The sequence below is a fragment of the Pinus tabuliformis genome, chromosome 8 (genome assembly GCF_031772625.1).
Source record: "Pinus tabuliformis cultivar Carrire ecotype Pingquan chromosome 8, CPIR1, whole genome shotgun sequence".
Taxonomy (NCBI): domain Eukaryota; kingdom Viridiplantae; phylum Streptophyta; class Pinopsida; order Pinales; family Pinaceae; genus Pinus; species Pinus tabuliformis.
The window spans coordinates 1,129,936,353-1,130,008,441 of record NC_142294.1 but is presented as its reverse complement, the minus strand read 5'-3'; the positions used below and the strand labels follow the sequence as shown (position 1 = coordinate 1,130,008,441).

At 33.9% G+C, this 72,089-nt stretch overlaps 1 protein-coding gene across 1 annotated transcript; it reads left to right on the top strand.

Annotated features, from left to right (window-relative positions):
- Positions 1 to 37,248: 37,248 nt before the first annotated feature.
- LOC149239322 (WAT1-related protein At5g07050-like) lies at positions 37,249 to 41,051 on the top strand. The gene is made up of 7 exons (XM_089367114.1): positions 37,249 to 37,539; positions 37,792 to 37,854; positions 37,959 to 38,075; positions 39,758 to 39,998; positions 40,097 to 40,255; positions 40,343 to 40,494; positions 40,591 to 41,051. The coding sequence occupies exons 1-7, from the start codon at positions 37,355 to 37,357 to the stop codon at positions 40,778 to 40,780; spliced, it is 1,107 nt and encodes a 368-aa protein (XP_089223240.1). The 5' UTR covers positions 37,249 to 37,354; the 3' UTR covers positions 40,781 to 41,051.
- Positions 41,052 to 72,089: the final 31,038 nt, after the last annotated feature.

Sequence of the window (72,089 nt, the reverse complement as noted above, 5' to 3'; positions counted from 1 at the left end):
GCGTGGATCTTACGATCATAAATTTTGCATGCACGACACTTCTATACAGTGAGAATACAGTCTCGAAAAATGATAGGCCAAAATTAACCAATGCATAGGATCTTATGTGCGGTAGCATAACCAAAAAAATTATTGCCACATGCCCCCAAGTGGAATGCATTAATAAGTTTCTCATCCTCATGCGTGAGGAACCTTCGTAAAATCATATCAATATCACGTCGATAAAGGGTGTCATCAATAATGATGTAATTTTTGACTTCGTATCGAATACATCATTGCTCGGAGTGAGAGGTATCAGATCAGAAAGTCTAGGTATGGAGGTATATCAGAATGTCTCCATATCACGGGTCAGATGATCAAATCAGAAACAGTGGTTCATTAGGGATAGAATTGTTAAATGTCAATTCTGAATCAGGGAAAGGAAGGTTGCACATAACCTCACGAAAAGCAGGGATTTGTTTGACTTGGATTTGATAAATTCCAAGTCAAAATCTTGCATGATGACGATTCATTTGGATTATTCCCCCCCTCAAAATTGACGTGACAAAATATATGTCATAGGGTTGCAATTTAAAACAAATGTAGTTTTACGGAGCTATATGTAATGGTGGAAGCATTGAATGGCTTGAACGACTCCCAAATCCAACTTGTCCACATGGGTATACCTAACTTTGGTATCGTTAAGATTCTGACTCAGATAATATATGGGATGTTCAATCCCTACATCATCTTCCTATATCAATACCATTGTTGTAGTAGAAATGGTAGTAATGAGATATAGGAAATAGACGTGCTAGTAATCAGGGGGATATAAGAGATATGCCTGAACCAATACATATTTCAAGGCATCAAAGACTTTTTGAGAAGCATTGTTCAATTGGAAAGGAACCCATTTCTTAAGAAGGCGAGTGAATCCTTTGGTCAACTAAGTGTAATTAGGCAAGAATCTTTGCAGGAAGTTAGCTTTCCCTTGAAGTCATTTAAATTGAACAAGGAAGATGGTGCAAGAAAATTGATGATTTTCTATATTTTTACAAGATTGATATGAATTCCATGTTTTGAAATAAAAAAATCCAAGAAGTCAACCAAAACTAACACAAAACACATATTTGTATGGATTTATTCAAATATTATAGTGTCTACACTGTAGGAAAATGGACCTTAGATGCATCACTTAATCAACCCGATATTTAGAATGATAAGGGAGATCGTCCAAATAAGTCGACATGATGTGTTTAATGCCGTGAAAAGTGTAATCCATTTCCCATTGAAACATGGCCCCAACATTATTTAGACGAAAAAGATGTTTTCAGTAGGAAAATGTACCCTAGGGACAGATAAATGAAGTCTTAGGTTAATCCATTGGGAGAACGTTTATTTGATTATATTCGAAGAAACCATCCATGAAAAAATAAATTTCATAGCTGATATAGTCATCAATAATCTGGTCGATGAACAAGGTTAGGTAATTTTCCTTTGGACAAGTGCGCTTCACATCTCGATAATCAATGCATACATGGGTTGTCCCATGTTTCTTCATGACAGGGACAATATTTGACACCCTATTGGTCAAAGAAACAGGGTATATCATCATCCCATGGTAGGTGCAAAGTAGGGAAATGTAGTAGTCAATGTTGGCTAATGAGGGGCCATGCTGCATTGGTCATTAAAATGACTAAAATGAAGAAATTTTAGGTAGAAACTTAGGGATTATCAGGAGTCATGCTTAGGTATTTGTGAAGGGAGGGTGACAAAGTGTTCAAAGGATGTGAATGACCTTGTTTGAAAGCCTATTGACCAGATGTGACAAAATGGCCTATAACACATCATGGGTGTGCATTTCTTGCCACCTCTAGATCCCATATTATATAGATGTTGTGCAAAAATAACAATATATGGTCCTCATGCAAATGAACTACCAAATAAAGACCCTCCTTGAATCTCTAGTTATAAATTGTTCCTACCAGTAGATATGGTACGAAATAAATCCAAACTATTTTCAATGGCTTCATGACTTGATCATCTAGATTCCAAATATATGGATGCATCCATGGGTGAGATGGGAAATCCACCCCCTCAAGTATTCTTATACAAATAACACTTGGGGAATAAAGGAGTATTTGACCCAGATATTAAGTATAAGAAGGGGGGAATCTAGTCCTTGACAAGCTTTGGATTTCTACTAAGGCCTGCAAAGAAGGAAACTTGATGGAATTTTACCAAGATGTCCTAAAGAACTAGTCCTTCTACAAAAATACCAAGTTTCTAAGACATCTTTAAAGTCATGAGAACAAATCATTATAGATATTGTTCCATGTTCAAAAATGTTCATAGGTGATAACAAAGCTTATTTTACCATAGACCCTAAGAATAACATTCATAAGTATGGAGCCATATCCAGAGTGAGAAAAATAGAATCAATAAGACCTAATGTTCATCAGATCTATATCAAAAGAGATACATGGATCTAAAGGCCAAACTACACCAATTCATGCATTCCAACTTGACTATCTATTGTATATTAGATAATTCCTTCCATGAGATAGGAATTCACAATTATTATTAAGGATACATGCCAACTTCATGGTTACATAAGAAAGCTATGGAACATTCATAAATAGTGAGTCTCATAATGTTATAATATGTGTGTGTGTGTGTGTGTGTTTTCATAAGTTCATATAATTTATCACATCACTCATAGTCTAAGCAACCATCAATTATACCTAGGTATTGAATTAACTTCCAACACATAAATATATATCAAAACATGTAAGGAAACCAACAATCTTGAGTATGAAACTAAGCTACCAAAATCATAAACATTTAAATAATTGAGAGCTCATAAATTCACAGATTAGTTGAATGAATTCAAACAATTTTTCACAATCATGTAATTTATCCTATAATTCATCAAGATGTCATTCATTTCTGCCATAGAAAATTATGGCGACTAGTCAACCAGGGATACACAAAGACTCGGGCATTCAATATTGAACTGTGTATAATAATACATCATCCATTATCATGTCAACCACAATCATCATTTATAAACCAAAAATATTCATAATTCATTATAATTATCTTAGTGAGTTAGATTTGTTAGAAACTAGAGAAGGGACTTCCACTCTCCACCGAACCATAGGCCAAATACACTATAATATTTATTTTAGATTACCATGAATGTGTTGGATCCAGAGTCATATGTGATGCTTGCACAAGGGTAGATTCACACCAATGGATTGGTTAAACACTTAGGAGATGGAGCCCACTTACCAGTTGTTCATCTACTACTCTCTGGTAGTAGGCACCCTAATGACTCACTTACTTTCTTAGCTTCGGACATACATTTTCAACCAAATTGAAGGGATAGGCATGTTTCTCAGCTTCTGAGGATTAAAATCCATTGCACAGGTTGTTTAATAGCCCATTGGATAGAACTTAATGGTTCATCAAAAAACAGGAAAGAACTAAGTGGTTCATTAGCTAAGGCAAGCTCCCAGTTATATAATTAAATTTTTTGTAAGCACTTAGTGGTTCATTAGCCAAAGGAAAAACTATGCGTTTCATCAGAAAAACTATAAGCACTAAGTGGTTCATCAACCAGAGGAAAGAACATAGTGGGACAATTAATTGTTTATCAACTACTTAGTGGTTCATTGACCAGATGCATGCACTAAGTGGTTCATTAGCCAGAGACAGGCACTCAGTGGTTCATAAGCCAAAATACAAGAACTAAGTGGTTCATCAACCTGAGACAAGCACTTAGAGGTATAGATAACTATTTTTCAAGCACTTACTGGTTGAACTTCAATCCTTTAAGAAACACATTAGCAACACAGAATCAAATAGGGGTCTTAGTAACCTCAATCACAGTCACACTGGTTAAAACCCAAATTCATAATGTACAGGCTCAAGGTCATAGAGCCTTATAACTCAGAGGGAGAAAAATCCAATTCCATTGGAAACTTAACGACAAATTGTTTGGAAACTACTTTTAGTCTATTGAATGAATCAAACCCTAAACTCATTTCTATTGTGTGTATATGTAGAATTTCTCTTGCATCCCTTTGCATATTTGAGACAAAACCTCCTTTCCTATTCGATGCCTTCCCTCTAGGGTTGTCTCCTCAATCTGTGATAGGGGAGAATGAGAATAGTCATTGCCCATTCCAATATTTATTCTCATTAATGAACCATTAGTGTCTTTGCTAACTCTAGTTCAACCCCATTTGCATCACATCAAAACCATATTAGGTAATCACTTTTCTCAGTAATGAGTGGTTCTAACATTTAATTTGATTGGTTAGGGATTTTTAGGTTATGCAAACAAAACTAGCAATGTGAAACATGCAATAGTCCCTCATAACTTTGATATGTAGGTTGTTTCTTCCTCTACAAAGTTTAATTAAATTTAATTAATTACTAAAAATTTCTAAAAGAATGCTTCAGTTAGTTGTAGTTTCCCCACAATGGATTCCTACTCACATTTGATGTTACAAAACCATGGACCAAAGCATGCGATGTTATAAGTATGTCAAGTAAAAGTTCTATTAAAATATTTGGTGATTCTTTCATTAAATGTATACACACTAAACATTGGTGTAAAATAATTTTGTTTTTAAAATGGTCATGAAGTTCATGATTAATGAGAATAAGGTGTGTCTCATTAATGAAAATTCAAGAAGATAACTTGTGCTAAATAATTTTGCATCAAATGTTGTGTTTTTAGGACAACGAAATTATAATAAGGAAACTATTCATTTAGTGAATTTTGACAAATTTGACGTGTGTCAAAATTCTTGATGCAAGAAATATGGCATACAATTTATTTTAGACTACTATGAAGATAGATTTCAAAATTATGACTAGAATACATCGAATGTAGATAGTAGCTAGTGTTAATAAGATTTTCAACACAAAATTTAATAAGAATCCATACATAACATGCTCAATATGCCAATATTGGACAAGGGTTCCTCACATATTAATTCCTTTAAATATGAAGTGTTATGACTCCATAATTTCCCTAAGCCGAGGAGAGAAACCCAGAGGTAACCACAAACCACTTTTAAAGTTGGTATCTAACCCTTCTAGATTTAGAGAGGGCTCTCTTTGTATGATTTAATTTATGATTTCAAGATTTTAGGTTAGTTATTTAAGTTTTAGATGGATTTTTGAAAGGTTTGGTTGAAATATGCTGGAAAATTCCATTGGGCATGGAGTCATAAAATTTTGAGTAAACAATAAAAAATTGATAGAGCAACTGTAATAGGGCAAGGTAGGAAAACTCCTAGATCTTATAGAGTGTTTTTGGTTTGAATAATATGAATATCATTTATGTTAAATGTAAATATAGAGCATACACAGATGAATTCCATACTTAAATCTCGGAAGAAAACATTAAGACTATTTATTAACAAGCCAAAGTTGAGTACATTTAAGTAAATTCAACGCTTAATCTTCTTGCAACAATCATGGAAGGGAAATTCATATGGAAACTAAGAAAGGAAAACTTTGATTACCTATATTATAGGACCCTAACATGAAGAAAACCTAACTTCTCAAAATGGTTAATTTCTAAATGGTTATATTGGGTCCTGCTCTAGTTTCCTAACACTAATTCAACACATCAATGAAATATTGATTTCCATATGTTGTCATCAGAGAGAAAAGTATTGAAGGGTGTAATGATGGTAACTCAATAACCAAAAAGTTTAAGTAGACCACTTATCTAGATAGGATTTATATTAATGGAAATTAAGATTTTTCCTTATGGGAAAAAAAAATTGTAGAATGGATGTGGAAATCAAATCAACCCACAATAACTATAACAAAGGTTGTCATAATGCATAATGTGCCCACAAATCAAATTGAAAGATACATCCTATAACTTCCTTGAGCTTTATTCATGACAATATGGACACATAATTGAATTATATACCAAGGATGGGTAAGAAGTAAAAAAATTATTAGTATTTCCATCAATCTCCTAATGTTTTGACATGCATGGTCAGACTTGAATACAATATTGGGGGTCTCAATCAACTTTCCCATTCCATTTTGAATATGGGTTCAAGCTCCGTTGTTATTTCATTAGTTAAATTCCTAAAAATATTGAAGAAAAAATGATTCATTAATATGGGATTCATTATACAAGAGAGTAGCATTAAACCACCCATTTCATGATGTTACATTATAAATATGATAAGAAAAATGATTATTCTACAATAAATATGTTAGGTGTTACAAAGTTAATTTTACTCAACTATACAGTTTTAGAATTTCTCCTTAGATGCATCACAGTTGGAAGCTTAATTCATGCTATGCACCCTATTTCATCGTCATATGATCTTATGATACCTCACCTACTCAAGTAAAACTTTCAACAAACCCTTTTTTAAAGTAGATATATTTTCCTCCATTTTCCATGGTACCCTAAAATCTGAAAACACTTCAATTGTGTCTCATAAATATGTTCATGCTTGTTTAGGTGGTGTAGAAATGCTGAATATAGAAGTGCTAAAAATAGTAATGCTATAAATAGCATTTCGGGATACATTTCAATTTTAGCTAGTCCCTGAACTAAAATTAAGAATTAAAATTCGAATTTGATCTTAGCAGGTGTTTGAAAAATAATAAATTAATTCATCTTGAGTTAATTAGTTGGATAAAATCAAACATGAAGTCTATGTGAAGACATGCAACAGTTTTCCCTTTGATTGAAGAAGTTATCCCTTAATTAAGCATATTAGGATGAGTTGCACTTTGAGTTGTAATTAGTTAGCTCAGTTAACTAAGTTAAGTCGAGTTAGATTAGTTCCAATAATTTGTGGAACTGATTGTGAGTTCAGTTAGTTAATGCATGCATGCATGTAACTAGTGTACTTCAGATAACTGAATATTCTCTCATAAATAACTCATGCATGTCAGTTCAGTCAGAGACCAAGTTGAGATTAGAGGATGGGACAATGTACTATTAGTTGCAGGAATATTCCCTTGAGGATATCTCTTGCATGCAGAATGAATTCATTCCTTGAGGATTGTACAATTATTTTTGAGTTTGGTGAGTTGTGTGAGAGGTGAATTCACACAGGTGGTAGCCAAAGGACCCAGGAGAAACTGTGCAAGGAAATAGGAGGCTTGGAGGAATGAAGGAAGGCATATGTTGTGTCTATTCAGTCTATGAGCAGCATTGAGGGATTGTACTGAGAGATGGATATCTTGTGAGCTAAAGCTTTGTGTAATCCAGATATATTTCCACTTGTATGATAATACAGATAGCAGGGGTATTTTAGCTAAGGATTTCCCCAGAGTATTCTTTTATGTGCATGTGTGATTGATTTTTTATTCTCTGTTATACGTGTTCTATTTTATCTTTCTCAAAGTCGATTAAGCTTCCGCAAGCTTGTTTGTAGAAGTAAATCATGTATTTTTCTTTAGTATATTTCATTATCAGGTGATCTACAGTGAGAATTTCTACATGGTATTAGAGAAAAGGTGATAAAAGCAGAGAACAGTATACAAAGAAGGCAGAAGTTCAAAGTTTGAAGTTCCTCATTATAAAAATTGAATTCTTATCACATCTCAATTTCACTAATGGTGTTCAATGGTTTGAGACTCGAGTATGCCCTAGATGGCAACTCGAATTATATCCTAGAAGGATCGCATGGAAGTAGTATTAGAGGACAACGGTTTGAAGGACTTCATTGGTCAAGAAGTCCCCAAGGTAGCAACTGCTAATGCCAAAGAATTGGCAGAATGGAAGAAATGTGTGGCTAGAGCGAGGAGGGTTCTTCTGGAGGGAGTTCAAGACCACATTGTCTCGAGTCTCCATGGGAAGGAGACATCGTTTTCAATGTGGAAAACATTGAAGGATCTATATCAGAATAACAGTGATTAGAGGAAGCTGGCACTGAAAGACAAGCTTCGAAAAATCAAGTGTGAAAAGGGCGACATGATCTCTACATATCTGAACAAGCTCACCACCTACAGGGATGAGCTTGGAAGTGTAGGAATCATAACATCCGATGATGACATGGTGAGTCTTGCTCTCCTCAGTCTTCCTAAGAGTTGGCATAGCTACCAAGACTTAGTAAATGAAAGAGAGAAACTACCATATTGGGAACGACTGTGGTTGGATCTGATTGAGGAGGAGATAAGGAGAAGCACGAGAGATGGTTCTTCATCAAGGCATGATGATGAAGAAAATCTAGCCTTAGCGAGTAAGGTGAGGAAAGGGAAAGGGAAGGCTTCCCATTCCAAATTGAGTTCTTCCCATGCTGGGAAGAAGATTGACAAATCGAAAGTGTGATGCTTTCATTGTCATGTGGTGGGCCATTATGCTACGAATTGTCCATAGAAGAAATCCAAGAAGGGATCCTCTAAAGGATTAGATGGTGAGGCACTGGCCTCACAGTTAGAATTGGATTTCACCCTCATCAAATGCATGGTTTCATCGATGGTGGGTTATGTTTGGTACCTGGATAGTGGAGCCTCATTCCACATGACTAATGACAAGAGTTTATTCATTACCTTGGAGGATAAGGACCTCCAGATGCACAAAGAGATGGGCGATGATGGAAAGTAACGTGTTTTAGGTGAAGGCATGGTTGTGTTTCATAGGGAGCATGGAGCTCCTCTCACCCTGACTGATGTAAAGTATGTGCCTGGACTAAAGAAGAACATGGTATCTATCGCTATGTTGGAAGACGAAGGCTATGATGTAGTCTTAGTAAAGGAAAGGCATTCTTGAGACACATCGGCACTAGACAGACCAAGAGGATTGGGATTCGAGTAAAGAATCTCTACAAGCTGGAGGTAGATGACTGTGTTGCATTGAGTTCCAAAGCAGAGTTGGTGCAAAGCCAAGATATTTGTGAGCTATGGCATAGAAGATTGGGCGACTTACACCATGGGGCCTTGAAGATCATGCAACAAATTCTACCGGACTTCCCAAGGGTAAATGGGAGCAAGTGGATATATGTAAAGGTTGTACCTTGGGTAAGCATGCAAGATAATCCTTTCAAGATCGAGATAGTCAAGCTTTTGCAATTTTGGATCGAGTTCATATAGATGTGTGTGGACCATTCTCGACAACCTCCATTGCTAAACAAAGGTACTATGCTATTTTCATTGATGATTTTTCTTGTACATGTTGGATCTACTTCATGCAGAAGAAGGATAAAACCTTCTCAAGGTTTTGTGAGTTCAAAGCCTTGGTTGAGAAAGAATCTAGAAAGAAAATAAGGGCTTTGTGAAGCGACAATGGTGGAGAGTATGTCTCTCAATAGTTTAAGAACTTCTATGTAGCAGAAGGAATTAAATGGGAGTTGATGGCACCACATAACCCACAACAGAATGGGGTGGCTGAAAGGAAGAATAGAATGATTATGGGAGTAGCTCAGGTGATGCTACATGACCAAGGCCTACCACTTCATTTGTGGGCTGAGGCATGCAATACAACAGTATACTTGCAGAATCGAAGTTCACATCATATATTGGGAATGAAGACACCAGAGGAGGCTTTTTCCGAGAAGAGACCAGATGTGAGTCACTTCAGGATCTTTGACTCATCGGTATTTTGCCATGTGACCAAAGATGCCTAGAAGAAGCTAGAGCCAACAACTGAGTTGGGATACTTGTGGGGTACTCTGATACACCCCACAACTATTGGGTGTTCTTGCCTACCAGTTAGAGGACATTGGTATGCAGAGATCTGAAGTTCGATGAGCAGAAGGCCATGCGAGTTTCCCTTGAGAGGGAGCTCAAGTTGCATGCAGAGGAGAAACTTTTGGTTCCTAAGGAGGAGGAGCCTCAGACTGATGCGAAGAAGCCACATGCAAAGGATCCAGTAGTAGAGACATCCACTGATGCAGAGTCTTCTAGAGATGGGCGGAAATGCTCAAGGGAAGCTGACATATTGATGATGGATGCAAGAGAGAATGTGGGACAACCATCTTCTCACTGCAGACAGAGGAGGTCACCTGAGCGGTACACTAGTTACATGGCCTTGTATGGGAAATGTCTAGAGACCGAACCATCTTCCTTCGAGGAAGTAGTGCAACAACTAGGCTGGGTTGATGGTATGGTGGAGGAATATGACTCCATAGTTCGGAACAGTGTTTGGGATGTTGTTCCAAGACTGGAGGACAAGTCAATGGTGAGTTCTCGATGGCTTTACAAGGTAAAGCAAGCAGCTGATGGTAGTGTTAAGAAACATAAGGCAAGGTTTGTTGCCCATCATTCCTCACAGGTCGAGGGGATCGACTATGATGATACTTTTGCTCCTGTAGCAAGGTACTCATCTATTAGATCGATGTTGGCACTATTATCACAGATGGGTTGGAAGATCCATCAGATGGATGTGAAGACTATGTTCCTCAATGGCAAGATTGAGGAAGAGGTGTACATAGAGCAACCGAAAGGATTTGAGACCTTCGATCATGAGTCACATGTTTGCCAACTCAAGAGAGCTTTGTACGGGCTGAAGCAAGCACCTCGTGCTTGGTACACTAGGATCGATGGCTATTTCACCGGGTTGGGCTTCACAAAGAGTGAAGCAGATGCAAACCTATACCACATCATGGTAGAAGGTAAGCCATTGATCGTTGTTCTTTATGTTGATGATCTAATATTAACAGGTGATGATCAGTTGATCAAGTCTTGCAAGGAGGACCTTGCAAGAGAGTTCAAGATGAAATACATGGGTCTCATGCACTACTTTCCAGGCATGGAAGTGTGGCAGAAGGATGGGGAAGTGTTTGTGTCTCAAGGCAGGTATGCCAATGGGATACTTAGGAGATTCCACATGGAGAAGTGCAAACCCATGCAGAATCCTCTAATAGGTAACTGGAGGAAGGAGGATGCTACTTCAGGTGAGGTAGTAGCTACTACTATTTATCGGTAGCTTGTGGGTTCATTGATGTATTTAGTGAACACACAACCAGATTTGTGCTTTGCGATGAACAAACTAAGTCAAACTATGGTTCACCCTACCAAGCTATTTTGTAAGGCAGCGAAGCATGTGCTTAACATACCTCAAAGGCACATCTCAATATGAATTATGGTACATATGGATAGAGGGAGTGAAGCTTCAGGGCTTCACAGATGCAGATTGGGCAGGGAGTCCATCAAATCGGAAGAGCACTTCAAGAGGAATTTTCAGCCTTGGTTTAGCTGCAGCTTCTTGGTACAACAGGAAACAGAGGTTAGTTGCACTTAGCTCATCAGATGCTGAATACATGGCTGCCAGTCAGGCAGCATGGGAGGCCATTTGGATGTGGAAAATTGTAGCTGGATTGTTTGATTAGAGGATGGATCCAACTGTGATCTATTGTGATAATCAGAGTTGTCTCAAACTCTATGAGAATCCAATATTTCATGACAGGTCCAAGCACATCAATATCCGATATCATCATCTTTGAGACTGTCTGGTGAAGAGGATCACGTTGTTGCAGTATATTTCGACCGAGGAGCAGGATGCAGATATTTTGACTAAGGCATTATGAAAATGCAAATTTGAGTTCCACAGAGATAGGATCAGAGTGACAGATAATCCCTTTCTTGTTGAGAGGGAGCATTGAAAATAGAAACAAGAAATGCTAAATATAGAAGTGCTAAAAATAGTAATGCTATACATAGCATTTTGGGATACATTCCAATTTTACTTAGTCCCTGAACTAAAATTGAGAATTAAAATTCGAATTTGATCTTAGCAGCTATTTGAAAAATAATTAATTAACCATCTTGAGTTAATTAGTTGGAGAAAATCAAACATGAAGTCTATGTGAAGACATGCAACAATTTTCCCTTTGATTGAGGAATTTATCCCTTAATTAAGGAGATCAGGATGAGTTGTACTTTGAGTTGTAATTAGTTAACTCAGTTAACTGAGTTAATTCTAGTTAGATTAGTTCCAATATTTTGTGGAATTGATTGTGAGTTCAGTTATTAAATGTATGCATCCATGTAACTAGTGTACTTCAGATAACTGAATATTCTCTCATAAATAGCTCATTCATGTCAGTTCAGTCAGAGACCCAGTTGAGATTAGAGGATGGGACAATGTACTATCAGTTGCAGGAATATTCCCTTGAGGATATCTCTTGCATGCAAAAGGAATTCATTCCTTGAGGATTTTTCAGTTATTTCTGAGTTTGGTGAGTTGTGTGAGAGGTGAATTCACACAGGTTGCAGCTAGAGGACCCAGGAGAAACTACACAAGGAAATAGGAGGCTTGGAGGACTGAGGGAAGGCATATTTTGTGTCTATTTTGTCTATGAGTAGCATTGAGGGATTGTATTGAGAGTTGGATAGCTTGTGAGCTAAAGCTTTGTGTAATCCGAAGATATTTCCACTTGTATGATAATACAGATAGCAGGGTTTTTTAGTTGAGGCTCTCCCCAGAGTATTCTTCTATGTTCATGTGTGATTGATTTCTTCTTCTCTGTTATATGTGTTCTATGTGATCTTGCTCAAAATCAATTAAGCTTCCGCAAGTTTGTTTGTAGAAGTAGATCAAGTATTTTGCTTTAGTATATTGCATTATCAGGTGATCTACAGTGAGAATTTCTACATGTTTAGGTGGTGTAGTGTGTATTTGTGGACCTTTTCAAATCTATTATTCATTAATACCATTGATTTAGTCTTCGTGATGCCCACTAAACTTATGAATTTTCATTCGTAAATGTGCAGAGTTTAGATGGAAACTATATCTAAAGGGGGTTTCCTTATTTAACAATAAATAAAGATCATGATGTTTCATTTCTCTAGAGAGACATGAATTCATCATTCTTGTCCCTATACCATTAGAGCTTATTACATTTTAGCTTACACCATTTCCCATCACAAAGAGAGGTTTTATTCTCCTTAAATATTTTGAAATTTGAGTACATGAGATAAAGGACCCTCGAAAGGAGAGTCTTATGATCCCACCTTTCTATGACTAAGCCATCTCTATAGGAGATCCATTATGAGTATTGCTTCACTTATTTGGATTCAATATATGCATTTTGTTGTTCTCATCAAAATCCATATTTTAATGTTAGATTTTCATTTTATTATTATTTCCCTTGCATTATTTCATAAACTTGGGTTTTCTATCATGTGTGTATGTGATCATTTGGTATTATTTTTACTTTACTAGTAATTACCATTTTTTTTTACAAATGAAAAATTGTTGGGAAAATAAAATTTTGTTCCTTTGTAATAAAAATGAGGATTTTTGACATTGTTAAAGTTTGTTACCTCCCAAAAGGATACATACATGAATAGAAAATGGAGCTTAAGAAATATTATTAGATAAAAATAATATAAATTCCATATGTTCAACAATATAAATGATGGTAACTTATAGGAGATGGAGGGATCAAACTTCCTTCATATTCTATTTAATTGATGAATTATTTAACTTTCAAATTTATATGGATCCACACCTATTAGATGGTTTTTATAATATATTTGGTATAAAAGGATATTAATATGTTCCCATCATGTTGATGACACACAAATTATGCAATATAAACCCTCAATCTAATATGAAAATGTTGTCACCTTGTATTAATGTGTGACATTCAATGTCAAATTATTGTTAGGACTTATCTAGTAAGAAATATTTGACCACCAAACCCACAAGTAAAGAGATATTTTGTGGTGAGATAAATAAGGAAAGGAATAAAAATATATCTAACATCATGAAAAAATTATATTGAGAAGGAGAGGTGAAAATATTTACATCCATGGATAACCTTTTTGGAGAATTTATTAAAGGATTTAGACAAGCCATATTTAAATGATGAGTACCAAGGAATTTTTTTTTCCATCCATGGTGTAGAAAATAATAATTAACATTTATATAAAACCCAAGAATGATGTCATGGTAACATACTTTAAAATAGGATTCTTGTTTAGTTTTGTTACATTGATGTCAAACACTTTAAGAGTGAAAGATGCTCATAGTCCACTCACAACATATAGATTATGAAATATGGTTGGAAAGTTAAAAGGGAAATGTCAACCAAGATTCAAATTATACTATTGATTCTTACAATGTGGAGATTGAATAGTGCAAGCTCATCACAAAATAAAATGATATTGAGCATATATAGAGAAAGTGTTTAGGAGAAGATCCATACTAGGCTATTGGAATAGAATCAATAAAATATGTTGATATGAATATCATCATAAGGGCATGATCAAGAAAGGTAGGATGGAATGAATATAAACTAAAATCAACCTAAAAAGGATTTATAGTAATCAAGGCACACCAAGAACACATTGATCAATATGGTGAGAATTAAGGTTATATTGATGAATCAATTTATTTAGGAATATAACATTCATATTTGTTACTCTTAATGATCTTGTATCAAGTAGGAACATGCAGTATACCTAGACGATAATATGAGGTACCTAGGGAGGTTCCCAATGGGAATAATAATCCATATTTATTTATGTATTTTTATATATGGAGGTCATTTCTAGTAAATAATCAACATGTATTAGTGTAAACACAATTAATGTAAGAAGGCTTACTTGAAGGTTCCATCTTCTAGAGTGTCCCTTCTCTACAATATTCTTAGGAGGAATAGTATTATAAATATATGTAGAAGCAAAGTAAGGGGAATGATCAAGAATATTATTATAAGACATGCAACTATTGCTTGAGGAATTGATTCCTTCCTTAATGAATACTATATTTTGGTACCCTACCTCAAGGAATTTGTCTACAATTCTTGTTTTAATTATTTGATGTTGATTGTGTAGATATGATTGTTATTCTTACATTAGTGTGCATATTATATTTTCATATATAAGGCACATAAAATTTAGTATCAAATCACTTTATAAGGTCAAAAAAGGGTAACTTTATTTACTTCAATAAATATTAAAATATAATGTCAACATTAACTTGAGAATAACTATCAATTCTACACAATAAATATCAAATAATTAGCAAATAATTGTAGATAGAACCCTTGATGTAGGATAACATCATATATTTTTCCTTAAGAAATGAATGAGCTAATTAGGAAATAATTGGTTGATACAGTTACAATATTTTTCTCCATGTCCATTACATTGTTTATACTTCTATTTATAATACTACATACCTCCTAATAACATACTAGAGAAGGAAAATTTTAGAAACTTCTATTAATCCTTCTTATAGTCATTTTGTTTCCACCAATATGTGGGCCTTATTTACTAGAAATGGCATCCATAAATAAGAAAACACAAATAAATACCTATTGCTATTCTCATTGGGCACTTCCCTAGATACCCTATATTACCCCATAACTATACTACAATATTTCATCCCACTTTGCATGTTTCATCCTCAAAGCATGGGAAGAAACCATAAACTATGATAGACTAAGCAATGCAACTAGTTGGTATGAAGAACAAGCATCCATCCATTATAGTGACATGTGAACATGGGATCCAATGACTTCCCTGTCACATTGATCTAGAATTTGGTTGTTTCTTGTTCTTTTACAATGATATATCCATGTGTTGTTGTTATGCCTCCATGCGTTCTTGAATTGGTTCCCCTTTTGGTGCCATGTTGGTCCATCATAAGAATGTTGATGCTTATGTCGTTGCCTTAATGATTAATGTGTTTTGGACTGGTCTTAGTGATTATAGATGTCACCCTTAACACTTTATTTAACGTGCTTGGACTCTTCAACATTTAGTTTCTTAGCTTCTTCTTCCTATTAATGCCCCACCTTCTTATTTTCTTCAATTGTTTCTTCATGTTTTCATTCACCCATGGACGCATCCTTTTAATTGTCATGAATTTTTTCAATTGTGTTCCTTATAGATACGTTTTCATGTGGACCTTTGGGCCCTTCTTGTTTACGAAGAGATGCCATGCACTATGATATTCTTTTTATTGTATCAAACATTTATAAACTTGTTTTCAATATTAATATTGACATTACCAATTAGTTTCATCCAAGGTTATCTAACAATAATATCTACATCACTCATATCAATGACATGGAAATTGGAGTGCAACACTTATTTATCAATCGTATGGTTCAAATATTTAGAAAATTGTATAATCTCACGGCAATTTTTGTGCTCTAAGCATGTTTTGCAGAAATTTGCAATCTGTTATCCAAATAGACATTAATGAAATTTTGAGGGCTAGTAGGGTTTAAATAAACAATATCTTTATCTTGGTGAATACATTCATGAACCTACAATATATATTTTCCACACAAATATTTTATGCCTTATATATACATACATGAACCTATAATATATATTTTCCACATAAATCTTTTATGCCTTATATATACATACTTTTACATCAGACCACTTGTCTAAATTTACTTTTCAAATGATTCATTAGAAAGTTCCCTCATCTTAGAAAGGTATGATGATTTCCACCATATGATACCATATTTTTTGAAATCAAGGGGTAACAAAATTATGTTATTCTCTTTCCTTAATGAATTTCGGAACTCTATGAATTTTTCAATACTAGGACCATTATATTCCCTCTAAGAGTCTTTTTTATTGGTATAACCTAAAATATAACTATGGTTTGGAAGAAAAATCACTTACATTTCAATGGAACTCCTTGATGTGGCTAAATTAAAATGAACATAATTGTGGCTACGCTTCTTTGATTTTCTATCATGTCCACAGTTATGAAATGGGACACCAACTCTAACTCATGTGGTTGTTTCGATGAGAAAAAACTAAAATATTTGATTTTAAATCAATCTACATTTCAAGATATTTTCATTTTTAACCAATTTATTTTTCCAAAAGTATTTGAAATATGTATTTGGTTCCTTGAAACTTTTCCAAGAAAGTTTGATAAATTAATTATGCGTCCACCACGCTTTTTTTCCTTTCAAAGGATACACAAAAGTGCAAAAAAAATACCCCTTTTTGGTTGAAGAAAGTGCTTTAATACCACATATTGTGACTCTTAGATATGAAAATATAGTATGAGCATTAACATGATAATAACTATCAGATCTACATAATAAATGTCAAATTGTTAACACAAGAATTATAAACAAAACCCTTGAGGCAAGATATCACCATATATTATTCCTTAGCGAATGAATGAACTCCTAAAACAATACTTTCTTTGATCAATAACAATATTCTTCACCATAACCATTACATTTCTTATACATCTATTATAATATTATCTACCTCCTAAGGACATTCCAGAGAAGGAATATTCTAGAAGATGGAGTCTTCTAGTAATCCTTATTCCATTCAATGTTTTCACACTACTACATGGGGTTTATTTACTAGAAATTTCCTCTATCCATAACAACACACAACCACTTATTTATTATTATTTTCATTTGCATTGGGTACTTGCCTAAGGATACCATATTTAGTCTCTAGCTATACTACGAATGTAAAGTAGTAGTCTACATTATGTATCTATTACTTATATTTAGAAAAAAATGAATGCTAGTTATTGTCTTTTCTCTTTTCCATGGATGTTAGTTTTATGAGTATTTCTATGATAATCTCATTATAATATTTGATGATTTAAATTTTATGAGAATGAATAATTGTTCAATTTAACGAAAACATCTTTTTCTATTCTTCTCTCATATTTTAATCTTATTATTTCTAGATATATATATCATATATACATATTAGGATATTAAAATCAAGACATATATTATTATTATTCAATATCGACAAAAGTGTAATCAAAATTCATGATTTTGGAATTGAATTCACACTTTTAATTTTGAGATTGACACTTCATCATTAAAATTTACATTTTTGGATAAATTCATATACTTTTGAATCAAATTTATATTTTTGAAACACATACATTCTTATATTCATGATTCATTTTTTCGCTTTGAAACATCAATACACACACTTTCAAAAAAGATATTCATACTTTTGAAATCTAGATTCTAATTCATAATAACAAATTTCATGAAATTGTTATTGATGTAGAAAGGTGCCTAAGTCAAGGCATAAGGTTCATCAGTTGCATACAAGAAATATTTCTATTATAATTTATCATTTATTTATTTAAAGAGGATGTCCCTTTCCTCCCTCTCTATAATTTTTAGATTTGGTAATTATCAACATTTTGATGGCAATATCTTGATGGCTTGACTTAGACTGGATTTACATATGCGTAGATACACTATTTTCTATCTCCTCTTTAACCATTTACTTTACATTTTTCTTCTTGCTTTCTAGATGTCAACTAATCTTCCTCATAAATATTTAACTTATTAGAATATAATTTTTTATCTCTTTAACCAATTACTTTACATTTTTCTTCTTTCCATGTAGATATCAACTAATAATCCTCATAAATATTTAGCTTATTAAAGTGTAAATTTTATCTTTTAACCATTTACAATATATTGATCTTCTTATTTATAAATGTCAACTAACCTTCCTCTTAAATGTTTAGTTTATTAAAATATAATTTTTATTAATCAATATTGAGTAATAAAATCGGCCCATAAAATATCAGATAGATAGTATGTGGGAGCTCACTCATGAAAGAGTATCTAAAGCTCACTCTAAGATAAAGCTCAAGATAATATTTGGGAGATTACCAATGAAAATATCACTATGGATTTGGTAAATGAATATATATTAAAATAATTTTATTAATATATATTTTTAGTATAATGAAAAAAATTAAAAGCAATTTTATTAATATATATTTTAGTGTAATGAAAGTTATTTATGATTGATGTAATAATTTTTTTTTATTAAAATAAAAAATATAAAAAATTAATACATTATAGCATTCTAAATAATTTTAACTGTTCTATTTGTTTTCTAACATTTTATTAAATTAATTCAATTTCTTTATTAAATTAATTCCTCCCTAAGCTCGCTATGCCGGTGAAAGTATTTTACTGATTTGTAAAGGAGTTACATCTCTCAAGCCAAATGAACCTAGTTTGTTCCAATTACATAAATGGCATATATTCATTCGTGCTAATCAAGTTGAGGAACCTCCCAAACTTCGAGTAACCGAGGAATATCTGACCATGTTAATCAGAATATAAAATGGAGATTGGATCTAAGGAAGAAACGTATTTTGCATGTTAAATAATAGTCTAGCATAGTATTAGTGAAAAAATAAAGTAGAAAATTTCTTAAAATCCTGGAAAAACATGATCTAAAATAAGGTTAATATATATAATGTTTTTTATTATAGTTAAATTATTATATATGATAATATTAATTTTTATTTATCTCTTTAATTTAAGAAAAATTTGCAATGCTAAAAAAAATATTAATATATTATAAAGAGCGGATTAAAATCCATAATATTCAGTTTTTATTTATAATTTAAAGAATAAAGTTGATAGGGATAAAATAATAAAAAAGTATCTCTTGTTTTAAAGGGAAAATAGAATGTTATCTTTATAACATTAAGAAGTTCAAAGGTAAAGACATAGTGGTCACCAATCTTTAGAGATCGTGAACCATATAAAAAAGAACAAAAAAGAAGAAAAAGGACTTCAAAGATAAAAATAACTTTCTCTTAAAATGTCCCACATATATCCATATTAGATCTTGATTTCAAAAGATATGTCACATCACCAACCTTCCTAAGCTTCTAATTCTAGGAAAGTATGATGATCTTGGATAACTTCTCTTAACTAGTTTTTATTACATAAATAAAATTATAAAAAACCTCAAGTAATTCATTTCCATTTTAAAGTTTGATAGAGAGAACATGGAAGTTAATCATTATCATTGTCATTAGATTTTGCTTTAAAGAGTAAAATTTTATGATCCTTCCTACTTATTTATCATTACATCTCTACAATGATTATCACAAAGCTTCCAATTTGGGTTTAGTTTCCAAACTTCCTAGCTCATCTATGGCACCATTTAGTGTTCACAAGCATCATAAACACCCTAGTTCACTTTCTCAAACCAGATCCTACATGATGCCAATCTAGAGTATATACTTATGTGAGGATCTGTGTAGAACTCAACATCATCGAAGTCTTTCCTAACAAAATCAACTGGAAAGTAGATGATTTCCACTAGATCCAGCTCGTGGACTATGAGAACGTTGCTTTTTCTTGTCACCTCTGCCATCAAACAGGGCATCTAAAGAATTTTTGCACTCAAAATCTGGTAAAACAAAAGACTGAATCTAAGGTTTGGACCTCTAGAGGAAGAGGAATTCTATTCTTCAGACCAGGATGATATTGAGTCAAATGATGACATGCTCTCCTCAGACAAGGCCCAAAAATCAAATCTTCAAAAGCCTCATGAGGAGAGTGAGGAGAACTAAATTTTATCAAATTGAAAAGAAATAAACAATAATATTGCTTTGTAAAGCAAGCCCACAAATCAACTTCATCAAACTATAATAAGGACACATCAACAACAGCCCCACGAGGTAGGCGAGTTGGTAATCACAATGCGGTGAAGTTCGTTAGAAAGGTGGGCTCCGTACTGAAGGTCACGAGTTCAAATCCCCCAGAATAGCCCGGAAGCTATGGAGAGGGGCATGCACAGTTTCCTAGGGGTTATAGTGGTAGCAGTCAAAATCAACCCCATGTAATGCGAGTTGTGAGGCTGCTCCAGTTGTCGATTCCTTTGTAATAAAAAAAAAGGACACATCAACAACCTGTCAAGAAAATCTTCGGCTATCCTTGGTTAGTCCCCCATTGAATCGATGGGTGAAAGTTGCCAGAAGGAAAGGAAAGAAAAGTATATCCAAAAAACTACCCTAATATGGGTGATACTCTTTCTTTTGTTACTCTATTTTCTCTTGCTTTGTGAGTTGAGAAATCTAGTCTCAATCTATACACTTTTTTATCAATGAAAATCCTTTACACTAGTTTGAAAAAAAAAAAAAAATCATAAGAAAAGTGTACTTTATATTCATACGGAATGAATATACATGTTATTGTTTAGGATGGGACTAACCGTCCTAAAATTTCTTATATTTTGAAACAAAAGCAATGCCAAACAAACTGCAAAGTTTTCTATCTCTCTTCCTCTCTATATTCCAACACGTGTAGGATTTTTCTTCTTGTATGGAAATTGTTCATATAGTATCATACGCAACATTAATTTATGAGTATGAAGTACAATTGAAAAAAAACATTCCTAAGAATGGGGTCTAATTCTAAGAAGTTAAAACCCATAAATTCATGCTCATATCCATTCAAAAATTATGTGATGCTAATCTCAAAAGGAGTTCTGGAGATTCCTTTGTGATAGGATCAACTTGTGAGTTGAGTTCTTTGATCACATGCAAAAAAGATAGTCATTCAAAATAGAGCATCACCTCCTCTATTTCATAAGAAAGGGGCTCTAAGAAAATGTTATTCATTGTAACCTTGTTTTTTGTCCCATCAATTATGAATCTAGAGCCTCATATCTTATCTATTTATTACTTTGACTTTAAAAAAACGAATGCTTATGCCATGAATGTTAATATTTTCAGTATTTCTATAATAATAGATCACTATAATGCATATTTTTTTAATATTTATGAAAATATATAATTGTTAAATGTAATGAAAACACTTACTTTTATTATTCTCATCTTTGATCTTAATATATATAGATATATATGTCATATACATACTATAATGTTTAAATTAAAATATATATTGTTTTAATTCAATATTGTGAATGGTCTAAACAAAATTCATGATTTTGGAAATAAATTTACACTTTAATGTTGAAATTGACACTTCATGATTAAAATTCACATTTTTTAACCAAAATTTATATGCTTTTAAATCAAATTTATATTTCTAAAACACCCACATTCTTATATTCATGATCCATTTTTCCACTTTAAAACATCAATACTCACTCTTTCAAAAAAGATTCATATTTTTGAAATTTAGATTCTAATTTATAATACCAAATTTCATGAACTAGTTATTGATGTAAAAAGCTACCTAATTGAAAGTATATAGGTTATCAATTACTTAAAAATATCTATAATATAACTTATTCTTTATTTATTTAAAAGAAATGTCCCTTTACTCTTTTATAATTGAGATTTGTTATTTTTTTTAACAATTAATAATTATAAACATCTTCATGAATTGATTTAGATTTAATTTACATACAAGTAAAAATATATTTTCTATTCCTCTTTAATCATTTATTTTACATTTTTCTTCTTACTTTTTAGAAGTACTATATTTTTTTTAATAAGGTATTTAATTTATTAAGATATAATTCTTATTAGTCATTAGTGAGTGATAAAATTGGATCATAAGATATTACATCATATGTGTGGGAACTTGATTACGAAACGGTGACTATAAGATCATATTTGGGACATTGTTTATGAAAAAATCACTGTAAATTTGGTAAATGTCTTTATATAAAAGAAATATTTTAGTATAATGAAAAATAATTAAAAATATTAAAATTAATTTTTATAATTGATAATAATATAATATAATTTTTAAATAAAATAATTAAACTATAACATTTATAAATTATAAAAATACAAATAATTTTATTTTATTTTATTTCTTATTTTATTTGTTTTGAAATTTTTTTTGCTAAATTAAGTTAAATTTTTTTATTAAATTAATTCCTCCCTAAGCTGGCTAGGGCGGGTAAAAGTATTTTATTGATTTGTAAACGAGTTGCATCTCAAAAACCAAATGAACATACTTTGTTCTAAATCCATAAGAGGCATATATTCATTCTTGCTAACGAAGTCGAGGAACCAATGACCGAGGAATATCTGACCTTGTTAATCAAGATATAAGTTGTGATATTCTAAAACAAAATAATAATAAAAAGAAGGAATTAAGATTAAAAGTATTTGGTTGACTTCATGAATTCTTGATAGTTTAGGTATTGAATAATAGCAATTCGATTAATTGAGTTATCTTTTGGGGATGTTATTTGGTTTTTATTATCTAATAGCTGAGGTTGTTTTAAAATAAGTTTTTATAATTTTAATTTAAGTATTAGTAATAGAGGTGGATGGTAGATGTTTAACATATTTCATATTAGTATTTATAGATTTAGGGTTAAAATTTATTTCAAAATTAATTATGTTTTTTTAATTAATTTATCTCAAGTTAATTAAAGAAGATGTCATATCAACACATGTCAAATTGGGTATGTGATATTGATAGATCATGTTATTGGGCCATGGTACTGTAACAATAGCTATTTACAAGTTAAGAATTTCCAAGGTAAAGTGGAGGTGAATCTCCATGGTTAGAAATTGTTACATGTCTTTTAAAACATATATATGTTTTAACTCATGCTTTGGTTTTTTTAATAATTGATAATAATTAGCACAACTATATAAATTAAATGGATGGTAAATGTTGATAAGCATCAATCTATAACAAGCATCAAAACACTTACTAACACTTACTACATAATACATCTCAGGTTAAAATTATTAAAAATAAATAAGATTTCACTATATTATAACATTATTTTAAATTATTATTATCATTATGAATAAATAATAAAAAGCATTAATATATAAGTTAAACATATATACATTTAGAAAAACATGGAATAAGATTCTTAACCATGGAGATTTACCTCCACTTCACAATGGATATTCTTAATTTGTAAATAGGTTTTGTTACTATACCATGGCTTAGTAGTACCACATAGCCAAAATATCATAACTCACTTCATATGACACTTTTTCATATATTTTTTTTAATTAATCAAATTAATTAAAATGAGAGAATACCATAATTACTTCGGAGATAAATATCAACCATTGATTTGTGTATACTACTATGAATATTTTAGAATATTCCATGGAGGTTAAATCTATGCTATCCATGTAATAATTATTATTAATAATTAAAGTAAAATTATGGACGTCTTATTCCAAAAAAAACATACCTATGAGTGTAATAATCATGCATTGATGCCTATAGGAAATTACCAACCATTTAATTTGTATGGTTGTGCTAGTTTACAGTGTAAAGAAGAAAATTAATATGGATAAAATAATGAAAAATTCTCAGTAGCTCCATAATGAAACTAGAATGCCATATTTGTAACATTAAGAAGCTTAAAAATAAAAAGAAAAATCACTCTCTTGAAATTTCTAACATATATCCATATTAGATCTCAATTTCTAAAGATATGTAACATTACCAACCTTCCTATTCTTATAATTTTACTAAAGTATCATGATATTAGATTACCAACTTTCTTAATCTTCTAATTCTAAGAGAGTATCATGATCTTGGATCACTTCTCTTAATTCTTTTTTAGTACATAAATGAATTATAAAAAATGTTAAGTAATTTGTTTCCATTTTTAAGTTTGATAGACCAAATTTGTTATCAATATAGGTTAATCATTATCATCATCATTATATTTCATTTTTAGGGTAAAATTTTATGATACTTTCTATTCATTTATCTTTACATCTACATTATTAAAAAAATTCATAAGAAATATTTTATGTTAATAAGCGATGAATATACATGTTATTTTTTGGGAAATGATCGATCTTGGTAATTTTTCCCATCTTTTGAAACAAAAATAACATCGAACAAACTTTAGTATTTTTTAACATCTCTCTTCCTTTATGTCGTCCAATGTGTGTAGGATTTTACTTCCTGTATAGAAATTGTTCATATAATATGTAAATGACATTCCAATTATGAGTGTGAAATACACCTAAAAAAACATTCATAGGCATGGGATACGATCATAAATGAAAACCTATAGATTCATGTTCTCCATCCATAAAGTATGTGACATTTAAGGATTCATAGAGACTATTTTGAGAGCATTAACTTCTGAGTTGAGTTCTCTAAGTAGATATGAAAAATATATCAATTTGAAAGAGAGCGTCACCTCCTTTACTTCCTAAGGAATGGGCTACAAGAAAATTTTATCTACTATAGCTTTGTTGTTTGTCTAGTCAATTATGTGTTTGGGGTCCCATATCACTTGTAGCTTCTTGCAATTTTTCATAGAGGAAATAACTATAAGTGTTTGTAAAGCTATAATTTTTTCTCTAATGTTTAAACATCACCTAGGAGCACATATAACATGCATGAACTAAGAATAATTAAGGTGTACAATATTGTTAATACCACATACTAATGGGTGACCTTGATATGTTCCATCGAAGAATCCCCATGGAATGGAAAGAGTCAATGAAATCATTATCGAAGTTCTTCTCTTCCTCTATTTTATATAAACTCTATATTCATTACAGAGCTTGATGTTTGATCCCATTATAACTTCTAATGGTCCATAACTTGTTTTGAAAACACTATATATCCTTTCCAACTATATTCAATAAACTAATATGCATATAGAGCCTTCAAATTGGGCAATTGTTTTATCCTCTTCCCAGAGTTTTGATTCATTTTTCTACCTCAGGTTAAGACCAACTAGATTTTGTATTGGGATTTTCCACCACCTTTTCACATATCTACACTGTATATGGATAAAAAAATTAAAATATGAGAAATATGTTCCTCAGATTCTTTTCAAAGAAGGTGTTTATTTGGACCAACCCAACCCCTTTCTAATCCATTGTCCCACATAAGAAGTTTGTTGTTTAGTGCAATCAATAGAGATATTTCTCTTTTAGTTGGAATGTGAAGCTTCCACAAAGAGATCCACTACCATTTTGTATGACCTAAAATTAGGGATTCCACATAAGAAGGATATGAAATATTACTTGTGAACTCTCTATTTCTTGGATTCTTTGACCATACCATTTCATCTTCTATATCAGCTTCCAATATTATAAAATTTTAGACAATCATACTTATGTAAGAATCCTATTTAGCTTCTTTCAATCAAAATAGGCATATACTAGTATAGCATTTACATTGTGCTTTCCCCCACAATTGGGGAGATTGAGACTTTACATCAACAAGGAAGAACAATCCAACTTGATGCAATTTAATAACATTGGGGTTTGATAGGAAAAAGTTGTTTTTAGCATTTAGCCTAGATCCATCCCTAATTTTACCTCCAACCCATTCCCAATACACCAGGTTATCCATGGTTTGATTAGTGGAAACACCTGGATGAGATATTTCAATACATTTTAGCCTTTTCAAGGGTGCTTGAACCACTCCTCAAATGACATGGATTGAAGATTCTTGGATTTCATAACCTTTCCCAAAAGGGATGTATTGTGAACAAGACACCAAATATAGTAGGAAACCAAGTCTTTGCTAAAATGGAAGATATGGTTTACTACCTGACCCCCTATTCATTTCTACAGTGCAGCCTTATACCACTTCCTTAAAGGAAGTCCTCCAACCTATATAGCACTAGACCATAAGTAGTGAAATCTAATCCTACAAATTTTATATAATATACCTTTGGGAATTTGAAGAGTTTGCATCTAATATATATGAATAATTTCCAAAATTGATTTTAGGAGGGCCATTGTACCTACTCTAGATAAGAGGTGATTAACCCAAAAGGAAATTATTGTTTCATTTGTAGAACCATAACCATTCCACATACTTGTAGCTATTTGTATTGAGAAAGAAACCTAGATATTTGAATCCCTCCTCCAAAGGCTTATACTAGAAAACAAATAAACGATCCACTTGTACAAAGATATGCTCAATAAAACCATTTGAAATAAATAAATATATTTCTTTATTTAATTGCATTCTTGTTGTTGAGAAAAAAATATCCAATAAGGATTTTAAAACTAAAAGATCACTCAAACATCCCACAAATAAAACTAATATTTAATCCATTAAAAGAAGATGAGAGAGAAGCCAATTTTTAGACACCGTCATACCTTTAAAGAAACCCCTAGAATTTTCCTCCAAAATTAATCTTTCAATGGCCTTTACTACTAGTAGGAATTAGAAGGAAGAGAGTGAAAATCCTAGCATAACCCATAGGAAGACTTAAAGAAGGGTGAAGGGGATCCATTTATTAGGATCATAAAGGAATCATATTGTAAACATCACATAATCCAATTAATAAAAGGGAGCAATGTTCTTATCTTTAGTAATACTAGTCGTAAGAAAGTCTTTCTTACCTGATCATATGTCTTTGATAGATCTAGTTTGAGAGGTATCAACTAGACTATTAAAGTATTCAATTGAAATTATTACCTCCTACGTTGAACAAACCACATCATGAATATACCTACCATGTAAAAAGAAAAGATTCTCTTCGGAGATAATATCATCGAATATTAGCTTAATTCATTGAGAAATGATCTTTAATATGATCTTGTAAGTTATGTTACAACAAGATATAGGTCTCCATTGAGAAAAAGAGACTCCATATTTCCTTTTATGAATGGGGGTGATAAAGGCTAAGTTGAAATCTCCCAACACCCTCTTGGACTGTTAAGATTCCCATACCTCCTATGGGATGTCATCTTCGAGGAAATCATAAAAATCCACGTAAAATTCTATAGTAAGGACAACCAAGCCTAAAAATTTTCCATTTTTCATGGATAAAATGGTTTAGTTTACCTCATTTTATAAAAACTCTTCCTCCAATGTTTGGTTCATTTCTTCTGTAATCACCAGGGGGTTTTTATATCACCATTAAAAACTTTCAAATGGGAAAGCCTATAAGGTATTTGAATAAAGATTCAAAATTACTTCTTCAATATCCTTGCTATTCAAATAACACTCCGAAATTTCATCTTCTTTTTGGATTTTCCAAATAGAATTTAAATTTCTCCTAAAAGAGGAAAACTATTGGAAAAAAATTGTGTTGTTGCCTCTCTCCTTTATTTGTATTTATCTTCTTTTTCGTCTCCATTCAATTTAATCCTTTTCTAATAGTGGTTGTCTTTCCATCTCCAAGGAGCAGATTATAACTAGATTTCTTTCAAGAAAATATCACTTAGATTTGAATCAAAAAGAGATTTTGGACCTTGTTTAATGGCCTTTAATTACACCTTCTTTTTTTCTCTAGAATAGAGAACCCAGTCTTTTGTGGAAACCTTCAACCCAAAAATGTTATTCACAAATTCATCCATTTAAGAGATAGAAGGGGAGGAATCAAATTAAATCATTTAATATTTAACTAGTTTCTTAAAGTATTCTTCTTGTAATCAAGAGAGATTTTATTTAAATGGAAAATAAGGATTCTGTTTTTCCAAAACCATTTGATGGATGATGGGGAGGTGATCAGAAATACCTCTAAAATAAAATCATGACTAGGTGGAGAATAGATAATTTACAAGCCTAATCAAAACTAAGAATTGATCCAACCTATTTGAGACTACTTCCTCATTTACTTTAAAGTTGCACCAAGTTGGAGATATTTGGACAAGATTGGGATCCATCAACAAATAATTTTTAGAAAGTGTCGAGAGAAAATCACATAAGAGATTGAATCATGGATTTGACCGCCAAACCTCCCTCCAAGGAAGGGTGAAATTCAAGTTTCCCCCTAGGATGTGACTAGGGCTATACATAGCTCTAGAGCTAGCTAGGCTCTACCAAAATGCGATACTTTCCTAGTAAAGGGCATATAAATTGAGAACTAAAACTTCTATACCAGGTTCCTTTACTTCCAAATAGACCAAAATTATCAATTTGTGAGCCACATAAGAGAGTGATTTTAGAGACGGACTCCAACTAGTAACCAAACCTCTAAATATACCTTTTGCATCTAGCATAAAGAAGGACCAATTCTTTGACTAGGCCCCAAAATCCACTCCAGTGCAACCTCCAACAACCATGGTTTCTTAAATAAGAATGACATCTAGATTGTGATATTTACTGAGATGCTTTAGGGCTAGTATTTTATGGGCACCCCTCACCCCTATTACATTATAGAAAATGATACTCATGGATGCATAGATTTAAGGGCCATGTCTACTCTAAGGACCCTAGAAATAACTAATTGATTACCCTTTTAGATACCAATTACAAATTTAATTCATCTTTTAAAATGTAATATTTACACATGAAAAGGTTTGAGAGTACCAAGTTCAAATCTAAGCCTCCTTGCAATGAGGAATCATCTCTAAGCCTATCACATAGCCTTAGTGCATCCCAGTGGGAGATCTACTAACATGGATTTTACTGAAAGGATAGTAACCTCATCCATTATATGGGATTTTGAGGAAGTGAGGTCATCACGAAGACCAAAGTGCTTATTCAATGGAGATACATGGGAAAGAGGGAAGGAGGAGAATCAAATGAACCACTAAGCAAGGGGGAATCTTCCAATCAATCCAAAGAATCAAAATGTGAACCAATATCAGAATTAGCATGCCAAGGGGAATCAATGTGATGAGAGGGCTTGGATGAAAATTCCTTACCAATTGATAATGGTAAGGAAGCATCTTACCCTATGAGATTGGCCTATTGATTAGGGAGCTCCAAATAACATAGAAATCCAACAGTACTTCCCTGGTGAGTGGGGGTTTCAACTACACCTCTACTTCTAGACTTTTAATACATTTTTCTTATCCACACCTTTTAAATCCCCTAATCAATGGACATATTTTGTTTCACTAATCTTGCAAATATCCAATCTCATGACGAACATGACAAGGAAAGGGAAGATGCCAATAGTTAGTTTTCTTAGTCTAAGAAGAGGACCCTTAAAAGAGCTTGATTTAACCCATTAAACACTCATGAACATCCACTTTAACCTGTATCCTTAACCACTAGCAATCCTTTTTACATAGGCCAGTTCGGCTCTATATGGAGGAAACTCCTAATCTTATCCCTCATTTCTATTAGTATCTCCTCTTCCTAGAAAGTAATGGGGAGACTAGGAAGAATAACCCAAAATTCTTGGGTTAACATTGGCTCCATAATCGAATTAAAATCAATAGATCAAGGTTTTAGGGGAAGCCTCGATGACCCCTAATTCTAGGGAATAGCAAGGATTTTTTCATAATCACTCTTTGAAATGAAAATGAAAATGCATCAACCACAAACAACATATTAGAATAAAAAAGATATCCCAACACCAGCTTTCAATTCCATTTTAACCACTCAATTAGTGATATGTCCTTCATTTCTCTTTTGCAAAACTTACCCATAACTATAGGTGCCATGATGAGATGACATAACATAATGTAGCCAACCATAAGCATAATTGTTCATGCTATAGATGGATCAAACTCCTACCAAGTGTTCCCTCAAGGTATGGAATGGATGAAGATGGTGAATGTTTGTTCCTCGAGGAATCTTAAATCCTTGTCATACAATTTAGGGTGTAAAAATAAAGAAGGATATGAGGTTTGAATTTCACCCACTTATGTGCGCACAACTCATGAGACAATTAATATAATCTCTTTGGATGCAACCACATGTTCAACCACTATCTCAAAGTGTCCCTATTGCTTGTAGAATAATTGGCCTTCGGGAGTTAAACATAATAATTATTATTTTTATTAAAGCATATAATTTAGTTATTATTTGTTTGTGTATTTAAATTGACTTTTATTTGGGGATTTATTTTCCAAGGTAAGGAAATACTTAATTTTTTTTATAATTTTATTTTTATGCTTGAAAATATTAAGGGATTTGTTTTCTAAATTTATATAGTTTTGATAAGTTAAAATAGTAAGAATGTTATTCTTACAACAAATATTTAGAATGCAATATTTAATATTATTACTCAAAAAATTTAAAGATTAATAATAATTTAAATTATATTTTTATATTAATAAATAATTTTTATTACTATCATGGAAAAAAATATTTTTATTAATAATCATTTTCAAAAGTTAAAGGATATTAGCTCAAGTAGTTTGGTGAACAATTCCCCAACCAAGTGGGTTCAAGTCTTAGAGAACATGTTGCAATTGGCCGATTTGTGGCATTTACGAAATTGTTGTATCTGGTGTAATAGTCATAGCCTATATTTTGAAGTTATTGATTCTCCGAAAATTCTTGTTCTAATTAATAAAATTAATTTAAAAAAATTTATAACATTTACATGTAAGTGATAAACATAAATGATTTTTTTCTAAGGGTAGACTATTTATATTACCTTCCAAAACCATGATATAAATAATTATTATCTGCTGCTAGTTTGTCATTTCGGAAACTAGACCAATAATTTTAAGATTAGTAATTTTGTTTTCTATTTCATATATTGTCAAAATAAAACTATATCTAGTAGAGAAATCAAGGTCTAAACTAATATAAATGTTGATAAAATTATCATTAAAAAAATAATTCTTGAAGTGACTCGCTCACCGAGACCTCATTTTGTAGGAGTACCACCTGAACTAGTGGTTGTGGTTTATTTTTATTGTCATAAGAGGAAAATTCAATGAAAGCTTGAGGTTGAGTGTCATTATCATAGGAGGAAAATTCATGATTTCATAGTTTCTTGGCAAGGAATGTGACCCTACTGTTAAGCCTGTTAGCTTTGTCCATTAATTCTTCCATCCAGATGACCAAATCTTATTATGCATTAGCTATGTCTCTTAAGGTCCTACCCATTAGGGTTTTGATATGCTAATAAATATTAATAGTATGCATGTAAGAGATTGTTCTAGCTCTAATTGAATTCCGCACATCTCAAATCCAATCCCCTGTCAACTTGTCTATTAAGAATATAGTATCTTGATTTCCCAACCTACTCTTAAACACAAATGGAAAAAATTTATATTCGAATAACCATTCGAAATAAAAATACTTATATTAAAAATAAATTAATACAAAAGAATTCAACAAATCTGTTATGAAGTGTAAAAAAATAAACTCAAAATTGTTCTAAAATTCTTATATAGTGATACTTTCCTAGAATTCTTATATAATACTTTCGTGGATGTAAATCTGTGGATTTCATTAATATACCTCGTAACAAAGTGGATTAGTAATAAAATTTCCTTATAAATTTATAATTTATATGTTAAAAAATAGTGTTTAACTGAATTCTCAGAGTCTCTTGTCTCGTATTAATTTAGAGGTTATTTTATGATGGTCTTCCTTCATTTCCTTGTTATATTTTTTCCCTAATGACTCACAGCGGCTTTAAGAAGTTGAAATCCACTAACTTTGAAGTCATGTCTAATATGAAATCCGTTCACTAACTTTGAAATCACGTCTAACATATTATTATATTTTTATTTCAAAATTGCATACATTTTGGTGGAGTTTATCATGAAATTTACAATTTTCTTTTTCTTACCCTTATGTTCTTACGAATAAGTAGATGTTTTTTCTTACCCTTATGTTCTTACCAATGAGTAGATTCTTTGAGCATGTTCTAGACTTAGAATTGAGCTTCAAACTTATGTGTCAACTTCTTCCTTCATCTGTCCCATTTAAGATTCGAAATAGCAAACACTCCTTACACTTCAAAAATATGTCCCTCACACCCCATATCATCACCTTTGTAATTTCATACAACATACACGTATTATTGTGGCATTGGTTGGTAGTTTGCATTGAGAATGAAATTCCACCTATCTTAAGAACTTGCACTTTGAGAACGAAATTTTACCTATCTTAAAAACTTGCACTCAAACTTGCACTCTTCTTCCAATGCTTGATCTAGATGACTCCTAAGTTCACCTCTACCAAATTCCATGAATTCGTGGCCTACCATGACCACCTCAATTAGAAGGAAATCCTTATATCATAAGGGACTTGTAAACTATGCATAGAGGCCTAGTAATAGGATCAATAAAACCACATTTAGGAAAGATCTACATCACTCTAATCTTTTCCATGACTCACCTAATAGATCCCTACATGTGGATGGCATTCAAGGGATGACCGACTAGTCCAATTGTCGGCTCCATTCATTTTAATCCTTCCATATCCTACCATGGTTAGTTTTAAGTTCAAAGTGGCTTGAGTTTTGTGTAATAATGCATAATTATAATTATAATCATAATCATAATCATAACCATAATCATAATCATAATCGGCGAATATCCCACCAAAATATATTTTGTAATTTTTGTGTTTTTTAAATAAACATAATTCTTCGTAGTGTAAAGAATTATTTATTTTTTATTTTTATTTTATTTTCTTAAGAGAATTCTTATTTTTATTTTATTTTATTCAAGTACATAAATAAGCTTCTTTCTTAACCATAAGGTTAGAGTGAGATTGTCGTTGGTAGATTATACTCATTTAAGAGTTTATAAGGGTTAAAGCCAATATAACAGTACTGATCAAGGAATTATAGCTCATTATGTCAATAGGGTAGATTTGAATGTGGGCGAGGAGGATACTAGTCATTTCACCCGACCACCTAAGATGAACGTAATTGAAAAAATATTTGAGCATTAGGTGCCACTCGAGGAAGAAAATTGTCCCTCCTCTTACGTCAAAGGTAAGAGAGAGTTATTTGGCACTAGGCTAGCCATTAGTATAGACTCACTTAAGAGCTCAACATAATTATTCTATTCTAAAGTGAAAACGTATCAACAAATGAGACCTGAACCTCGGTGGGGAGGATAATAACTATTCTTCCCAACCACCCAAGCGAAACATAATTGACAACAAATGTTATACATTGGGTACCACCCACGGAAGAAAGCCCCTTTCAACCCAAAGGCAAGAGAGAGGTTCATGGTACTAAGTGAGCCCTTAGTATAGAATCACTCGAGACCACAACATAGTTACTCAATTCCCTATCGTAAACATGTCAACATAAAAGACTTGAACCTAAGTGGATGGATAACAAGTATTATGCCCAACCCTTTTTAATGAAAAAACATACTTTTGATATTTCATAGGAAATCAAAAAGTACAATCCTTTGGATACATAACAACACATTTGATAACTTAAAAAATAAAATTATAGATATATCTTATAACTCAAACATATCTTAAATTTTAACTAAATCTTATTTGAATACGATTAAATAGATTAAAAGACATAATAGAAAACACATTACCATTAGATACCTTTGAGATAGAAACTAACCCAACATCTAATACCAAAAATTCCTTGAATAACATGTTTATGAGGGCATTATTTTCCCTCAATGTATGAATAACTTGCACATCATCGTATTTCTCGTGTAGCTAGTGGATTTTCCTTTGCCATGATTCTAAATGAGGACACTTAAGTCATCTCTTCGATTGAACCAATCCAAAATAACTTTTGAATTCCCATACAATTTGAATTTTTTTATCTTCTTTCAAAAGGAAATTCTCATGGCATACCACATCGCAAGGAGTTTAGTTGTAAAATTTGTGTCTTAACCAATACATAGTTTGCACTTAATCATCATATTCTATAGTTTGCATTTAATCATCATATTCTATAGTTTGCATTTAATCATCATATTCTAAGAGAAGAAAATTACTATACCCGCAACAAAAAATACCTTTGACTGGCTCCATCAAAGAATCTCTATAATATACCATTCAAAAGCTCCACATTTATGATCAGGCTAATCATCTTTCCTTTCAATGGTTTCACTTGCTCAAGATAAGATGATCTTGCATTATGTGCAATAACTTAAGAGAAAACCACAATGTCTTCAAACAAACAACGATTTTTCCCTAGCCAAATTCCCCACAATATAAATATCGAAAAGAATTTAAGGGAAAGAGAAATAAAACTTTGATTCCAAGTATAGAGACATTGTTCAACCAAGCTTTCATTACACCAAGCAACAAGGTTAAAACAAGAGAAAATTGTCTTCTAAACAAAAATTAAGAAGGAAAACGAATAAATAAATGAACAACCAACTCTTCATTCATCCAACATAGAACACAAAATCTAGGACCTACCCGTATTTGCTCATCAAGAATAACCCAATTCAATATTTTTCCTTCCAACAATAACCAAAGGAACTAAGGGGGGCCTTGTGCCTTCCATACTAATCTATGCTAGAGGACTCTATTGAATCAATGCATCATATCTAAATCTAATTATCATAATTCTACTATGTTTATTCCTAGACCATTTGATGATTTGTTCCTCCTTGAGGTTATTTACAGTACCAACTTTTCCCAACTCAATATAAAAGAGCTCCATTCACTTGTAAAAACATGAAAAAGGCCTAAATCTTGAACTGAAAGGCCCAACAATCCAAACTAAACTCAAGAAACTCATTTTTATTTATTTAAACCCCTTACCTTATTTTAAAACTATAATTCATTTTTTATTTAAAACCCTTACCTCATTTTAAAATTATATATATATTATTTTTTATTTTTTAAATTAAAAAAATAATAATAAATATTATTGTATTGAATGGAATATGACCTTTGTGGCCTCATGGCACACTACATAGCAAGGAGTTCAGTTGTAAAATTTGTGCCTTGGCTAATACCTAGTTTGCATTTAATCATCATATTCTAGGAGAAGAAAATGACTATATCCGCACCACAAAACTAGCTCCATCAAGGAATCTCTATACTATACGAGTCAATAGCTCCACATCTATGATAAGGCTAATCTTCTTCCCTTTTATTGGTTTCACTTGCTCAAGATAAGATTATCTTGCATTATCTGCAATAACTTCATAGAAAACCACAAAGCCTTTAAACACACAATGGTTTTTCCCTGGTCAAATTCCCCACAATATAAATATCCAAAATAATTTAAGGCAAGAAGAAATAAAACTTTGATTCCAAATATAGAGACACTCTTCAACCAAGCTTCCATTCCACCAAGCATAAGGTTAAAACTAGAGAAAATTATCTTTTAAATAGAAATTAAGAAGGACAATGAATAAATAAATGAACAATAGACTCCTCATTCATCCAACATAGAACACAAAATCTAGGACCTACCCATCCTAAAAGAACAACCTGCATTTAAGGGGGCCTTGTCCCTTCCATACTAATTTGTGCTAGAGGACTCTCTTGAATCAATGCATCATATCTAAATATAATTATCATAATTTTACTTTGTTTATTCTTAGACTATTTAATGATGCATTCTTCATCATGGTTAATTAAGGTACCAATGTTTCCCAAACTCAACATAAAAGAGCTCCATTCACCTACAAAAACATGACAACGACCTAAATCTTTAACTAAAGACCACTCTAATTTTACCCAACTACCAAAACTAAATTCAAGCAAGTCATTTTTATTTTATTTAAAGCTCTTACCTCATTTTTAATATATATATATATATATATATATAGATATATATATATAATTATAATTTTTAAATTAATAAAATATTAATAAAAATGATGGTATCATCTTTACTGAACGTTAATTATCCATTTTCTCTTTTTAGAAATTTTTAGAAGACAATTTAATAAATTATTATCAAAAAAATACATCAAGAAAAAACAAAAACATCTATTTCAAATCCATATGACAAAAATATTTGAAGAATTTCACCAATATTTTTATAAATTTGTCATTTGTAACTAGAATCTCATTACATCAAGAAAAAAGAGAAAAAAAACCATCCAAACTAACCTATATTCACAACCTAAAAAAAATCCAAAAATACAAATGGTTTGAAGTGTGAAGGATATCAAATTAAAATGAATATGAATCAATGCTCATCTCTTTTGTTTTTTTCCATTTTATATTAGAGAATATTTCCCACTTCTTTTTTTTCCATTCTATGGAGATACGTTATTATTACACGTCACCTAGGGGAATGTCATAATTTGACAAGGCATGAAATAGCCCTGCATAGCTCTAAGGTACTCCGAAGTGTTGCTCTCTTTGGATTACACTTTGCCCACTTTGATTCCTAAGAACAACTGGACCCTCAAGGTGTGTAAACCAAGGCCATATTTGTGAGACAATTTGCACCAAGTATATTTTGTGCTTTATACGTATGTAATGTTTAAAGAAACAAGGATGGGACGTAACCTACTCAGTTGCATGTGGTGTTCACAGGAAATACACAAGCTTTGGGGAATAGGATCCCCTGAGCTTTTGGAATGAGATTCCATGTCCGGGGCATTGGACATTACTACTCTTCTGCCTCTTCCATCTTCCAGCGGACGCCACTATGAGATCTGTTCCTTCGTATCGACTTGATCTGTTTCTTCCTGTCATATCGATTCAATCATGCCCGCCGCGTCCCTAACACTTGCGTACCGAAAGCGTGCACAGCGTTTAATTTGTTTCCTTGATAAGAAATTGCGATTATCCATGCTTTATTATTATGATTAATAATGGTGCTCGCCCGATCTGTCCCCTCCAACGCCAGGACATCAAGCATGGTAGGTACAGGACAGTTAGCCATGTGTGCCATCTTTGTGGAAAGTAGGATTCAGAAAACAAGTGGAGTACGTTAAACCAACAATGTGGATTTACAGATTCTAACCTAGGCTTCATTTCTTTATCCAATCTATATATATACACATGGCTGCCATTCTCAATTATGCAACATTGGTGGGTGTCTTCAAAGTTGATTACTTGGGAGGAGAAGCTCTGGTCCTCTCTCTGCAATCATTCCCCACCTGTAGAGCTTTGTATTGATTTCATTTACTTGATTATCAATGGGGAAGCTAATTGAGAAAGCAAAACCCTATATAGCAATGATATCCCTGCAGTTTGGATATGCGGGCATGAATGTTATCAGTAAGATGTCTCTCTCCGGAGGGATGAGCCATTTTGTTCTTGTAGTGTACAGGCATGCCAGCGCTACAATTGTGCTTGCTCCTTTCGCCTTCTTCCTAGAAAGGTATTGCATTCATAGATGACTCTGCAATTTGTTCCAGCAAGCCCATTTCTCTTATGTTGGGCATTTTTATGTTGATTCTCTTAATATTTGATAATCAGATGGCCGTGGGCAAACGTTCATGCTCATCTGATTATCAAGAATCAGTAATCAACATAAATTCAAAATTTAAATTGATTTTTCAAACTAAAATAGTAGCCTATAATTTAATACATACTCTACTGTACTAAATTACATAATTGAATTACATTGCAGGAAAATACGACCCAAGCTCACTTGTTCCATATTCTGGCAAATTTTTGTTCTGGGTTTGTTAGGGTATGTATTGTTTTTCAAAATATCATGCCATTCTTTCCAAATTTTATTATGGAATTGTTGGGTAGAAATTCTAATGGCTGAATACTTTTTAACGAATGTTGCAGGCCAGTTATCGACCAGAATTGCTATTATCTGGCTCTGAAATTAACATCTCCAACGTATGCCTGTGCAATGAGTAATGTTCTCCCGGCTATGACTTTCGTGTTGGCTCTCCTCTTCCGGTAATGAAAATATTTCAACTTTGGCATTCATAGCTGTCTGTCGTATTTACTAAGCTTCTTATCTAGAGTACGGATTTTTTATCCGTATATATCGTGCATAAGATTATTAAATAGATAAGTATGGTTTTGATAAAATTTAATATATTATTTGTTTTTACTATTTTTGAGTACCATGTGATAGTTTCTTTATATTAGAAATATCAATGATATCATGAAATATATTTAGTATTTGATAAAATGGAGTTCAAAGTTGAAAATATAAAAAGGTATAATTTTTTTTAATGAAAATAGGGAGACCTAAAATGTTAGAGTAGGAGTCTTTTAAATTAGGAAATAATTTGATTTTTAGAAGTATTTTCTAATATATGGTTAAATTAAAGATATTGTTTAGTATGTTAAGAATCTATATGATATGTCAAAAGTTCATTGAGTGAACTCCTTAAACTTGGGTGATTGGTTTTCCCATTCCCTTGTTTATTTATTTTAAAGCATGTGTTTTCTCCTAAGAGATCACATGTTCAAAATGAGAGGGGTAGAGTATGTATGCCTTCATAGACTTAACAAACAAACAAAGAGTTCTCATAACTTTAAAAGATTATATATATATATATATATATATATATATATATCTGTGTGTGTATGTGTGTATGTATGTATATACTTCTAAATTTCATCATGTTCAGAATTCTAAAACAATTGTTATTTTACCTAAGATGCTCACAACAATAATAAGCTAAACACAAATAGATATGCTAGTGAATATAAGAAAGTAGAGGGAACTTTATATATATATATATATAATGTTAGAAAGTCTATAAAGCAAGAAAGGAGAGAATTAGTTCATGTGGGCTAATTAGATAAGGAGTGGTTGATTAAGTTTTGGAAAAAAAGCAAATGAGATGTTTTGTTTTTTAAGATTATTATATTAAAATTAATCAAAAAAAAAATAACAAAATTTATTGGAGTCATTTACCAAGGCAGAGGAATTCCCTGGATGGCCAAAAGTGGTCAGAATCCGGGAAAAAAAAATTTCAAAAAATATTGTAGAGGCAATGTTTGAATTGTGTTTTTGATGGTGGAAATGGATTCAGCACCATAAAAAAACGTCTAGCACACTTAAAATTTTGAAGTTTAACAAATATATCTTGGATTTACAAAAATCCTTGCTGGATTTTCTCTAAATATGACTGAAATTTCCATAGCTTTCCGGGCAATTCCTCTGGCTACGTAGACTATGGCAAATTTATTAGAGCCTCGATGGCAGTTTTTGCCAAAATCAAAAAAAAAAAAAAAGTCAAGTAGTTGGGCTGTCCAGTTTTTTGGGGAATCAAAAAAATTTCAAAAAATCAGGTAGTTGGAGTGTTTGAATGGTTTTTTGTGATGGAAATGGATTCAGCACCATCAAAAACCCTTTTTATGGTGGAAATAGATTCAACAACATTAAAAACCCTAGAGTAGCACTGTTTATAATCTTAACAGAATTTCTAAACTATTTTTTGAGTTTTTTTTAACTAAACGAATCCAAACTCAAAATGATAAACTTATTCCAAGATAAAATATATCTAAATTAAAAATAGTGAAACTATCACTCCAACTAATTATTAATTCACATCCAACTTATTATAATAATCAATTAAATTTGCCATGCACTTAATGATATAAATTTTACTGCTTTTATGTAGAATGGAGAAAGTGAATATTAGAGAGCTACGCAGTCAAGCCAAGATAGTGGGAACGATGGTGTGCGTAGCGGGAGCAATGCTGATGACGTTATATAAAGGTCCTATTGTTAAGATGGTTTGGTCTCGGCATCATAATTCCCACACATCTGCAGAAAAAGCTGTTGATAATAAAGACTGGATAATAGGTTCCCTTCTGTTAATCGCCGCCACTCTTGCTTGGTCCGGCTTGTTTATCCTCCAGGTGATCATATAGATCTTTCGCATGTCAATCCCTGCGAAAATAAAATACACATGATAATAATCAGCAAATAATAATATTCCACCTTTTTGAATGTGCAGGCTGCAGTTATCAAGAAATATCCTGCTCAGCTATCCCTTACCACCTTAATATGTTTTGTGGGGACATTACAGGCCACCGTCCTCGGCGCAGCCATAGTACGTGAGCCTTCCAAATGGGCGGTTGGATGGGATATCAATCTATTGTCTGCAGTCTATGCAGTAAGTTTTTTTTTATCAAAATCTGGTCGAAATTTCCATTATTTCCAGAATAAAATTAAAATTAATAAAATAACATTATGAGCGCAGGGAGTGGTGACCTCTGCACTGGCCTATTATATTCAAGGATTGTGCATGCGCATAAAAGGGCCTGTATTTGCCACAGCATTCACTCCATTGATGATGATAATTGTGGCAGTTATGGGATCTGTTATTCTCTCTGAAACCATCTATTTGGGCAGGTTCGTTTCTGAATTCCTTTTCAGCCCTTCAAATTTATCAATTTTACAAACAGTCGCTCATGATAAACTGACTGGACTTATCCATGGAATGTACAGTGTGGTGGGAGGAGTTATGATCGCAATAGGGCTGTACGCTGTTCTGTGGGGCAAAATGAAGGACAGCAGAATCTCAACTGGAGTGCCCTCCAATTCTCAGGCAATGCTCCCCAGAAATGGCACTAGGGTAGAAGATGTCGAGGCTCCTCCCAACCAGTTCCTGCCTATTGGGCCTCAAACTAATCTCTAATATTCCAGTAATAGGGCCATTTGGATCAGTTTAAAGAAGTAGTACCAAAAAATGTGACCATCATGGCTAACAGTGTTTAGGACAGCACCTACAGTTTGAATTGTTCCCCTGGTCCCATGTGGAAGATACTTACAACCAGCAACTTTTCCGATCCTTTTCGGAGTTGTTTGGTACCTTACTTTGTTTTTCTTCTTTGCGTCCACGCTTTTATCGAATGTATTTTAAAAGTGTCAATCCAGACACGCATTTGCCTAAATAATTGTTTTAATCACCGTTCTCTTACTGGTGTATTGGTATGGATTTCTTTTTGGTGTAAAATTTGTTATGGATTTCTTTTTGGTGTAAAATTTTTGCGAGCAAAAATTATGTATTTGTTTCCATTATAATATATAATAAATTAAAAAATTTGTTTCAATTATATTATATAATAAATTAAATTTTAATTGATTAATTTAATTATATAAATTACATTGTTAATAATTATTAATAAATTTAATATAGTGTAATTAATAATTATCTATTTTTATTATATTAATAAGCAAAAAATTAATTAATTAATTAATCTATATTATTAAGGTTGAGGTGGTGTTATAAAATTTTAAATTATATAAAAATATTGATATAAAATACATATAAAGTATAATTTATTTTTCAAACTATTCTCATATATATATAATTTTAAAAGAAAAAATTAAGAATATTTTTTATTTATATATAAAGATATAAAATTTATATTAAATATAATAATATTTAAAAAACTAAATATGATAATTATTATTAATTTTTAAAAAAAATTAACATATAATTTTTTTTTTCAAATTCTTTATTTAAATAAAACTTTCCATTCCCAATTTATTTAATAAATCTAAAATTGAAATGAACTTAAATTAATAAATAACACATTTTAAAAAATTTATGAAAAAATATTATTTATAAATATTTTTTACCTTATCTACATGTTCTCTACAATTTAGAATAAAAGAGATGTTTTTTTTGTAATATTACATTTAAAAATAATAAATAATAATTACATTTACCTTCTTTGCCAAACCCAAATATTTGGTTTTCTCTTTTATAGTGTCTTAAAGCTAGCAAAACCAATATCTATGTTTTGAAAACATTGTTAATAATTATTAATAAATTTAATATAGTGTAATTAATAATTATCTATTTTATTATATTAATAAGCAAAAAATTAATTAATTAAGTAATCTATATTATTGAGGTTGAGGTGGTGTTATAAAATTTTAAATTATATAAAAATATTGATATAAAATACATATAAAGTATAATTTATTTTTCAAACTATTCTCATATATATATAATTTTAAAAGAAAAAAATTAAGAATATTTTTTATTTATATATAAAGATATAAAATTTATATTAAATATAATAATATTTGAAAAACTAAATATAATAATTATTATTAATTTTTTTTTAAAAATTAACATATATTTATTTTTTTTCAAATTCTTTATTTAAATAAAACTTTACATTCCCAATTTATTTAATAAATCTTAAATTAAAATTAACTTAAATTAATAAGTAACACATTTTAAAAAATTTATAAAAAAATATTATTCATGAATATTTTTTACTTTATCTACATGTCTTCTACAATTTAGAATAAGAAAAATGTTTTTTTTTTTAATATTACATTTAAAAATAATAAATATTAATTACATTTACACCTTCTTTGCCAAGCCGAAATATTTGGTTTTCTCTTTTATAGTGTCTTAAAGCTAGCAAAACCAACCCAGCGAAATCTCATTCTAGTGGGACAGTAGTATGCACTTTTGAACATCTAGCTACTTAGTTTCATGATTAACCTAACTCTTACCTAATATACCAGGGTGATTGATGGTCGTCCTCAATCCATAACACTAGCTAATAGTATTTATTATATATATATATATATATATATATAAAATATTTAAATTTCAACTTTAGTTTGATATAGAAAGATAAAGTAATTGAAAGTTTAAAAAAATATATATTATTTTTTTAGTAAGGTGTATATGTAATTTATATTAAGTAAATGACATATGGCATGTAAAAATAATATTTTTGAAATTATAAGATGGGTAGTTCATTCTATGATTAATTAATATGTAATATTTAAAACAAAAGCATGCTAAGAACAAAAATTTATTGTTAACCATAAATAAAAAAAAGTTCACTTACCATGTTGAATAAGATAATTTTATATCAGTCTTATATAGAAAAAAATAAAGCAATTTAAATTAAATTTTTGTTATATTTTCATTTTACATTTAATTGCACTATATCTCACTAGATATTATCATATAAAGTTACATTTAAAAATAATAAAATAATAAGTACATTAATAAATAAATAAATGTAGGCCACAAGTAAAATACTTAAATTTCCACATTAATTTTACATTAGAGAAATAAATTAATTAAAATTTGAAAAAAAAAAACCATAAGAATTAACAAAACTTTAATTTTATTTTAAATAATAATTGTTATTATTAATGATAAAAGGAATTAATATTAAGTTAAACATATCTATGTTTTGAAAACATGTAAGAAGATTTTTAACTATGTAGACTCATCCCCACTTTGTTCCAATACCATGAGTTTATCAATATCACATGCCAAAAAAAACTCATTTCATATGACAATTTTTTTTAATTAACAAATTTAATTAAAAGGAAAAAATGCACAAGTACTTTGGGAGTAAATCTCATTGTTTGATTTTTGTATATTATTAAAAATATTCTAAAATATTTTATGGACTTTAAACCTCTACCATCCATCTAATAATTACTGATCATTAGATTAAAATTTTGAAAATCCTATTACAAAATAAACATGCATGTAGGCATCATAATGTGTAATTAATGTATGGAGAATGTGAATGATAGATAAAATATTTCAATGTCATCTATCTATCTATATAAGGAGTGCAAATAAAATAATTCTTATAGTTAAAATATTTTATTAATATACTGCTCAAAACTAGCATAGGTTAATTTTAACATGAGACCTAATAAGAGTAGAGATGAATCAAATATCTCTAGGTGCAAACTTATTCTCAAGTTTTACATTGAAAAATAGATTTGCATATTGGGAGACTTGAGCCCTATTGATGTTTGCTAAATTAGAGGAATCTATACTAGTACATAAACCAAATAAATATAAATCAAAAGTTTCCATTAACAATATATTATTCAAATAAAAATGTAGCATCCCCGATAAACCTCGTGTAAAAAGACATAGGATTAGAATTTTTTTACGAAAATTACTAGCATGTAACATTCTGAATCACTTATTCCATATTCCTTAACTTATCATTAGATAAAATCATCGTAATTACATAAAGTAAATTTGGAAATGGAATAGCAAGTCACATAATGTAATAACCATTGTTGCAAAATATTAAAATAAAGCTCCCTAATAGGCTAGTTAATCATGTATTTGGTGATATAAGTGTCAATGTCATGCAAGGAAGCAACATCATTAGAATAGCATAATAGGAAAACACATCGATAGATATTGATATACCTTGGAAAACTCAAAGGGAAAAACTAGCAAATGTTTATTTATTAAATGTTTGGCCAGAGTGTTCACATCTCACTCAATGGTTGTAAGGGAGTCTATCATTTGACCATTGTTAAAATTATTACAAACAAATATCATCTTTAATTAATAATCACTAGCTAGAAGCTATTACATTAATCATGATATTATTTACCCCACAGTTCATCAAACGTTGTGTCTTTATGACCCAATTGTTTCCTATAGTAAATTATATTACATTTGACAATCCCTCAATCTGCATCAACTATTAGTTTCATTTTCCATAATATTAAAAATAATTCATCCTTCGCATAAGACAAAATCATTTCCTACAATTACCACATCAAAAGTTTTGACATTATGATTATAAAATATTTATCAAAGCTAAATAATAAGTTTTTACTAATTATGCCTCAAACATCTTTTCATGCGCATAATTAAAACACTTACAAATATTGAGACATGCCTCTTTATCAACATCTCACATGCATTAATTAAAAGTACATATCTACCAGAACATGTCTATAAATATCTTTACACATGTATGGTTATGATACATGTCTATCCATCTATAACTCACATGCATAGGGTAAAATATATAAATATTTTCAAGGCATCCTTACTTATCCCTACGTCACATGTATCATGAGAAAAACAAATATTTACATTCTACTTATATCCATAAGAACACGATTATACTTAAAAGAATCTTCATTGTTACCAATATCTCTTCATACAAGAAGAGGGAAATCTTTTAAAAAATGAACACCACACTAACTATTATTTTTTGCACAAGACACATTCCTTTCCAGAAAAAACCTATTAGCACTCCTCAGTGTCCCAAGGCTGAGAAAGGAAGCCAAGGAGATAACCTCAAACCAGTCTTTAGACTTGGTAGCTAGCCCTACCAAATCAGAGAGGGCTCTTTTGACAATTTCATAGCCAATGAAGTGACTAAAGAGGGATGTCAGATGTTAGGCTAGATATTAAGCTCAATGTTGTTTGATTTTATGGTTTGTTGGATGAAGCTCATAGATCTAGGACTAGGCTAAGGTTTCTAATGATCAATTGCATACATATAATGGGGCAAGGTAGGCATGATCAGTGACAAAAATAGTTTGTTGTGGTGGTGCAAAGATGAAAAGGTAGGGGATCAGAATGAACATGTAACCATGAATTCATTCATCAAGAAGAAAGAACACTTACATGAAGATATCATCAAAATAGAGCTTATAACTTATGAATTTTGTTTAAAAATCATGAGATGATCACAAGAAAGCATAGAGATGGTAGGAAAAAGAAATATCAAAGAAAAACACTATCATAGAAACACACCACAAGAATCCCAAGAAAATAACTGCAACTGCCTGTTATATTACTGCAAAACCTACACTAGTTCCAAGCTATGATTATCAAAAATCCAACCTCTAATACTTCAAAATCAGAAGTATTTATACAAGTATTTACAAAATAAATATCTTGAAACAGAATTCAACATTTATTACAAAAAATTATAAAAATAGATCAAACTGCTGATAATATCAGTCGATTGAGTTCTGGTGTTGTTTTGGTAGTAACTGAGGCCTTGAATAGACATTGTTGTTAGTCCTGCTGGCTGATGAAAAACATTGTTGTTCGACTTTTCACTGCATTCTATTATGAAAATTGTTGTGATAAATGTACAATGATGTACTCTATCCTTTTGCTGCTTAAAACATGTTGGAAAGGTCCTCACTTCCCTCTAAGAGGAGGCAAAATGGATGATTTGGTGCTCTGTGAATGGAGGCCATGGTCTTTTAGTTGGGAAATTACATGAAAAACAACAAGAAATTATGGTTGGGAGCGTAGAAAATGATAATTTTGACCGTCCGAGAGGATTCATTAACCATTAATCTGGGACTGCTAATTCAGGCTGATTACATTTGGGTCATTGATCCGGGTTGTTATATATCATAATCACAATAGAGAGATGGGCCTTTTACGATGTTTCATAGCGTTTTTTCGACTGTCCGAACGTGAAACTTCAAAATCTGCAATATATAAAATATCATGTCCATTGGCTTTATCACAATCGATGGGGAGTGTTAACCATAGCCCTAAACCCGAAATGTATTAAAACTTAGCATATAGTATTTCAGATCTAGAAGGGCTCCGTGCAAATCGCAATTACAATGGTTGGGGGAATGGGACTTGGTTATTGCGAGTGCACTTGCGATTGCGCAATCGCAATCAGAAAGGAGATAGGAGAGTCGATTTCTGTATACATGGAACTGCTAGGCCCAGATCTCTTGCAGCCGAGGAAGATGTAGAAGTGTAAAGGCTTTCAAGCAATGTAACAGCGTATGAACAAAAGTAACAGAAGTATGGTCGAGGCATGGGAGTTAACAACAATAGAGCAAGGCTAGAGTTTAAATGGTTTAAAGTTTAAAGTTTAAATGGGTTATAATAAATGAAATAATATGGGATATGGCTAGAGTTGAATGGAAAAGAATGGGAAAATAGAAAATACCTAGGCTTTGGAAATATGAAGGAAGAATGAAATTAAGGCTGAAAATGGGAAAAAAAGTAGTCATGGGTCGACGAGGCAAGTCAAATTTAATCTAAAAGTATTATAATTTGACAAAACATTATGTCATCAATATGAAAGATCACAGATACTATTCAACACCAACATGGGCTCCAACTGGGGATGACAGCTCCATTAGGAGGTGTCAAGAACCATGGATCTATAAATTTGGAGATCAATACCTAGTTCATTGGGTTGCTCCCAACCATTACCCTACAACCTGATGAAATGCAACCAACTTATTCTACAATTAAACCCAAACTAAAAACCAAACTGTACACCGCTGCAAACCAAACTGAAATTACTGTAGGCTGAAATAATGATGAAAAACTTACTGCTAAAAACTAAAGCTATGTTACTGGAAAAATTTCTCAAGTGATGAGCTTATTCACACTCCTAATTACTCTAATTGATCCATAACCTGCTCACTCAAGTGATACGAAATTTCCAATGAAGCTAAAAAAGCAGGTGGCCATTCACTAAAATTCTTCTCATATCCTCTATAAGTAGACAAAATGATGTACATGTAGGCAACCCACAATGAAAACTAAAACCAAGACTTATGCTGACAAACAAAACAACATTCGTCTTTTCCCATGCTTGCAAAAGACTGCCCAAGGGGTCTTGAAAATCATGAAACATTACCTCCTTTGATGACTGCAACAAATTAGTAAAAGGATCTTCAAATGGAGGATCTAACATGTTACACTTCCTTTCTAGGAAGTCTTCATACCATGGTTTCAAATTTTCATCTACATCCTTTCTTTCATGGAGCTTCAACTCAAAACTGTCGTGATAAGGCAACAAGACTTCCTGTGACCTTTGGGATGAACATGATGAGACTGTTGATGGACAAGAAAACAATGTTGTTTTCTTAACTAAATCTCCCTTACCCCTATTTTCAGGCTCACAAACAAATGAGGACCACTCTGATTGCAAAAATCATCCAAATATTTTCCTACTTGATTAGTGCAAATATGAGGAGGCTGTTGTAACCTGTTGTGGATCGGTTCTGATGAAAATGCATGATCTTGTATAAGCTCTTCATGTCCCACATTTTCGTATGCATTTTGAAACTGAATTTTTCTTGGTAACTGTGATTGCAAACTGAATAAAGACTATATATTACAAACAACATTCTTAACAATTTCAAGAGAAGATTGCCAACTATTGTCAACTTTCTTATTTGCTTCCTTTGCAACCTTATCGTTTTATCTTATTTTTTCAAATGAGGAGAAACACAAGGGTAAGGAGTCTCGATCAGGAAGTTCATTGTGTTCTTCATGCTCAATATCAAAACTAAAAGACTGCTGATTTCTAATCTTGGGAAAGTTTTCTCTAGGAAATTTAAATGAAGCGAAACATAGGGGCGAAAACCTTTCACTTACTTTGAAAAATTCTACATTTTCTTCATTTTTGTCCTGATTGATCTGCACAGGATGAGTATTATATTCGAGTTGTTGTAACTAAACTTCCTCCTCCCAAAAACATGCCACTGATTGCTTTGAAAAGCCAGCCTTGATTTCGACAACATAGTCATCATCATACTGATCATAATTGGGTAACTCATCAATATAAGGAATGACATCAAGCATACACATTAGATTTGCAGATTGCTTCTCCATAGGTTGATCTACAAATCCATTTTCATGACTGTCCATAAATGAATACAAAAGTCATTCATTTTCCATTCTACGGTAACTAGGTTTAGCAGCAAAATGGTTAGGATCAGTAACCTCTTCTTCTTCTGCAATAAGTGGGACATGGTGTTTTTGAACAACAAGTTCATATCTCATGGTGATCCTTCACATCATTTCTTCCATTGTGCTTACCAAAATGTCGAGCTTCACTTCTGAAGATGTCAAGTGCTCCTTCTCTATATTCTCCCTCTCTGCTTCCTTCAACTTTGACCTTTTGACTAACAGATTAGCTTCCATAGCTATTGCATTGCCCTGCATTTCGTCGAGTGTGGTAGGGTCCTTTCTCTAAATTGAAATTCCATTTCCAAATCAAATGCATGGTAGTGTAAGGGAGATAAACTGGGAGGTGGTTTGATATCAACAGGGATTGAATGGTATACTTGATTGAACCTAGCGGAAAAGAGTTGCACTATTTCTCTTGGCTATATTTTCAAATGATTATATTCTTCTAAAATAAGAAAATTATTCCTCTTGATCACCCATTTATCAAGGAATAATTTCACAAACTGATGGAAATTGATAATGCTTGTAGTTGGTAAGTTTTTGAACAATTTCTTGGCTTCAACTTGCAAAGATAGAGAAAACATCTTAATATTGAAATCATCTTCTTCAACCTCAAAAAGTTCGAGAAATTTTTCAAAATTATGAATGTGCTTTTTAGCACTAATGTTACCATATTCCCCATCAAACCTAGGAAGATATTTGTAATAATATTGAGGGAAATCATGGAGTATAGGAGGTAAGATTGGAGGATTGTACCTATCTAGAATTTTACAAGGTATAGGAGTATGTACAAAAGCTATGGGCTTATTCTTGATCTCTTGAGGCCCATTAGGTTGAATATGATCAACATAGGTTTCAGAAGAAGGGTCTTGATCAAAACCAAAAGCGTAAGGAGAATTTGTACTCACAATCTCCAAAGGAAAGGAATCAAATGCAGTTCTGGTATCTTTTCTCAAATACAATATACATTGGAAAACCTTCTTTACATTCTCGGGAAAAGAGAAGAAATAATTTATAATAAAGCATATAATGTCTTGGATGAAATTCAAACTTGAATACCTGATTTTTCCATATTGTCCTTTCATGTTTCTGTTGGTATGGTTCACCCTCCAATGGAGTCTTCAAATCAGGTTGAAAGTTGATTGGAGTCACCAGGTAAATGATTCAGCCTTCATATGTGTCTGACTATTGTCCACCATTAGCAAATCAGATCTAAACTTTGATAATCTTTCCCGGGGAATATGAAATTCTTCGCTCTCCCTAGTATGGTTGCCAAAAATGTTAGCACTCCTTAGTGTCCCAAGGATGAGAAAGGAATCTAGGGAGGTAACCTAAAACCAATATTTAGACTTTCAGCTAGCCCTACCAAATGAGAGAGGGCTCTATCAAGAATATCACAGCCAGTGAAGTGACTGGAGAGGGATTTTAGATGTTAGGATAGATATTAAGCTCAATGGTGTTTGATTTTAAGGTTTGTTGGATGAAGGTCATAGATCTAGGACTAGGATAAGGTTTCTCATGATCAATTGTAAAGATATAATGGGGCAATGTAGGCATGATCACTGACAAAAATAGTTTGTTATGGTGGTGCGGAGATGAAAAGGTAGAGGATCAAAATGAGCATGTAACCATGAATTCATTCATCAAGAAGAAATAACACTTGCATGAATATCTCATCAAAACAAAGCATGTAACTTAAACTCATGAGATGATCACAAGAAATCAAAGAGATGGTAGGAAAAGGAAATATCAAAGAAAAACATTGTCATAGAAACATACCACAAGAATCCCAAGATAATAACTGCAACTGCATGTTATATTATTGCAAAATGTACAGTAGCTTCATCTAGGATTATCAAACATCCAACCTCCAATACTTAGAAATCTGAAGTATTTGTAGAATTATTTATAAAATAAATATCTTGAAACATAATTCAAGATTTATTACAAAAAATTTTAAAAATAGATCAAACTGCTAATAATATCAGTCAATTTAGCTATGGTGTTGTTTTGGTAGTAACTGAGGCCTTGAATAGACATTGTTGTTATTCTTGTTGGATAATGAAATGTGTTGTTGTTCCACTTTTCACTGCATTCTATTCTGAAAACTGTTGTGATAAATGTGCAATGTTGTCCTATGTCCTTTTGCTGCTTAAAACATGTTGTTGGAAAGGTCCTTGTTGCCCTCTAAGAAGAGGCAAAATGGATGATTTGGTGATCTATGAATGGATGTCATGGTCTTTTAGTTGGGAAATTACATGAAAAACAACGAGAAATCGTGGTCGGGAGCGTAGAAAATGAACTAATTTTGACCATCCGGGAGGATTTATTAACCATTGATCTAGGACTGCTGATTCAGGTTGATTAAATGTGGGAAGTTGATCTAGGCTTTTGTATATTGCAAATCAACAGAGAGAGGGGCCTTTTACCATGTTTCATAGTGATTTTCCAACTACTCGAACGTGAAACTTCAAAAATCGTGATATATAAAATATCGCTTCTTCTGGTTTTAGTGCAATGGGTGGGGAGTGTTAATAATAGACTAGGGCCCGAAATGTATTAAAACTTAGCATATGATATTTTAGACCCGACAGGGCACCACACATATCGCAATCGCAATGGTTGGGGGAATGGGCATTGGTTATTACGGGTTGCGATTGCGATTGCACAATCAAAATCAGAAAGGAAACAGGGGAGACAATTTCTGTATACGTGGCACTATGGGGCCCAGATCTCTTGCAGTCGAGGAAGTAGTAGAATTGTAAATTATTTCAGGCAATCTAACAACATATTAACAAAAGGAATAGAGGTATGGCCGAGGCATGAGAGTTAACAACAATAGCGCAAGGCTAGAGTTAAAATGGATACATCTAGATTTTAAATGGTTTTTGGTTTAAAGTTTAAATGTGTTATAATAAATGAAATAATATGGGATATGGCTAGAGTTAAATGGAAAAGAATGGGAAAATAGAAAATGGCTAGAGTTTGGAAATATGAAAGGAGAATGAAATTTAGGTTGGAAAAGGGAAAAAACACAGTCATGGGTCCACGAGACAAGTCAAATTTAATCTGAAAGTATTATAATTTGACAAAAAAAATTGTAATCAATATGAAAGAGTACATTTGATAACAGATACTATTCAACACTAACACAAGCACTGCAAATACCCATATTTAAAGGCCTATAACACATTAGGTATGACCTTTGTGCATCTGAATTCATATTTTTTTTCCAAAATAAATCAACCTAAAAGCTATTATCTTGATACATGTAAACACATATTCATTTTCCAAAGGAAGCTAACTCCATAATTATTATTCTTGCATGCAAATAAATAAACTTTTCCAAAAGAAAGTTATCATAATGGCTATTTTTCTTGTATGTAAATATATACTCTTTTCCAAAAGAAACTAACACAATAGTCATTATTTTTCAATGCAAATACATAATCTTTTCCAAAATAAACTAACATAACAATTATTATTCTTGGATTCAAATTCATAATCTTTTCCAAAACAAACTAACATAATAGCTCTTATTCTTGCATGTAAGTACATATTATTTTCCAAAATAAAACTATCATAATATCTATTTTTTATGCATATACATACATATCCTTTTCTAGTAAATCTACAACAATAGCTATTATTTTTGTGCATAGAAGCAGATATTATTTCCTCACGAAAATTGTCATAATAGTTGTTATTATTTTATATGTAAACACATATTCTTTTCAATAAACATTTGAAAAAATAATTATTATCTATGTGTAGTTTCACATGCATTCTCCTTTCAAGAAGATAACATTACTAATTATCTTGTATGTGCATAGGCTATGCAAACATTTTCATGAAAAAAATGTTTAGTTAACTTATTTTTAACGTGCATAAGATATGCAAATTGTTTTCAAGAAAAAATAACACACTTAACTTATTTTTAATGTGCATAAGATATGCAAACATTTTAAATAAAAAAACATAGTTAACTTATCTTTTATGTGAATTCCTCATGTTCGGGTCTTTATTTATTCTCTGTAGCACATGGTTCCATTCTCATCCCTCGTGTAGATTCACACAAGCATTAATGGAGAATCCATTTTCAGACATACATTGTTGCCACTCCTCCATTGATTTGGATGCCTTGTCAATGTTGGTTAGACTCTCTACAAAAGTGTGTTTAAGTAGTCATAAGATGTAGTAATTCCAAAGCACGCCGACTGGCTTTATCCAACCACCCCATTTTCCATAACAAATTTTATATGAATTTTTCCCCATCCTTTTTTAAAAGTGACCAAACAATCTAATAGTGGATTAAGAGGAGGATTCAGTGAAATTATTGCCTATTTGGATATAAATTGACAATGTTCTTTACATATGGTTTCTCAGCCTTTACTTTAGTGTGACTTCTCTATGAAAATTGAATGCTTCCCCCTCATAGAGCGACAACTAACTTCCTCCTCCCAAGTTGACTAACCTCTATTCACCATATAGAAATGGTGGGAAATAAAAACTATTGAATTAGTTACAAACAAAAACGTAAATTTCTTAATAAATAATATATAATGTCAACATTTCCAAAATTCACATAGTGGTTTTGGAGATATTACCTACTCCCCCCTTCAAGACAACATCGTCCTCAATGTTCATCTTATCATGATTATATTTTCATCAAGTCTTTCAACTATGTCATCTATCTTAGAACAAACAAAATGGGATTCTTCCCCTTCAAGATGAATGATTTTATTTCCATAAAATACCAATAAGAAAACACAATAAAATTTGATTAATAATCATAAGTATTTACAGCTACAAAATTTCAATTTTTCTTTCAATCATTTAGCCATTGTTCAATTTCATAACAATAAAAATAAAAATAAAAATATCTATACCAACTTATTATTACTTTCCAATTACTCCTGGAAATCATGGTCACTTCACGCAATACTTTTAGTTATAGGTGGTTTATCAGTTACAACAAGCACTCTAAGAGTATTTTATCAACCCAACAAGAAGTTCCTTGGGTGGTTCAATAGCCTCCATGGAAAGCACCTCATAGTGCATGACCAACAATCCAACATAACCACATTAATCGCAACATTTTCAATCAAATTATATTCACAATACTTTAACTATCAATCATTATCATATTACTTCTGCAAGTACTTAGAGAGTACTAGCTAATCATCAAAATGATCAAAGTAGTCATAATTTCACCAAGTGCATGATGTCTTAGCCCCTATTAAATACATTCATAAGACTATTAATATAATAGAGGAACTACACTTCTACTAAATCCATTCCAAGCACTAGGCTCCTCTCCTACCAAGATGTACATAAAATTATTACACAATCATATTGAAAGTTCATTTTTAACACATCACTTATTTGATTAGTTAACTTGGTTTTCCATGAAATCCACATTGAGAAAAATAATGCTCCTCCCAACCAATGGGAATTGGTTTTCACAAGCAGATTGAGCCAATTTCACATGCAAGACAGTTACCTGACAATGACCACACTAGGTTCAACACTAGATTCCTCTTGGAAATGTCTTGCCCATTCCTCCGACAATGTTCTGCCTTGAGAAGTTTTAGCTAAACAACTAACTCTTTTTTGAATCCTCCAATAAGATCCAAAACCAACAAGGTTACCTCATGCTTTTCCCCTCTCACCATCTTGGCCAACCTTTTTCCCTTACTGAGAACATTTATCTTTAGGGAGAGGAAATATGGGTACGAAACTACCTCTTCCCAAGGCCCTCCTTGGGCCTTCCAACTTTTATATGATTGTATGGGTTGTGAAATTCCTTTTAGCACCTTTTCCCACTATAATTTAGATAACTGGCCATATTCATATTAACATTAAAGCAAGAAGAACATTTATGTACATCATGTATTCATATTTGACCCTCACCATGGGCCCCATAGTTTTGTAAAAGTAAATTTAATAGGAAATCGTGATCGGCATCTCATGTCATATGGGTAGTATTTATTCAAATTTTCGACATAATAATCAACATACAATTTAGAAAACATTACCATATCTTTCAGATCATAATGATAAACATTATACCTTCACTTTTGCAGTTGCTAATCACATTGCAACATTTTACCTTTCACTTATTCTCATATTCTATGGTACCGAAATTTTAGTGACATTACTATGCTACCATTAAGCTATCCCTACTCAAACACACTAGAAACATTAGTCACAATTGTTTTTTATAAAACTATACCTTCTACAAAATATTTTTATTCACAAAACATTTTGTCAAATACATTCAAAATGTGTTTCACTTTCACATGCATCGATGTTCTCTGTATTTCAACGATGTAGAAAGGCAGTGTTCTTTTTTATTTTCGTTAATTATTCCCATGCATTAAAAGTAAGAATAACAATTAAGGATACATTTTCCATATGCTACATCCAATGAAATTTAAAACAAAGTTTCAATGAAGTTGTTTTCAACGATAGTTAAGGAAATAAGACCTATTTAAAAGATATAGCAATTCTAATCCAATCATTGACATTACCATATCTATAATTCATGCAAAATTAAAATTCATTAGGCATATGTATATAATCAACAATCATTATGCATCATTACTAAATCAAGCCAATCGCACAAACTTTTCTTGGTTAAACAACTTATTAATGGCAATAGATTCAAATGCCATCTAAATTTTCATTTAGCAATGACAATGAAGACACCATATGTCCAAAACACAATGTAGGTATTCACACACACTAGATGAATTTATAAAGGATGGAATTAACATATTTTTTTGGTGTAGGATGCATACCAGCTAGCATCATCATTAAATTATCAACTTGTAGAGTTGTGAAGTTTGACCAAACATTGTCAACAAAATTTTATTACCACTAGTTCTATCATTAAGTTGGTTGAACATAAATAATCTATTTCATCTCATGCATTTCAACTTCCCTAAATTATAACTTGTGTTAGTTTATATGAAAATCCACAACCCTTGACATAAAAATGCATTTCTATTAAATTAATCACTTTAAAGACACTATTGTTATCATGATTTAAGTTCTTTGTAACCTCAAAGAACTTATAGTCATATGTATGCATTATTAAACAAATATCCACTTCCGTGGTCATGATAATTTTGTTTCATATGCATAAAAGTATATATAGATATTTACTCAAACAAAAGAACTAATTGACTAGTAGTACTTCAGTGTCAATAACAATTATGGTAACAATTTAGAAGCCATTCAGAAGCCATTCAAACAACTTATTGTCACCACTAGAATAATCTACCATGATCACATTGTTTACCACTTTAATAATAATCTTCAATTAAGAGCTAAGTGATGCATATAATTTTAATAGTTAGTCATGTAATACTAAATAATCAATGCTACCAACCATCATAAGTTCAATCAAAATCCACGACGGGACTCAATTGTCAATTAGACATTACAGTCAAGTCTTACCATTTGTGTCATTCTTTATCTTTAAAATCCAAAGGCGTTATATCATTGTCTTTTAAAACATTCTATTTTTCTCTTCAAGGACGTTCCCCACCTTCTACATTCTTTTGTTATCACACAAAACATTACATCCATTCATTCTTTATAAGAAGTGCATTGTAACTTTAATCATTTTCTTTAATAGAGCCATTAAGAATTATTATAAGAGTATGCATGCAAAGATTGGTAGTTAATCCACTCTATCGCTAGTTAGTGCTAAATATTGTCCATAATAATAATTATGTGCAACAAAATTACAAACTATATTTTATAAAGACATAAATGCCATGAGCAAGTTATTCTTTAGAGCAAACATTAACACTTATCATTCTTTAATGCAATTATTAACACTATCATGCATTTCATATCAAATGCAATATACTACCTATATCGTCATGTAATATCGTTAGGATCATACCTGAGATTATATCCAAAATCATCATACCTCCACTTCTTCTCTACTCATAGATTCCCAAAAGGCACTAGTGTTGCAACCTAGCTTTGATACCAATTGTAACATCCACTAGTAAACCTCTTGTAAAAGGACATAAGATTATAATTTTTTTATGGAATTTACTAGCATGTAACATTCCAAATCTCTTATTCCATATTCCTTAATTGACAATTAGATAAAGTCATCGCCATTACATCGAGTAACTTTAGAAATGTAATAGTGAGTCACATATAGTAATTACCATTGTTGTAGCGTATTAACATAAGGCTCCTAGTTGTAACATTACAACAGTATCATTGTCCATTTAATTTTGGCTATTTAATTACATATTTGATGATGTAAGTGTCAATGTTATGTAAGGAAGCAACACCATTAGAATAGAATAATTGAAAAACACATCAATGCAAAATGATATACTGTGGAAACACCAAATGGAAAAACCAATAAATGTTTATTTTATTAAATGTTTTGTGAGGGTGTTTGTTGGGATAGGGTCCTTGGGGTCATTTTGGTCAAGTTTTGGTAAAATTTTTCATATCTTTTTGAAACAAATGTAAATTCTCCATGAAATGTCGATGTAGAGTACAAGGCTAGTATGAGTCAAAGGGGATTTAGTCCCTTAGGTGGGTAAGTGATAGAGTGGTTTTGAGACCCGCCCATGGTCCGCGGACCATGGTATTGTAAAGCAAATGCTATATATAATGAGTCATAGCAAGTCTAAAAAAGTATCTTTTGTGAAGAATCATTGTAAAGGAAACGTGTTAAGGCAGGAAAGGTTTATTTCTTGTACTTAGGTGAAAGGGGAAGGCTCTTGTAGTTGACTGCATAGAGACCTTGGTAAGTCCGCAGGCTGAGTGCGCAAGGGAAGGAAGTCTGTATTGAATTCAATATACTTAATAAAGACAATTTTGAGCCAATTTTGATGCATCTGTGTCTTATTTATTACTTCTGCAAGTTTATGTATCTTCGCTCTGTATTATGATTTACATGAATTAATGCTTATTTGTTGTGCAAAACTAGTAGATCTATAGTATTTATGCATGTTAAGTATAATTAGGAACCTTTGCGAAGATCTGGAAGTTGTTTAAATGGTTTTACAGTAATTATAGGTTCGGAAGGGTTAAAGGTGTGCAAAGGTAGATCTGAGCCATAAGGACTGCAGGAACCCATCACATAGGCCTCTGGATGCAGAAACCTAGTTCTGTCATCCCCTCATACTACTTCGGGTGAGACTGCAACCTGTGCTATGCAGGTTGTTTCTGAAAGGGCCAGCACTTAGTGTAACATCCCTACTGAAAATTCCATGTAAAAATATATAAATACCATGGATGATGGGACATGTATTCCAAGCTGAATGGTGGGTAGGACATCCTACAGGGTATTCATTTGGTTGTTTATAGCTAAGGAAATTGGTAAAGGTAATGGCTAAGGCATTAAAGAGGCAAAAAGTATTTTGCACATTTATTTATGACAATAATGGAAATTAGGAGAAAAAGTATGTGAAAGATCACATGTTGCATGTGAAGAGGAAAATGAAGGAAAATAATGGAAATTAGGAGAAAAAGTATGTGAAAGGTCACAGGTTGCATGTGAGGAGGAAATTGAAGGAAAATAATGGAAAATGAAGAAAATAGAGGCCTCATTAATAAAAAGGCTTATGAGGATCAGTGGGCAAGACTTGGTCAGTTCAGTTTTGGAGCTCTCTCATCATTCTCTCTCTCTCTCTCACACTCTTGGTTACATAGAGTTTTCTTGGAGCACTCTTGGAGGGTGTGTCGTACTTGGATTCTTGGAGAAAGAAGGCAAAGGAAGAGAAAGAAAGCACAAGAAGGCATCGGCATCAGTAGCTACATCAGATTTTCTTGCAAGGACTTAGTTTCATGTATGATTTCTTCACTAGTTTTGGCATGCATGGCACATGCACATGGTTTCTTGGTTATGATCTGTCATTGGCATGGATGATGGCTAGGATTGACAATGGATTTCCTAGCCTTGCTATTTTCTAGATAGCCATGTTGATTGTGGGTTTACTTTCATTTCTTTATTTTGGTTGGTTCTCATTTTTCCATAGCTTGGTTTGAGATACTAGTCCTGGAAGCCCTGGTTGAACAAATGCTCTAAAAGCCTTGTAATAGCTTGGGTTGAGTTACTAGTCATTGAAGCCCTGGTTGGAAAAATGCTCTGGAAGCCCTTGGCAAGTTGAGTTACTAGTCCTGGAAACCTTGGTTGGAAAAATGCTCTGGAAGCCTTGTATAAGTTGTGGGTTGAGTTACTAATTCTGGAAGCCTTGGTTGGAAAAACACTCTGGAAGCCCTAAAAGGCTTGGATGGAGACCAATCTGATGATGGTTTTTGGTGATGTCTGACCGTGAGGTGGAATCATTGTTTGACGGGTTGAGGTGGGTGGCCTCTGGAAGCTTTGGATGAGTTTTGATTGATGTGTTCTATGAGATCCCACATTCATTCTTGGAATATGGCACGGGGTTGATTGGCTGAAGAGAGACTTGGCTCAGCCAATCTATGGTTAGGTTGAATGTGGTACTCCCATCTCTGGTTGGTTCATTGCATTTATTAATTAAAAAATTCATTCCCTTGATTTTCATGTGCAAATGTATTGATGTATATATGGATTTTGATGGCTGATATGTTTATTTTATTTTTTTCCTATTATGTTTTTTTATATGCACATTTACCTCGGAGGTTGTTACAGTTAGCGTTTTGTTGATTGCCACAGATAACGTTAAACCTTGGTCAGGCCCCATCAAGCCAACAAATAGTTCTGTTGTCAGGACTGGGATTTATATGAGGAATGTGTGATGTCAAATAAGTGGTTCCCTACTAAGAAATAAATTGAAAAGTGGATTGATTGGAAGTTGCACACATTTGCAGCTCAGGAGAACAGAAACTCGTAGTTATCCAAGAAATAGTGGCTGAATAGATACCTATACATAGATGAGACTGAAGACTTATTTTGTTTCTTTCGATTTGAATTTCATTAATGCCTTTCCATATTAGTGAATTCCCAGGGTACATGGAGACTTGACGACCCTATTGTGTGGACCCCATAATTGGTGAAGCACTTGGAAGCTTCAGAAAATAATGTTACGCGGGTCGTTGATCATATATTAGGAGTATTCATCACTGAGCTCGTGATCAATAAGAGCATCAACTATAGCGAGGAAGAGTGCATATTCTTCAAGGGACCAAGAGGTAAGTACTTAAAATCTTTGAAAACCTGGATTAAGATGTTGTTATGTGAGAAATGGGTTATGCCATTATATTGATGTTTGGGACTACGTGAAGTGGAAAAGTCTTCAAAAGGAACAAAGAATCAAGCTTTGTATATAGTCCACTATTAGGATCATTTTATAGTGACGACGAAGGGATTATTATAAGAATAATAGGAAGCATGTTGTAGATATTCAGCCAGGGTATCCCAGGGATGCCCCATCCACCCACTACACTGCCACCTCTACCTCCGCATCAAACATTTAAAATGGTGAATGAAATGAAGATGTCGATATTCAAAGAGGTGGGAAGTGAAGACCCCAAACAGTTTTGGTATTTCACGGATCTTGTATGGAAAATGCAACAAATTACAGATGATAATATTAAGAAAGCGTAGCTAGTCACAATGATGCATGATCGAGCATTGACTTGGTACATCAATTTCTATACAGATAGACCTAGAGCAACGATGGCAAGGACTCAAAAGGCTTTGAAAAATGAATTTAAAAATCCTAAGTCTCTGGCGGAGTTTGTAATCGAGTTTAAGGAAATACAATAGAGGATAAATGAGTCCTCGTAGGATTTCGATCAGAGGATAAACTGTGTGATTCGACAAGATAATATGAATATCACGGATGATCAACATAGATATTGGTACATTTATTTGTTTTTGCCCATCTAAGATTACCATTATCACATCAGAAGATAGGAATTCGAGAAGATGATGTGGAGATCGTGATGACTTTGGAAGCCTCACCAATGCTGGATACGAACATTGGAGTACAGCAAATTTAGTTGCAGCTAGCAATCCTGTATATGGAGTTTCAGAGCTTGAAGACAGGAAAGGAAGCTCAACAAGAGGTGCGCGCTGAAGTTTGGTTTATAAGATGCAAAGACAAGGGACATGAGAAGGATAACTGCCATGTTTATCAGAATTACTTGATTGGAGGAGGTCTTGTACCATTGAAGCTGAAGAACATTGTGGGACCAAGTGTAGGAGTACCCTTATGGTGCACTATCTGCCAGATAGTTGGGAAGCAGGAAATTGATGATTGTAACCTCTTGCAAAAGTTTGTGTATACCTTGTAACAGCTGTTTTGTACCTTTTGTAATTCAGTTGGACATGATGATCGAAACTGCCAAAGCTATGAACTAATGATGGAGCGAACCCCTACATATTGAATGTAGGAAGAAAATAGGCCTCAAGATTAGGGTGTAGGTGCGGCACGTGCAGGATTCCAGGGCCATGGAAGAGGAAGAGGAGGAGGGGCTGGAAGAGGTCGCAAACAAGTTATTTGCTACAACTATGGAGAAGCTAGACATTTTGCACTCGACTGTCAAAACCTAACACATCCATCTTGTCAGTATTGCAAATATTTCGACCATGTGATTGAATATTACCTGATGTTGATAGCCAAGATGCAGGAGAAAAATATGCAGAGTCCCACACAAAATATACAAATGATGAGGGTGAAGCCACGCGAAGAAGACCATAGCATCAATATCATGACATGAAGTGGTATTTCCATGGGAGAATATAAGAGAAAGCAGCCAAAAACTGAAGGTTGGGTGTGCAAGGCTACCGAAAAAGAGATCGGTTTTGATCTCAACATGGCTAAATAAACTTTTATGGAGGCCAAGAAGAACTTTGCTGAGGATTCTGCATCCAGAAGTCAGGAGAAATCGATTCGAAACAATGAAGTGAAGGACATGGATCCCTTGGTATTGGCTACTTTTCTGAAAAGTTGTATGAAGTTGTTGTGAGATAGGAAGACAGTAGTAAGACTCTAGGAGCTAATTGACAACTATACAGGTAAAATAAAGACACCTACTGAACAATGCGCTATGAGGAAACTGGGTAAATATAAGAAGCAGATAGGGCGTGAGATGAGGCTGACCATGCAGATTGGAGAGTATGAAATGGATCAAGTCATCTTGGATATAGGATCTGATGTGAATGTGTTGTGAAAACAGACATGGGAAATAATTGGGTGACCTAGGCTACAATGGCCTCCTATATAGCTACGCATGGCCAATCAACAAAAAATTATTCCTATGGGACACATGTACGGGGTACCAATAGACATTGAGGGAGCAAGTGTTATGGCTGACTTTGAAGTAATTGAAAGAGTCGATGACAACAATACTTACCCTACACTATTGGGAATTGATTGGGCCTTCGACATGGATTTCGTAATCAACTTGAAGAAGCGAAGGATGACATTTGAAAGAAAGGCACTGTGAGTTATTGTACCACAAGATCCTATTAGGGGAGCGTACTACACTGAACTAGTCTGTGACTTTGAAGAGGAAGACAACTTGGACAAAATATATAAGATTACTATGCACGATGAATATTGGATCAATCCCACTATAGATGGATGAATTACATGGAATAAAGATAGCTCCTGTACATCGGATTCAAATGAAGAACTCGAGCACTGGCAGAAATGGTTGCACAATGTTTCAATGTTGCACTCCTATATGATGACAAACTCACTTCGGCGTGTATCCATAGAGGTAAGAAATATTCCTCATTATGATGGCTTAGATGATGTTATTCTATTTCTAGATAAGTTTGAAAGGGAGGTGCTAGAGGAACATAGGTTCCAAGCTCTTGATTTGGTGTTTCACGCTACATTTGCTCGTTCGTGGGGTACACATAAGGATAGCTTCACTAATTGCAAGGAGTACAAGTGAATGATGAAGCTAAGGTTTGGATATACCAATAATCTTATGACTAAAAAATACAGCGAAAAGGATTACCCGTATTAGCACTTGGCATGATGGACTAAATCCTAGGGAGCGGAGCCTCAACTGAAATGGGTACATATCTTTTGTCATACTCTAGATACTATTCCAATGAACTAGTACTTGAAAATGGATCTATGCCATGGGATGACCAAATGGGAAATACTTAGGGAACGTTTTTTTGTTAACTTTCAATTTTGAGGATGGATTTGAAAGCCTTCATGAAGCACTCTAGGAAATCAAGGCCGCAATCTTTAGGACACTGGAGGAGCTGGTAGAATGGGTTCACCAGGACTAGAATACAAAACTACACCATGCATTGGAATCCTACAATGTGAGTGTATAAGAAGAAGAGTATCCATAAAATATCAACATTCCAGAAACCGAGGGATAGCATGAGGTTGAAGGGCCCAAAATAGCAAACCCTGATATAAAAAAAACCTTTGAAAACTAGGCAAGTGAACATTGGATTCGACGTGCAGCCTAGGTTTGCAAGGATAGGCGATTATTGGGATGAAGACACAATTGATAAAGTTGTGAAGCTACTGCACGAATATCAGGACTTGTTTCCTACCAAGTTCTCAAATCTAGAGGGAATAGTAGGGGATCTACGTGTAATGAAGATCACTTTAAAGCCTAATGTGAAGCCTGTGAAATAGATTATTGGCTTGAGGGGGCCTAACCCAGGTTCAGTGTTAGTTAGCCAAACAAATCCCTACACTACTGGCCCTTTTGGCATCAGCCCGTGGAGTGCGGACCGAAGTCTCACCCGAAGCAATATAGGGGGATGCTGGAACCAAGTTTCTACAACCTGAGATGGTTGTGATGTCATTTTATTCCCTTTATTTTGTCCTTCGCACACGTCACTTCACTCTAGGTCTTGTTAGATGAGCCTTCTATTCCTTCCTTCTATACCTCCATGAAAGGGTTTGGTTGTCCTTCACACATTCCTAACCCTTGATCTATACCCTTTCACATTGCCAAGGCAACGTACTGTGCATATTCATAGATTAGTCCAAGTGTCTTACTTATCTCAATAGTTACTCACATTTAGCACCGCGTAAACAGATATTATTATATCTGTTCAGTTATCCAATATAATCATACATATTCGCACATCACATAAGCATTATAAAGGAAATTCATACATAAAATGATAAGATGCATTAATCATAACAAAGACACAAAACTTGCAGAATACTTCTCTTTATTAATATCTTCCAAGTGATTATAGACTCTATTAACCCTGTGCACATAGTTGAAGGGGTCCACGCACTCAGCTGCAAAGCCTCTACCTACATTACGACCTAAAACTTAGAGTTCTTACTTAAGAGCTATAACTCTCTTACATTGTGTGTCTCTCAAATTACTTAGAGCTTAGCTCTTTTCATACAACCCCATGCTCCATGGACGATGGGTAGATCTATTACAACCGACTTTACTTTACAAAGCTAAGGATGGACAACCCTTTATGAATTATAACACCTACGTGCTCCACGACCACAAAATGCGGAGTCTTTACCATTTTATTACAAAATTTGACTCAAACATGGGATTTTAGCCCCAAAACTGCCCTTTAGGGGATCCCATTCCCAACAGGCCCCAACACAAACATTGTGACTCGCCCTCAAGTCACTCGGTAGGTGCGAAGATCTTTGCATGAAGTTCTTCCAGCTCGACCCGTATGACTGCAACTTCGGCCATGAATTGAGCTGTCGTCTGCTTCATGTCTTGCACTGTCATCTTTGTCACTGCTCCTCCACTGTCAGTCTAATGCTTCTGTTGCGTTGCCTATAGATTCGCAAGCTTGCCTTCGATATTCCCTGTTACTGCATAAGCTTCTTCTAGCCAGGGATTTAGTCTTTCCTTGAGCACTAATTCCTTGTGTAGCACTGTGTCCACCTGTTTCTTCAGCGGCTTGGCCTGTTGCAGCTTGGCTACTCTCTGTGTCAGCGCGATGGTTCACATTGTGCCCTTAACCTCATCATAGTGCTATTATAGCTCACGCACTTCCGTCACCAACCTCTGTACATTGGGGTCCTCCTGCAAGCTAGTTAGGACCTCAAATTATTGTTCGAACAATTATGTGTAGTCTGCTACTACACTGTCCACCGCCACTACTACTTCTGTGATAGCGGTCACCCACTTTTCCTTCACTTCTAGCGGGGTTGAAGGTTGGGCCCTCAATTGTAACTCTGTAATATGTAGGTTCAACTCTAACTGAACCTGCGCCATCTCAATCTGAGTGTCATGCACCCCTATGGCCAACTTGCGAATGCATACCTCAACTGGCTCCTCCTCCGAAATGGCTAACTCTAGGACCATTCTTCATGCCTCCTCAACAACCTGCAAAATGTGCTCTCTTTGATTGTTCACCTCGGTCTCAGTGGTGATGGCAGCATTTCTTTGTAGGGTCATCTGCTTGTTATTGATCCGTTGTTTGTTAATCACCTAGAGGGTGCGATGCTCTTAGGCCCTCAGTTCTACAATTACTCCATCTTGCAAATGGTGGAGTGCTTCGCATGGGAGTGCTGTCATTTTCAACCCTACTCCCTTTAGGGTGATGACAGTGAGCTTGTCAGCCTCCTTCTCTATGGTCAGTGCTCCATCTAGCAACACTATCGCACTGGAAGTCTTCATGCATAGCATATCAACAGCTTCTGAAGTGACAATAGCCAGGCTGGTAGACACCGTACCAGCCTATGATGCACGGATCTGCAACTCCTACAACCCTGTCTGGATGGACCCTAATATGATCTGTTGCTACTGTTCAAACTGTTGTAGGGCTTCCATGGTGACATCCCTCACTACGTCACTGATATCATGTAAATCATCCTCTGTTAATGTAATGGGGTCCAGCAAGGTCTTGGTTGCCTTTGATTTCTTCCTGGGCCCTCCTTTCTCTAGCTCTCTTGGGTGCTTGATGTAGCCAGACGTCTCCTTAGGGTCCGCGCTGTGTTGTTCATCTCGTGCATTTTTCAGAGCCTCATTCTATCCCACCTCTCTTCTTCATGGCCTCGCGCTCCGCCTAAGCCTTATCAGTGGCCTCCTTTTTCCTCTTCTCGGCTAGCTTTGTCATCTTAAGCTTAGCATCCTCCTTTTTCTTCTATGCGACAGACTTTCTTCCGCCCTCCGCCAAATCTATTGTAGAGTGCCACTCTGCTAGCCATTGATTAAGCATTGCATCAATGGCACCATCCATTGCCAAATATGGAAAGTCGTGCCATTTCTATGTTGGGTTGTTTCATGCCCTTATGGATACTCAATGGAATTCGGCCTTAAATTTGGCGTAGCCCTGCAGGTTGGCATACACCATAGGCAAAAATCATGGCTTGCAATTGATGGCCATCCAAATATTCATTTCCATAAAGATCCAAAAGATCTTATTGTCCCTGACTCGCCACATGTCCTTGGTCACCCACAACGAAGCGTACTTCGCTGCTTCAGGGAGGTCTGGCATGAACGAAGGGAACTGGTTATCCTCTGACAGCTCCCACGCTACCAGCACAATTGAAAGAAAGAGCCATGCATAGTGGAACTTCTTTCTGAACTCTTGTGCTTTGCGGCAGCTCGCTAGGAACTCTCTACGAAGGTAGTCTGACTAATTGAACTGGACTCCTTTAACGCATTGTGCTACGAACATGATGACAGATGTCGGCACCTCATCAGCACAACACTTCCTCATTACCTTCTCCGCTAAGATCTGCGTTGCTACCTTCATAGCATAGTCACAGATACTAGATCTAGTGTATCTGCATGGCTTCTTCACTAGTTTAAATTTCTCCTTCATTGACTCCGTGAGAGCCTGCTCGCCACCTTTTTCGCCAAATATCATGGCCGGATTCTCTCCTGTATATGGCAGTTGCATGATCTAGTAAATCAATCTATCTATGATGGGTATCAGCTCCTCCAACCACAGACACCCATCATACACCAAGCACAGTAGCTGCTTGATGACAAAAACTGTTACCGGGGTGCAGCTATAGTGTGGCACCCAGAGCAGGTTGAGCAACGCTGCTTTCTCTACTCCCTTTAGCCACCTCCACGGCTCTAAAGCGGTCATTCCTAAATTCCTTTCAATGATGCAGCACATCAGCTACTCAGTCACTAGATGTGGGAAATTTTCGTGGTCCGCAAAATCCCAGTCTTCAAGTTTCAGCAGTGGCATTCGTTCCAAGCGCGGACCATCATAAACAATGTCATCCAGCATCAGAGGGGTTTCCACAAGAATCTTACTCATTAATTTCCTTCAGCACCTTGGATTTAGGCTTGCACAGAGGGGCATACTCTAGCAACTGAGTAATAGGGTCTGCGCCCTGGGTCTCAACTTCCTCTACTTCAACTTCCACATCCTTGTTTCTTGTTGCGATGTCCTCAATGTCTTCATCCTTTGGTTCTAAGTTTATGGCTTTTCCCTTTTCCTGCACAGTAGGCTTCGGTGGGTTTCTTCTTGGTGATGCACACACCGGTATGGCAGGATGCTCACCCTTTTTATCCTTCACAGTTTCCTTGGTTGGGGTCGGCTTCGGTCTTGGTATCCTTGGCGATTTAGGGACATCTGCCAATACTTCGGCCACTTCCGGAGCAGCTACTTCTCCTTCTATTTCCATTTCCTGTGCCACCTCCTCTACTACTTGTTTGGTATTTATAATCTTTGCGAGTGCCGACATAACGCTTTCTAATAATGCTCACTTCGTCTCTGGCAAGTTTGAAAATTCGGGAGTCTCCTTGAAAGTATCAAAGAATTCTCGGTTCATGGATGCCTGAGAGCTCAACAACTTAATTCTGAAAATGCCAAGTGATTTTTGGTGGAAAACCACTTGTAATTTATAGGGCATTTTGAATTCAAATATGATCGTTCCCCCCAAATTCGATTCATTAATGTTGGATTGGCGAAAAATTTTCAAGAATCTGAGCAATAAATTTCATCTTATAAGCCCGCTGCCCACTCCATTTTGTCACATTTCAACCATCAAATCATGAACAATGACTTTAATGGTCATGTTCCGGTCGACCTGCGTAATTTCTCCCTAGGTAACGCAGCTCCCTCTGTGTTGCCGCAGACCCTGTGACACTTCCTTGCTTCACACCATCCTCCACTTATACATCTCCCCAAATCGAGTAGTGTAGTTTATAGTCCCGCACCTCCTTTCAACTGCCTGGAGTATTAAGACTATTCTGCCTTCATCTAGTCATATGGTCCGACCGCCAGTGTATGGCTTCAATTGACTGCCATTCACCTTTCCTAGGAAGGGATCTCCATTCAATTTGACCAGCTGTACTGCTCCTCCATCAATAATATCCTTGATGACATGAGGACCTAACCAGTGCATCATAAACTTTCCTGGAATTTATCAAATTTACTATCATATAACAAACCAGGTCATTTACCTTAAAGGTGTAAAGCTTAATATGTCGATCACGCCATGCCTTTTCGCGCTTCTTTTGGACCTGTTGGTGAAATCCAGCTAGAAATATCTCTTCCTCAAGCTCATCCAGCTGTGAGAAGCTCTTTTCTAGGGCTCCGTGATCCGTCACACCTATGAGCACTGCTGTGCGCAGACTAGGCATAATATATTCCATAGGCATTATAGCTTCAACAGCATAGACAAGCCTAAAAGGGTTTTCCCAGACAACTTCTTGCATGTCGTTCGATAAGCCCATAGTACTACAGGTATGCGTAGGTCCCAATCACTTCACTGAGCATTTCAAACCTTGGTCAACGCATTCTCCAGCACTTTATTGAATGCTTCCACCATCCCATTAGCTTGTGGGTGATAAGCTATGCTCTTCTGGTGATATATATGAAATTCCTCCGTTAGCACACTGATCGTCTCATTCAGAAAGTGCATACAACGATCACTCATCAAGATCTTTGGATAGCCAAATCGCATCAGTACATGCTCAAATAGGAACTTCACAGTACTTGTGCCCATGCAATCCTTCACAGGTTATGCCTCTACCCAACGAGTCAAATAATCTATCACGGTGATAATGTATCATGCTCTTGTCTTTTCTTAGGGCTGAATGGGGCCCACAAAATCTATTGCCCATTTCTCAAAGGGTTGCAACTTCATCTGAGGATTCAAAGGCATCTCATCCCTCTGTGATGGCCTTCCAGTCCTTTGACATGCATCACATGCCTTGTAATACACTTCTGAGTCCTGATGGAGGGTTGGCCACCACAAACCTGCACGTAGAATCTTCTACGCGGTCACTCTCCCTGCATAATGTCCTCTCACGGCACCCCCATGAGTGTCCGGGAGGATGCTACTTCTTTCAAACTCGGGTACATATCGTCGCAATATCTCATCAGACCCCATTTTGTATAAATGCCCAGCTATGACAGAGAAATTTTCCGCGCACACCACTAGTTCCTTCTTCTGTTGGACTGTGTATCCTTCTGGGGTAGTTCCTATCTTTAGGAAGTGTATTATATCTTCAAAATGACCATCCACGATGTGCACTACAAATAGTTGTGTGTCAGGCAATCCTTCCTCCAAATTAGTGGGTTCTTCCCCTGTTTCGATGTGCGACAAATGGTATGGTCCTGCGTTCAGTCATCCAGGCTTCACAATAACTTCGAAATCATACTCTTGGAATAATAACAACCATCTGTAGATTCTCCCCCCTAACACATGCTTATTGACCAGGTACTTCAGTGTGGAATGATCTGTGTACATCTTAAAATGGCCTCCCAGCAAGTAATGCCTAAACTTCTGGAGTGCATATACCATAGCTAACCCTTTGCGCTTGGTAGTGGAATAGTTCTTCTCTGCTTTATATAACCTTCTGCTTGCAAACGTGATAGGGTGGTCCAGGTCTTCTCCACCAGCCTATGTCAGTACTTCTCCCAGTGTTATACATGATGCATCAACATGTACGTGAAACTCCTTCTTCCAATCTAGGAAGACTAGGATCGGTGTAGTGACCATATTTTCTTTCAATACATCCAGGCTCTTCTTACACTCTTCATTTGAGTAGAACATTATATCCTTCTTCAATAATTTCTCCTTAGGCGTAGTGATCTGGGCATAGTTTTTGATAAAATTTATGTAATATCTCGTATGTCCCAGGGTAGCGCATAGCTGTTTCACACTCCTCGGCACTTCCAAGTTCAGTTCACCACAATATTTGTGGGATCTACCATCAGTCCCTGTCTATAAACCACATGACCCAGCAAGGTCCCAAAGGGAACACAAAATAGACACTTCTTCAGATTGAGCATGATCTGGTCTCTTTGATAGGTATCCAACATTAGGCGCAGACTTGCTACATTGTGTTTCACCAACCCAAATATAGTCCAATCATCAAAGTATACTTCTAGGAACTTATGAATAAACTCCTTAAACACAACAATGACTACATGCGAGAAAATCGTAGGCACATTATTTAATCCAAACGGCATTACAATGTATTGAAAACAACCCCTCTCATTCGCATAGGTCATTTTTCTCCTATCTTCTCGTGCGATTTTGATCTGGTGGTACCCCAACAACCTGTCAGTAAAGGAATATGCTTCCTGGCCACCTACATTTTCAAACATTTCATTCCTGAACAAATTTGGGAAAGGATCATGTATGCAAGCGTCATTTAGCTTTTTGAGATCCACGCATATCCTTATTTCATCCTTCTGCTTCTTCTCTTGTACCACCATAGGGCTTACCGAGTCAGATTCTTCCATAGGCTCAATAATGCCTACCGCGAGCATGTTATCTAGCTCCAAGTGGAACTTTTCCTTGTACTTTGGATTGAGATGATAAGGCCTCTTCTTAACCAGCTTTGCATTGGACTTCAACATGATCTTCATTATGCCTAGGTCCCCGATTATCCCCTTCATATCCATGAACTTGGTAGGGAATAAATCCTGGTATTCACGGAGCAATTTAGCAACCTTATCCACCGTCGTGTCATCCCAATAATCTCCAATATTCATGAATTTGGTCTCTACCTCCATACCAATGTTCACTTGTTTCGTTTTCAGCGATGCGGTTATATCCAGATTCTCAACTTGCAGCCTTGCAACCTCACAATGCCCTTTCGTTTCATGGATGTTAATTTTTCACAGATCCTCATCCTTTTCTTCAGCAGTTACGTTATAAAATTCTAGCGCATGACTACTGAGTAGCCCATTTAAGCTGAATTAGGTCTAAAGGATCCTGTAGTATCCTAAAGATTGCTTCTTTTACCTCTTGTAGTGCCTCATCAATACTGTCAAACCCGTCTTCAAAATTGAATGTCATCATGAATCCTTTGTGCAAGATATCCCATTCACCTGTCCCATGGCAGAGCTCTGTTTCTACATACCAGTTCATCGGGACAATATTCAGTGTGTGATAGAACAAGTGCACCCATTCAGGTTGGGGCTTCTCTCCATAAGCCTAGGCCCATTTGGCCAAGTGTGCATGCGGGTCATCCTATCCATCATACTTGTTTGTCATTCGCATCATTGGCTTCCTAAAGTGAGTTCTCATCATTCTCCTACATTCATGCCAATCATCAAACCTTCCTTTGTGTGTACCCCACCACCTTGTGGGCGTAGCACGTAGTGCCGAATCCAGCGCCTGGAAGCGCTGCCTTTCTGGTACCTCCCTCTCAAATGCATCTAGAAAAATATCTATATCATTCAGGCCATCATAATTAGGCGTATTTCTCACCTCTGCTGACACACAAGGCAGTGACTGGGTCATCATGTTACAACTCAGTGTAGTTACTTCGTGTAACCAATTCTGCCAGCGCTCTAGTTCTTCATCAGAGTCCGAAGTGCATGAACTCTCACGATCCCATGTAACTCGTCCATCCGCTGTTGGATTCACCCAATCTTGGTCTCGTGCTATTATCTTATAGATACAGTCCAAATAATCGTCACTTTCATAATCATGGACTAGTTCAGTATAATGCAAGCCTTTAGTGGGATCTATGGGTACTATTACACGGAGCAATTTCTTTTCAAATATCATCTTTCGTTTCTTTAGGTTGATTACCCCGTTCATATCAGTAGCCCAATCAATTCAAAGGAGCACAGGATATGGGTTGTTGTTGAACTGTTCTGTCCTACTTAAAGCTTTGCATCTCAAGGCAAATATTTTTCAACTGCGCATGAATCTATTGAACCCCCAGATTCAGATCCTACCTTGGTGTTTCATGTAGCCTCATTGCGATATCCAAGGCCTCTGCCTGAGTTGTTATCTTCTGTTGCCACAAACTACTCACGATGTTGTCCGTGTGTTAGGTTCATGTTAGCTTTGTGGATTGTACACTTCAACCTCTGATCAAGTTCCCAAGGTGTCTCACCTAGTTACATCGTGATTTCTTTGAACCCTACAATAGACTTTACTTCATATTTAGGCCTATTGAATTCTCTATTTAGTGTTTTCTGGATGTCTACCACTCCAGCGTTCGATTTATCATTAGCGTACTCGATATACCAGGTCAATGCGTGACCTTGTAGAGTGCTAACCAATGTCTCCTTCTTCATGTTTTCATCTGTAAGTACGGGTGAAGTCGCAAGCGATGGTGGTGAAGTTTCAGTTGGTATTCATGGGAATCCTTGCCTTATTAA

Coding starts and splice junctions, on each gene's coding strand:
- LOC149239322 (XM_089367114.1), top strand. CDS start 37,355: ATGGGGAAGCTAATTGAGAAAGCAAAACCCTATATAGCAATGATATCC. Junction 37,540..37,791: donor TTCGCCTTCTTCCTAGAAAG/GTATTGCATTCA, acceptor ATTACATTGCAG/GAAAATACGACCCAAGCTCA. Junction 39,999..40,096: donor CCGGCTTGTTTATCCTCCAG/GTGATCATATAG, acceptor TTGAATGTGCAG/GCTGCAGTTATCAAGAAATA.